This window comes from Halichoerus grypus, chromosome 15 (genome assembly GCF_964656455.1).
Source record: "Halichoerus grypus chromosome 15, mHalGry1.hap1.1, whole genome shotgun sequence".
NCBI classification, from domain to species: domain Eukaryota; kingdom Metazoa; phylum Chordata; class Mammalia; order Carnivora; family Phocidae; genus Halichoerus; species Halichoerus grypus.
Genome location: NC_135726.1, coordinates 39703107 through 39773630, shown reverse-complemented (window position 1 = coordinate 39773630; position 70524 = coordinate 39703107). Strand labels below are relative to the sequence as shown.

At 52.6% G+C, this 70524-nt stretch overlaps 1 protein-coding gene across 2 annotated transcripts; it reads right to left on the bottom strand.

The window, feature by feature from the left end:
* Positions 1-24139: 24139 nt before the first annotated feature.
* On the bottom strand, positions 24140-51016 carry VSTM2B (V-set and transmembrane domain containing 2B). 2 transcript variants are annotated; one of them, XM_036113520.2, is made up of 6 exons: positions 50864-51012; positions 49851-50474; positions 49134-49318; positions 48175-48204; positions 46365-46830; positions 24140-24782 (listed from the first exon to the last, which is right to left on the bottom strand). In XM_036113520.2, exons 2-6 carry the CDS (start codon positions 49930-49932, stop codon positions 24694-24696), a joined length of 852 nt encoding a protein of 283 aa, XP_035969413.1. In that variant the 5' UTR covers positions 49933-50474; positions 50864-51012; the 3' UTR covers positions 24140-24693. The 2 variants fall into 2 exon arrangements, with proteins under 2 accessions (XP_035969413.1, XP_035969414.1); XM_036113521.2 differs by lacking the exon at positions 48175-48204 and having other exon boundaries at positions 50864-51016.
* Positions 51017-70524: the final 19508 nt, after the last annotated feature.

Below are 70524 nucleotides of genomic sequence, written 5' to 3'. Positions count from 1 at the left end.
GAGAGAGAGAGAGAACACACTCTGGATTCTTCAAGTTCCATTCAAGTCTTCAGCTGAGTACCAGTCAGTGCACGCATGTGAGGAAACTACTTGAGGCAACTGAAAGAACCACTGGAAAGAAGAAGGTAGAAAAACCTCTGAACTCATATAGGGCTGGAATAGTCATGTTTCCAATAGCAAAAGTGGAAAAATCTAGTAATACACAGGACATCAGGAAAAATAATCATTACCCCATAATTTAGATTAAATGGACAGATTTCTTGAAAGACACAAATTACTAAAACTTACTCATGAAAAAAGTAGATAACCCAAATAGCCCAATATCTATTAAAGAAATTAAATGTATAGTTAAAACCTTCCCACAGGGGAACCTAGCTGGTTCAATCAGTAGAGGGTGTGACTCTTGATCCTGGGATCATTAGTTGGGTGTGGAACCTACTAAAATAAAACACAACAAACAAAGAACAACAAACTTCCCATAAAAAACAAAACAAAACTCCATGCCCTGGTGGTTTTAGTATAGAATTCTACCAATCATTTAAAGAAAAAAATGGCAATTCAATCCCAAACTCTTCTAGAAACTTGAAGATGAGGGAAGAGTTCCTAATTTATTCTATGAGGCCAGCATTACCTGTAATTTTAAAATCAGAAAAGACATTACAAGAAAAGAGGACTGCAAATTAAGATTTCTCATGAACACAGATGTGAACATTCTTAACAAGATTTTCGCAAATTGGATCCAACAAAACATAAAGAATACATCACAATCCTTATTCTAGGAACATAAGCACAGTTTAACATTTGAAAATAAATCAGTGTAGTCATTTTTTTTAGGTTTTTCACAGAAGATCAGAGATCTGAGATCAGTGTAGTCATTTTTAACAGACTAAAAAGGAAAATCATATGATCATCTCAATAAATGTAGAAAATAATTTGACAAAAATCCTACATCCAAACATGGTAAAAATTGGTAAAATTGGTAAAAATAATAGTAAACATGGTAAAAAAAAAAATACATGGTGACTTTTCTGATTTGTTTAGTGTATATTTTCTGGGGATGTTGTTACCCTGTTAGCATTTTGTTCTCTCATTCATCTATTCTCCTCTGAACAAAATGACAAGACAGAAAATTCACCTCAACAAAAAGAACAAGAGGCAGTACAGACTGCCAGGGACCTAATCAATACGGACTTTAGTAAGATGTTGGAACTAGAGTTCAGAATGATGATTTTAAAGATACTAGCTGGGCTTGAAAAAAAGCATGGAAGTTATTAGAGAAACCCTTTCTGGAGAAATAAAAGAACTAAAATCTAACCAAGTCAAAATCAAAAAGGCTATCAATAAGGTGCAATAAAAAATGGAGGTTCTAACTGCTAAGATAAATGAGGCAGAAGAGAGAATTAGTGATAGAGAAGATCAAATGATGGAAAATAAAGAAGCTGATAAAAAGAGAGATAAACTACTGGATCACGAGGGCAGAATTCGAGAGATAAGTGATACAATAAGATGAAACAACATTAGAATAGAAGAAGAAGAAGAAAGAGAGAGAGGGGCAGATTATAGCAGAGAACTTCCCTAATTTGGGGAAGGAAACAGGCCCCAAAATCCAGGAAGCACAGAGAACCTCTCTCAAAATCAATAAAAATAGGTCAACACCCCGACATCTAATAGTAAAACTTACGAGTCTCAGAGACAAAGAGAAAATCCCGAAAGCAGCTCAGGAGAAGAGATATGTAACCTACAATGGTAGAAACATTAGATTGGCAACAGACCTATCCACAGAGACCTGGCAGGCCAGAAAGGACTGGCAGGATATATTCAGAGCACTAAATGAGAAAAATATGCAGCCAAGATTACTATATCCATCTAGGCTGTCATTGAAAATAGAAGAAGAGATAAAAAGCTTCCAGGACAAATAAAAACTACAGGAATTTGCAAACATGAAACCAGCCCTACAAGAAATCTTGAAAGGGGTCCTCTAAGCAAAGAGAGAGCCTAAAAGCAACATAGACCAGAAAGGAACACAGACAATATACAGTAACAGTCACCTTACAGGCAATACATTGGCACCAAATTCATATCTTTCAATAGTTGCCCTGAATGTAAATGGGCTAAATGCCCCAATCAAAAGACACAGGCTATCAGATTGGATTAAAAAACAAGACCCATCGATATGCTGTCTGCAAGAGACTCATTTTAGAACCAAAGACACCCCCAGATTTAAAGTGAGGGGGTGGAAAACCATTTACCATGCTAATGGACACCAAAAGAAAGCTGGGGTGGCAATCCTTATATCAGACAAATTAGATTTTTAAACCAAAGACTGTAATAAGAGATGAGGAAGGACACTATATCCTACTTAAAGGTCTATCCAACAAGAAGATCTAACAGTTGTAAATATCTATGCCCCTAATGTGGGAGCAGCCAATTATATAAGCCAATTAATAACAAAAGCACAAAAACACATCGAAAACAATACAATAATAGTAGGGGACCTTAACACCTCCCTCACTGAAATGGACAGATCATCTAAGCAAGAGATCAACAAGGAAATAAAGACTTTAAATGACACACTGGACCAAATGGACTTCACAGATATATTCAGAACATTCCATCCCAAAGCAACCGAATACACATTCTTCTCTAGTGCCCATGGAACATTCTCCAGAATCGATCACATCCTGGGTCACAAATCAGGTCTCAACTGGTACCAAAAGATTGGGATCATTCCCTGCATATTTTCAGACAACAATGCTTTGAAACTAGAACTCGATCACAAGAGGAAAGTTGGAAAGAACTCAAATACATGGAGGCTAAAGAGCATCCTACTAAAGAATGAATGGGTCAACCAGGAAATTAAAGAAGAATTTAAAAAATTCATGGAAACAAATGAAACGGAAAACACAACTATTCAAAATCTTTGGGATACAGCAAAGGCAGTCCTAAGAGGAAAGTATATAGCAATACAAGCCTTCCTCAAGAAACAAGAAAGGTCTCAAATACACAACTTAACCCTACACCTAAAGGAGCTGGAGAAAGAACAACAAATAAAGCCTAAACCCAGCAGGAGAAGAGAAATAATAAAGATCAGAACAGAAATCAATGAAATAGAAACCAAAAGAACAGTAGAACAGATCAACAAAACTAGGAGCTGGTTCTTTGAAAGAATTAACAAGATTGATAAACTCCTGGCCAGACTTATCAAAAAGAAAAGAGAAAGGACCCAAATCAACAAAATCGTGAATGAAAGAGGAGAGATCACAACCAACACCAAAGAAATACAAACAATTATAAGAACATATTATGAGCAACTCTATGCCAGCAAATTAGATGACCTGGAAGAAATGGATGCATTCCTAGAGATGTATCAACTACCAAAACTGAACCAGGAAGAAATAGAAAACCTGAACAGACCTATAACCACTAAGGAAATTGAAGCAGTGATCAAAAATCTCCCAACAAACAAAAGCCTAGGGCCAGATGGATTCCCAGGGGAATTCTGCCAAACGTTTAAAGAAGAATGAATACCTATTCTTCTGAAACTGTTCCAAAAAATAGAAATGGAAGGAAAACTTCTAAACTCATGTTATGAGGCCAGCATTACCTTGATCCCCAAACCAGACAAAGACCCCATCAAAAAGGAGAATTACAGGGGCGCCTGGGTGGCTCAGTCGTTAAGCGTCTGCCTTCGGCTCAGGTCATGATCCCAGCGTCCTGGGATCGAGCCCCACATCGGGCTCTCTGCTCCGCAGGAAGCCTGCTTCTCCTTCTCCCACTCCCCCTGCTTGTGTTCCCTCTCTCGCTGTGTCTCTCTCTGTCAAATAAATAAATAAAATCTTTAAAAAAAAAAAAAAAAAAGGAGAATTACAGACCAATATCCTTGATGAACATGGATGCAAAAATTCTCACCAAAATACTAGCCAATAGGATCCAACAGTACATTAAAAGGATTATTCACCACAACCAAGTGGGATTTATTCCCGGGCTGCAGGGTTGGTTCAACATCTGCAAATCAAACAACGTGATACAATACATTAATAAAAGAAAGAACAAGAACCATATGATCCTCTCAATAGATGCAGAAAAAGCATTTGACAAAGTACAGCATCCTTTCTTGATCAAAACTCTTCAGAGTATAGGGATAGAGGGTACATACCTCAATATCATAAAAGCCATCTATGAAAAACCTACAGCGAATATCATTCTCAATGGGGAAAAACTGAGAGCTTTCCCCCTAAGGTCAGGAACGTGGCAGGGATGTCCACTATCACCACTGCTATTCAACATAGTATTGGAAGTCCTAGCCACAGCAATCAGACAACAAAAAGAAATAAAAGGCATCCAAATCAGCAAAGAAGTCAAACTCTCACTCTTTGCAGATGATATGATACTTTATGTGGAAAACTCAAAAGACTCCACCCCAAAACTGCTAGAACTCATACAGGAATTCAGTCAAGTGGCAGGATATAAAATCAATGCACAGAAGTCAGTGGCATTCCTATACACCAACAACAATACAGAAGAAAGAAATTAAGGAGTCGATCCCATTTACAATTGCACCCAAAACCATAAGATACCTAGGAATAAATCTAACCAAAGAGGCAAAGAATCTGTTCTCCGAAAACTATAAAATACTCATGAAAGAAATTGAGGAAGACACAAAGAAATGGAAAAACATTCCATGCTCATGGATTGGAAGAACAAATATTGTGAAGATGTCAATGCTACCTAGAGCAATCTACACATTCAATGCAATCCCCATCAAAATACCATCCACTTTTTTCAAAGAAATGGAACAAATAATCCTAAAATTTGTATGGAACCAGAAAAGACCCCAAATGTTGTAGCCAGAGGAATGTTGAAAAAGAAAAGCAAAGCTGGCGGCACCACGCTTCCAGACTTCAAGCTCTATTACAAAGCTGTCATCATCAAGACAGTATGGTACTGGCACAAAAACAGACACATAGATCAATGGAACAGAATAGAGAGCCCAGAAATGGACCCTCAGCTCTATGGTCAACTAATCTTCGACAAAACAGGAAAGAATGTCCAATGGAAAAAAGACAGTCTCTTCAACAAATGGTGTTGGGAAAATTGGACAGCCACATGCAGAAGAATGAAACTGGACCATTTCCCTACACCACACACAGAAATAGACTCAAAATAGTTGAAAGACCTAAATGTGAGACAGGAGTCCATCAAAATCCTAAAGGAGAACACAGGCAACAACCTCTTCGACCTCAGCCGCAGCAACTTCTTCCTAGAAACATCGCCAAAGGCAAGGGAAGCAAGGGCAAAAATGAACTATTGGGACCTTATCAAGATAAAAAGCTTTTGCACAGCAAAAGAAACAGTCAACAAAACCAAAAGACAACTGACAGAATGGGAGAAGATATTTGCAAATGACATATCAGATAAAGGGCTATTATCCAAAATCTATAAAGAACTTCTTTTTTTTTTAAGATTTTATTTATTTATTTGACAGAGAGAGAGATAGCGAGAGCAGGAACACAAGCAGGGGGAGTGGGAAAGGGAGAAGCAGGCTTCCTGCCGAGCAGGGAGCCCGATGTGGGACTTGATCCCAGGACCCTGGGATCATGACCTGAGCTGAAGGCAGACGCTTAACGACTGAGCCACCCAGGCGCCCTCTATAAAGAACTTCTTAAACTCAACACCCAAAGAACAAATGATCCAATCAAGAAATGGACAGAAGACATGAACAGACATTTTTCCAAAGAAGACATCCAAATGGCCAACAGACACATGAAAAAGTGCTCAACATCACTCGGCATCAGGGAAATCCAAATCAAAACCTCAATGAGATATCACCTCACACCAGTCAGAATGGCTAAAATTAACAAGTCAGGAAATGACAGATGTTGGCGGGGATGCGGAGAAAGGGGAACCCTCCTACACTGTTGGTGGGAATGCATGCTGGTGCAGCCACTCTGGAAAAATGTATGGAGGTTCTTCAAAAAGTTGAAAATAGAGCTACCCTACGATCCAGCAATTGCACTACTGGGTATTTACCCCAAAGATACAAATGTAGGGATCCAAAGGGGTACGTGCACCCCAATGTTTATAGCAGCAATGTCCACAATAGCCAAACTGTGGAAAGAGCCAAGATGTCCATCGACAGATGAATGGATAAAGAAGAGGTGGTATATATATACAATGGAATATTATGCAGCCATCAAAAAGAATGAGATCTTGCCATTTGCAACAACGTGAATAGAACTGGAGAGTGTTATGCTGAGCGAAATAAGTCAATCAGAGAAAGACATGTGTCATATGACCTCACTGATATGAGGAATTCTTAATCTCAGGAAACAAACAGAGGGTTGCTGGAGTGGTGGGGAGTGGAAGGGATGGGGTGGCTGGGTGATAGACACTGGGGAGGGTATGTGTTATGGTGAGTGCTATGAATTGTGCAAGACTGTTGAATCACAGATCTGTACCTCTGAAACAAATAATACATTATATGTTAAAAAAAAAAAAAGAAGAATATAGCAGGAGGGGAAGTTTGAAGGGGGGAAACCAGAGGGGGAGACAAACCATGAGAGACTATGGACTCTGAGAAGCAAACTGAGGGTTCTAGAGGGGAGGGGGGTGGGTGGATGGGTTAGCCTGGTAAAAGGTTAAAGAGGGCACATTCTGCATGGAGCACTGGGTGTTATACGCAAACAATGAATCATGGAACACTACATCAAAAACTAATGATGATGGTGGTGATTAACATAACATAATAATAAAAAAAATTTTAAAAAACCAGAATTTTGTCAACCAGATAAAGAACTTCTGTGAAAAACCTGCTAACATCATACTTAATGGTGAAAGAGAAAATACTATTCCATAAGTTCAATAACAAGACACGTATGGACATTCTCACCACTTCTATTCACTTCTATGCTGGAGGTGGTAGTTGGTGCAATAATGCATGAAAAAAAAAAGCCAGCATACAATTAGTAAAGGAAGAAGCTAAGCCATATTACTTTGCTGACAGCATCTATCTATGTAGGAAATTATAAGGAATCTACAAAAAAAAAAAAAAAACAACAACAGCTATGGAACTTAATAGTGAGTTTAGTAAGGTTGCAAGAAAAAGATCAATATGAGCAAGCACATTACATTTTCCTATACTAGCAATAATGAGAAATTTATATTCAAAATAATGCAATTTATGATAGCATCAAAAGTTTGAACTACCTACAGATAAGTTTGGCAAAAGATGTGCAAGTCCTGTAGATTTAAACCTACAAGACACTGCTGAGAGAAATTAGATTCACATAAACGTGGAGACATATATCATGTTCATGGATCGGAAGATTCAATATTGTTAAGATGTCAATTCTCTTCAACTTGATCTATAGATTTAACATAATCTCAGTCAAAATCCTAGACGTTTTTTGTAGAAACTGATATGCTAATTAAAAAATTTATATGTGGGGCGCCTGGGTGGCTCAGTCGTTAAGCGTCTGCCTTCGGCTCAGGTCATGATCCCAGGGTCCTGGGATCGAGCCCCGCATCGGGCTCCCTGCTCAGCGGGAAGCCTGCTCCTCCCTCTCCCACTCCCCCTGCTTGTGTTCCCTCTCTCGCTGTGTCTCTCTCTGTCAAATAAATAAAATCTTAAAAAAAAAATTTTATATGTAAGTGCAAAGGTCCTAGGTATCTAAAATAATTTGGAAAGGAAGAACAAAGTTGGAGGACTTGCACTAACTGGAAAGGGAGCAAGTAAGTGGCCAGTTGTGCTTGGGGCTTTATGGCCAGGCATGGTTTGGCAAATCTTCCACCCATATCTCATTGTCAGAGTTGAGTCAGTCTGGGTTACAGACTGGGTGTTGGCCAACCCGGATCCTCTTGGGTTGCTTTCATCCACCACACGCACCTCTCCCCAAGCATCTGTGTGCTTTTGGCTAACAGACCATACCTGAAACATTCTGTGGGATGTTTTTGAACACCAGAGCCTCCTCCTTTGTAGGTAGAGAATATTTCTCACTTGGAGCATCCCATAAACATGATTGCCTGTTCTGGGGGAAGAAAAGACCAGCAACTTTGCTTTGAGGTAGGTCAAACTTTGAGGTGTAACTTATACTTCAGAGCTTCCCAAGGGATCAGGCTGAATCTGGGACTTCACTGAGAATCACACCCTTCCTTGCCCTCTCCCTTCTCTGTCCTGCTTCCCCGCTACTCCCTTACTGGCTTCTTTAGGAGCAATTTTTCAACAGATCAGTTGCACCCAAGAGAAGCATGTGCCAGTGAGCATCTAGCTAGTCTCACTGCTCCTGTTTTTAAATCTAACTTTGTGTTTTAGAGACTTGAGTCTAGACTTCCTTTTTTCTTTTTTTTTTTTTTAAGAAACCTCTTGCATGTGTCTCCATCAATGAGCTCTGTTTACATGTCTGCTTCCCTTTATTAGACCAGCTCTCCTGCAGTCAGAAACGAGCCACATTCATCTGGGTGTCCCTGGTGCTCATGTAGCCTGGCGACAGGCATACAGTAACTGCTGGATGACATACCATTCCTGAACTTCACATCTCTTCATGAGGTTCTGCTGCCAGGGTAGCATGAGGCGCCCTTTGAGAGGTTTTTGTTCTCTGCTGCCTCCCTGACGTGGAGAGTTGAGATATCCAAGAAGCCAGCTAGAGAGGGAAGTTGTACACTTGCTGCTGTTCTCAACCCAGTTTTCTGAACTCTGGTATTTGCATGAAAATTTTAAATCATCCCTGCCCCCCCCAGGCATTACAGCTCCCAAATTACACACTCTATTGCTTTGCAATTAAGCAATAATGCAATTAGAACGAATGCAGCAAAGATGATGATTTGTGGGGCCCGTTCATAAAAATGCTTTATTTAAATATTAAGCTCAGTGCAGAGAAAGAATAAACAGACATATTTTTTTCTTTTCTCCTTCTTTTTTACATAAAAAGGAATTGGTCTCAAAACAGTTGTGGGTTTTATGAGTCATCACGTCTGTTCAGCCTGTAGCTTTCTGCCTTGAGATGCATCAGAGGAGTCTCTCCCTTGTGGTATCTACTTTGCTCATCTCTGCCAGGCAGTGGGGGTGGTTTCACAGGCAGATCATGTCCTTGCAACTTGTGCAGCCCCTCAGATGCTTTGCCAAGCTGTTTCCTGGGGACCCAGTGACAGCAGCCTCATACCTTCCACCCTTCCCTCTCCTGGGTCAGTGTGTGGGTGGGGAGGCAGTGCAATGGAGGAGGGACCATCAAAGCAGAGCTCTATACTTGGAGAGCAGGATTTCTGTGGCAGTGACCCCACGATGGGCTTCCCTGGCATTTCTTCGTCAGATGGGGACTCCAGACTGACATGGTTCCCTGGCTCCCAAAGCAGGTCTGGTGAACATAATACAGAGAGCACAGCAAGTGCTTCAGAAAGCACAATGTCTCACATTGTGATATAGTCACCTTCCCATCTTTTTTATTAAAATAGTCTTCCTATTTGAGATGGTAGTAATAATGGTTTTTCTGATATTCTTGCTCACTAGAATCAGGTTCCCAAATGGTTTTGTATTAGGTTGAACCATGTGAAATTGATAATATTCAGTTTTGACATCTTTGACCTATGAAAATGGCAAATTTGCTGCAATTTGATCATTTTGACGAATAAAAATGGCATTTCAGATGGCTTGATCTAGTAATTTTACTAATGCAAGAGAAACCAACCATCTGTTGCCCAGTGGTATCATGGAAATGACTTCATGCTAGAGTTTAGAATCAAGCTTGATTTCCACATTTTCCAGCAACCTTGGTACCTCATCTCACCTGGATGAAGTTCAGCCCATCTGTGGAGTGGATCTCTCCTCCAGTTTCCCAGGGTCATGTGAGATGATGAGCATTAAATCATCCCTTAAAGGAGTAAAGAGCCCAGTGCATGCAGGGTTAATGGCCTGCAGTTGGGATGATTCTTATATGTAATGATCAAACCTTTGGCTTGGGCTCTCTGGGAACAAAGTGTTCCTTCTGGAAACCAGCTCTGGGGACTGGACAAGGTAGATTTGGGATGCTAAATCCTGTATGTGCCATAGTGGCATCTCATCAACAGTCAGAACAATTGGGTTGAAGGTGCAAAAATCAACCCATCAGTTACTTTGTTTCCAGGAAGTTATGTAACCAGTTTGGATCTTTTAAAAAAAGAAACTGACTTTAAGAAAAAAAAAAAAAAACCCTGAAATTCAGTTTTCTTTTCTCAGGGTGGCTTAGAGATCATGTTATTTATAAAATGTTTTGAAATTCTGAGTAAGAGTAATATCAAAGAGGAAAAAAGGATCATTCTTCAAGAAGACATTTCTAACTTCTAAACCTCATAAAATGACTTTACTTAATAGTCTACCTATCAAAAATCTCTACTAACTATATTTTTGTACAGGGCTTGATACAGCAGTAAATGATATTCCTATTATAGAGCTGGAGGAATCACAAGATTCTCAAATGACTCTAGGACCTCCAAGACCATGTAGTTCAGTCTATTCAGTCTAGTCTGTCTTTGGAGATTGGGAATGTTGTTGGTTGCCTGCCCATTTTCAGCCACCCTTCCCACCTTAGTGTATGCCAGCTCCACTTCCAATAGCTCACATCTGTATCTCTCTGCCTCAGGGCTCCTTTGTCACTGGGCACGGCAAGCCAGAAGCTCTGGGAATCAGCAGGCAGGAGTTGGTGTATAAATACCCCAGCTCTCTCACCCCTGGTTGGGATAACTCAGGTGTGATTTGCCATCTCCCAGAGTTCCCTGGTGGGATTAGTTTCAGTTCCCCATGGTGGTAATGAGTCTGATAACACACACTTTACTGGTTGTCTCGCTTTCCACCTCCACTATAGATATCGCATGACCTCCCAAAACAGACTACTTTTGCTCTAACTTTCATCTCAGGATCTGCATCTGGGGCAACCCATGACCTTCAGTGATCTGGGTATGGTCTTTGTGTGATCCCATCTTTTTAATCTGAAAGATAGGTTTATCCTTGGGCATGTTGGATAACTGCTTAGTGTGATAATATATATAATAACTGAAATTATATGAACTTATGCATTGTCCCCAGAATTTAGTTGTTTTAGACAGATTGAAATTTGTTTTTTTTGTTGGTAGCCCTCAACTTCCTCTTGGGGAGCATATTTGTCCTGCCCTCAGTTCTTACTTCTAGTGAGAGGTTATGACTCATCCTTGTCCAATGAGAGTGCCACACCTCCCTGGCCATGTGACTGGTTCTCAGTTTGGCACATAACCCAAGACAGATCACTGAAAGACAACCCCAGGAGCTTTCGGGAGAGAGATGGTCCCAGGAGCTTTAGGGAGAGAGATGGTCTCTTTCCACTGGTTGCCAAAGTAGAGGGCATAATCCCTGTGAGTCACCACACAGACAGAGACCTGCCCAGGACCCAAGTCAGCCCTGAGGAAAGCAGAGCTGGGAGGTGGAGGGAGAATCGGACCTGGTGATGATGTTTGCATCCTTGATCCAGCATGCCTGCACTTTTCCTCACATGAGCTGTTTTTCCTATTACTTGTTATAGTCATGACCACACTGCTGTACTTGAGAGGAGGTTTCTCTGGAGTTTGGGAGTACAGAGTTCCCTTCCCAGCAGTTGCTTTCCTAAGGGGGGCTGCGGACTCTTCTAGAGTATGGGCACTGAGAAGAGAACTCCTGGCTCCAGTGCCAGGCCCATGAGTAAGGGTAAACTCCATCAGGTCTGCAAGATCACTGTGGGGTCCAATTCTGGGTCTGGCTGTATTGGGAAGCCTGCGTTGGGTAGCCCTTTCCAGAAGAGTGGTGTGCAGGGTTTGGACAGAAGGGCAGGGCACCGGGGCGCCTGGGTGGCTCAGTCGTTAAGCATCTGCCTTCGGCTCAGGTCATGATCCCAGGGTCCTGGGATCGAGCCCCACATCGGGCTCCCTGCTCCACAGGAAGCCTGCTTCTTCCTCTTCCACTCCCCCTGCTTGTGTTCCCTCTCTCGCTGTGTCTCTCTCTCTGTCAAATAAATAAATAAAATCTTTAAAAAAAAAAAAAAGAAGGGCAGGGCACCATGGTGATATGAAATACTAAGCAACAGGTGTCAGGTTGCCCTGCTCCTGCAGGACCATCCCTGGACAATGGTGACAAATGTGATTTTCCCCAGTCCCCCTGAAGGCTCACAGACACTCTGCAGCATCCAGTTTATAGGGTCTCCACTGAGATTGTTTCTCCCCTAACTGGATACTGCCCCAAACCCCATGGATGTTTCAGCCTGAGACCTTGGTCATCTCCTGCCTGGCTAGTTGGAAGATGGGGCTGAGAAGGGTAATATGACCACAGCCATGAAGAGCAATTGAAATAGGAGTGTCTGCTACTGGTAACTGCTGAAGCCATGGACAGGAGACGACAGACACAGATGGAGACGAGGGAGTGCAAGGCACAGGTGTGGTACCCTGCAGGCTGGAGCCCTCACTGGAGAGGGCAGAAGACACCGGAGCTGGAGAGAAATGAGATTTACACGAGGAAGGACAGGCGAGGACACTCCAGGGACTGGGCAAAGTGGGCAAAAGAAGCAGACCACTTTGACTTGGCCACTTGATGCCTCTGTCCCACAAGTGCTGTGACAAAATGTAAAATAACTGTTTTTAATTAATCTGTGATGTTCCTGTCACAATCCCTGGCAGATGATGGGAGGGTGAGGCTCAGGGCTGGGGTCTGATTTGGTCTGACTTGATCATTACTTGGTGAAAGTAATTACTTGGCTGAAAGTTTAATGGCTTGGTTTGTAGGCTGTGTTAAATGTCCCTGTGTAAAAAAAAGCCCCATGAAAATGTCATTGACAACTCACTCCTTATCATATCTCAACCAGCAAGAAGTTTTCTTCGTAATCTTTGCTGTAGCAAAGTGGCTTCTCTTGTTGGTTGTGGGGAGGGATGGGTGCTTACTCTGTGAGGCTGACGAGGGTCCTCCTTGGCTACTCAAAGGAGTGTGCACAGCGACATCAGCACCACCTTGTTGGAAATGCAGACTCTCGGGCCTTACCCCGGACCTGCATTTTAACAAGACCCTCCCAGTAGTTTGTGAGCACAGAGAAGTGGGAGCAGCATTGATATAATGGACATCCATTACAGCATCTTCCCAGATACAATGGCACCCCATTCCCTCACCAAAAGAAGGGGGTGGGGCTGGAAGGCACATTGGATAACATAACCCCAGCTCCTTGTCACATTTGATTAGATTAGGGCTAGTCATCTGACCCAAGCTGGGCCAATCACAACCCTTCTCTGGGAATTTGGATAGGACTCTGTGTGTGTGTGTGTGTGTGTGTGTGTGTGTGTGAGAGAGAGAGAGACAGAGAGAGACAGAGACAGAGAGACAGACAGAGAGACAGAGAGACAAAGACAGGGAGAGACAGAGAGGCATTGAGACAGAAAGAGAGGTACACACCTTCTCCTTGGGCAGCCAGATGTGTAACTTATATACTTGAGAATGGGATGTCTTTTACCAGCTGCAAGGCCCTGAGGAAAGGGATGTGTTAGGCAATGGATAGTTCTGGCTTTTATGGTCTTCATCCTGAAGCACAAGCTCAAATTCCACCCTTGGGTTCCATGAGGCTACCTTGCATCCTGATAAATTCCCCTTGTCAGCCCGGCTTGGGTTGGCTAACTATGTCAGCTGGGATTTGTGGTGGCAGCAATGGAACCATGACCTTGGCTATCTTCCATTGGAGAGAATCTCTTGGTTGGTAAAGGCTGTCAGGGGCTCATGGGAGGCAGGTGCACCAAAGGAGGTGGGTGGGTGGGCAGCCGAAGACGCAGTCGGAGTTATGCAGCAAGGACAGTCCAGTAAACATAAACCATTGCCACCTGGAAGTGGCCCCAAACTGTTCTTCTCACCCTCTGTCTCTCCCTCCAGGGACCCCAGTGGCCCTGAGGCTGCCCAGGGGGTGGGGAATGGGCAGATTTAGCTGCTTTGGCTCTCTTGTGGGTCCCTCACAGATCCACCTCCCACAGAGCTGCACACACCGAGAACATGGTAATTTCCCAAGGAAATTCAGTTATAAAGGAAGAATGGCTGCTGGACAGCCCAAAACTGCAAAGCTCTGAATCCTAATCAGAGCCTGGGGCAAGGACTTGAGTGGAGGCAATTTATTTGGGGATGATTCTAGAAAGTGGACGGCAGGGAGCAGAGAGCGAGGCTGGAAGGAGGAAAAGACAATAAAGGATGTTCTATCTAGGTCATTTCTGTAGGCAATGGGACTTGGCTGTACACTAAGAAGTAGGCAGAATGCCTTTGAGAACGATCCATCTGAGAATGGGGAGGAAGGCATTCCCACAGGACCAATGGGATCCTTCGGTAGCCACCCAACCCCACTGTGCTTCCACTATGACTGCTCCAGACTGAACAGGTGCTACAGCTTAGTGGAAGCCCTGAGTGGAAAAGCAGAGGACACGGGCCAAGCCTCTGAGACGGGTCCTTGGCCAGCATCTGGGAGTGTCCACCACAGCTGGGTAAAGCCTGAGAAGGCTGAGGGAAGGTCTGCATGGTGCGAAAAGCATCTGCTCCAGCCATGACACACCAACAGGTCATGTTTAAATAACCTAAGTAACTTAGATGTGGGAACACAGTAGATGCCCCCAAATTGGAATGATGGAATAATTATCTCAAAAAGTGTTTGTCAATGATGTAGTGAAAATTTCGCTTTCGATCTTGACCAATGGCATAAATTGGGAAATTGGGAACTTTATTCATGATCTTTCTGGTCTTATGGACTTTTTTCTACAATTTCTATTTTATAGAAAATGTACATGGTAACATGCCAAATACCGCACAACTCTTTAATAAATAAAAACCAATTGCTGAAATATTTCCTGCTTGATAGATCATTTTCTTAGTCTCTGCCTCATACAATTTAGGAGGAAATGGCAAATTTCTTATTTATTTGACTGATTTTAGTTTTTAACACGGTCAACAAACACATCTTTTTGACCTGGATCTGCCTATTCATCGGCACAATCTCCGTGGGGCCCATTTCTGCTGTCCGGGGAGTCTGTGTGCACAGAACGCGAGGCCCTGGCAAAGGTAGGAGAGGAAGAGCTGGTGCTCGAGTTTTCTTTGACTGGAGGTTTCCTTGTTACTTTTGTGGTGTGCCTGGCTTCCCCCACATCTGTCTCCATCGTGACGGGTGCCCTCTGATTCACGCAGCACAGCACTCCGTCGTGACAGGTGCCCAGCACTCTCTCCCAGGCCCCGCCTGCATGGAATGGCTCAGAACACGCCACTCCCCGTGGCTGACTCCGCTTTCAGCGTAGCTGTGTGTCTTGGCCCTGTCCAGAGATCCATCCATGTTCCTGAGTGGGCTCTGACGCTCCACATGGGCTGCCTTTGGCTCAGCCGCACCGAGACCCACAGTTCTTGTTCCCACATCTCAACACCTCTTGGGAAGAGATGCAGTGAGCCCTCCAATTCTGGTGACAGCCGCTGTGAGAAAGCACCGAGTTTTGCCCAAATGACGGCAACTCTGGTCTTCGTAGGGGAAATCCCGCCGTGTCTGTGTCTAATAGGACTCTCCTAGCGTCAGGGTGAGGGAGGGAAGGCTCTTAAGGCCCATCTTAAATGCCCTTTCAATTCAATTCCATGAATGTTTGATGAGCCCCTGCTTCCCTCCCCCACACCCCATCACAAGTAATTATTTCTCCCCCTGGGTCCCTTTCTACCCCATTACTGTGCTTATCTTGGTCCAACTGGAATTCCAGTGAACTGTGGATGTGTTCATCCCTTCTGCTGGACCACCAGCTCCTTTAATGAACTGTGGAAGGGGGAATCCTTCCATAATCAGCTCTTTGTCCTGTGCAGAGCTGTGTGTGGAATAATAACCAATGTGTGTTTGAGTTTGAATTTGAATAACAGTAGCTAATGTCAGGCTCTGCAGACCTCATGGGTCCATGGCCCCCAGGACACCCCGTATCCCTAGTCTCCCCTTCCTCTGAGTCCTGCTTGCCACCTATCCTGTGTTTGGGCCAAACAGATTTCTTTTTGGGGTGGGGGGGTGTGGTAGATCACCCACCTCAGATGAACCCCAAGCTCCCACCTCAGTGGCCTGCTGCATGCTCGGGCACCAGGGAGCCAGGTGTGAAAAGATTCACGTTCCCGGAGAGCCCCTTCCTAGAGTAAATGTCCTTCTGAAAACCACTGGGAGGTTACATTTTTGTACATGAATCATCCTTTCTGTGTGTGAGAATTGCTTTAATTAAAAATATTTTATTGCTTTTATTTTATTACAAAAGAAGTGTTCATCACAGAAAAGTTGAGCCTTACAGTCAGCACTAAAGCGCACACGATCAATCCCACCCACCATGGAGACACCCTCAACACCCTGGTGTATAACCTTCCAAACCTGTGTGTGTGTGTGTGTGTGCACTTACGCGTGTGCTTCTATTCTCTGTATAATAAAATTAAGATTCAAGCCTTATTTTAAACATGCTGCAGGAGCTTGCTATTTAGGGGAATTCTAAAGTAATTCCTTTTGGGACATGAATAATTCCTCTGGGATTTATTGGTGCTACTGGCTCAGGTAAAATCTAGAAGTCATAAACTGTTTATGGTTGGGGGTGTGTATGTCTGATAGTCTTTGAAAATTTCTATTTCTGTCGCTGCCTCCACATCCATTCATCCATCCATCCATCCATCCATCATCCATTAGCCTATCATGTATTTTTTAATTGAGTGTTGAGAGACTGACATAAAGAGAGGCAGGGAAGCCAGGGTTGGGTTGATTGAGTGCCCTCCGCAGGGAGCCTCACACACTCAGGGCCACATATTTATGGCGTTCCCCAAGGACTGGATTACACCAGGAAAGATTAACATCCCTGCTGCACAAATTAAAAATACTCTATTATTTGCAGCGTGGAGCGGACTAGCTGAAGATCAGCATCTTCTCTTTGAACAACATAATTGAATGTCTCTCAGCCTGAACCCCTCGCTGTATTGATTTGAATTAATTATTTGTGCATTTGTAATCTGGCTTCCCCAGCCCAGGAGTGCCCCACGTCACAACGCTGCGTGGCCACCTCCTCCCCAGCCATCACCGCTAGTCTGGAAGCCTTTGACAGTTCTAAGGACAATTAATCAGTCAAATGGAATCAGTTTTTGCTGATAAAGGAGAGCCTTCCCTGTAAGACTGACATTCCATTTTATGGGCATTAACGTTCTGAAAAGTGACTGTGGTCTGCTTGAGTTAAAAGCACCGATTCATTAGGACCCTGTTTGGAGAAGCTGTGGGAGGTGGTGGTTGGTGGGATCAAATTTTTACCATTGAGGGGCTTAGAGCTGGGTCGTTGGAGAGGAGCTTGAACAATACCAAGCTTTTTGGGATTTAGGGAGCAGGACGATGTTCAGCTGCAAACAGGGCATTAGTCGGTTACGTAGATAAGATGTGTTGGTAGATTGTGCTGTAGACATACTGCAGACTTTCCAAAGCAAAATGGAAAATTTTGTATACTATAATTTACTGAAAAAAAAAGCACTGAAAAATCAACATTTGCAAGGAAAAGAAAACTCAGGTTATCTGCAATCCAATTTAACTTCACTGTGTTCTTAAATCGAAAACTGGATACATGTTCTACAGAAACATCAATTACCTGCTATGGGAATGGAAAGTGGTTAACCCTAAAACTTCTTTTGCTTCATCCCCCTCTGGGGAGCATTCTGAGTGGTTGCAATCCCTTCTGGCCCTGCAAGGCCAGGAGAGTGGACACAGCTCTCAGAGGCTGCTGAGGGTGAGGCAGGATGGAGGCTGGCAAGGGGCCTCCTGGGTGGGGGGGCGCTCATTGGCCCCCAGGTGCTCACAGATTGGGCACCTGCATGAAGCAGGCTGGGTGGGGCGAGAGAGTGGTAGGGCTTGTCGGGAAGTGGGGAGACTGTGCTCTTTCTCAGGGGACAGCTGCTTGGCACCCACCCATTGTCACCACATAGGAATGTGGGCCCCATGTGGCAACATATTATGATTTTCTCAAGAGAAGCCAGAAATTTGAATTTTTACATGAGAGCTCCTGATATTGTAAAATAATAACCAACATCCTTGTGCAGGCCAAGCAAAATATGTGTGTAAGCCAGAGGTAGCTCATGAAATTTCAGTTTGCAACCTCTGGGCGGGAGACTGAGGTAGGTGTGAGTTTGTCTTGGAGGCTGTAGAAAGGGAAAGTTGAATGTTACTTTTCTGACTTAATAGAAATCCCTGATGAGACTCAGTCTTTTCTTCTTTTGTTTTTAACCTCACCTGCGCTGAACTGATTGATCACTATCCTTGTTCGTGATAAGCTCTCATCATTGATTCAAGTGTGTTATTATTCACGCCTTCATTCAAAATAATGCAGTCAGTACCCGAACTCACCACTGAATTTGAAAACTAAGATCTTGATAATGCCCTACATCCACCTGTGGGCTCCCCCTTCACCCCATCTCTCTGCCTCCTTTGACCAAGGTAACCATGGTTCCATATCCATATTCATCACTCTCTGGCTTTCCTTTTTAGATAGTTTTATCTCATCTATAGGTTTTATAAAGAGTCTGTCCCTCCATCCATCCATCCCTCCATCCTCTATCTGTTGGCTTTAGTTGGGATTTAACTATAAAAAGACTATTATACTGTATGTAATCTTTTGGGGCTTATTATTTTCAACTAATAGATAATAAGATGTAGTTCACTTGTTTTGACTCTTATGTAATATTACCTTCTGAGAATATTCTACAGCATATTCATCCATTCTCTTGTCCATGGGAACTTGTCTGTTTCCAGGTTATGTGAATGGGGCTGCCATTAGCCTTTGTGTACATGTTCCCTGGTGCCCACGAGCAAGACTTTTGCCACGTAGCAGTGGGGTTGCTGGGCCATAGGGTAACAGGAATGTTCAATCTTTTTTTTTTTTTAATTTAAATTTTTTTATTGTTATGTTAATCCCCATACATTACATCATTAGTTTTAGATATAGTGTTCCATGATTCATTGTTTGTGCATAACACCCAGTGCTCCATGCAGAACGTGCCCTCCTCAATACCCATCACCAGGCTAACCCATCCTCCCAACCCCCTCCCCTCTAGAACCCTCAGTTTGTTTTTCAGAGTCCATTGTCTCTCATGGTTCTTCTCCCCCTCCGATTTCCCCCCCTTCATTCTTCCCCTCCTGCTACATTCTTCTTCTTCTTTTTTTCTTTCTTAAGATATATTGCATTATTTGTTTCAGAGGTACAGATCTGAGATTCAACAGTCTTGCACAATTCACAGCACTTACCAGAACACATACCCTCCCCAGTGTCCATCACCCAGTCACCCCATCCCTCCCACCCCACCCCCCACTCTAGCAACCCTCAGTTTGTTTCCTGAGATTAAGAATTCCTCATATCAGTGAGGTCATATGATACATGTCTTTCTCTGTTTGACTTATTTCGCTCAGCATAATACCCTCCAGTTCCATCCACGTCGTTGCAAATGGCAAGATCTCATTCCTTTTGATGGCCGCATAATATTCCATTGTATATATATACCACCTCTTCTTTATCCATTCATCTGTCGATGGACATCTTGGCTCTTTCCACAGTTTGGCTATTGTGGATATTGCTGCTATAAACATTGGGGTGCACGTACCCTTTCGGGTCCCTACTTTTGTATCTTTGGGGTAAATACCCAGGAGTGCAATTGCTGGATCATATGGTAGCTCTATTTTCAACTTTTTGAGGAACCTCCATACTGTTTTCCAGAGTGGCTGCACCAGCTTGCATTCCCACCAACAGTGTAGGAGGGTTCCCCTTTCTCCGCATCCCCGCCAACATCTGTCATTTCCTGACTTGTTAATTTTAGCCATTCTGACTGGTGTGAGGTGGTATCTCATTGAGGTTTTGATTTGGATTTCCCTGATGCCGAGCGATATTGAACACTTTTTCATGTGTCTGTTGGCCGTTTGGATGTCTTCTTTGGAAAAATGTCTGTTCATGTCTTCTGCCCATTTCTTGATTGGATTCTTTGTTCTTTTGGTGTTGAGTTTGATGAGTTCTTTATAGATTTTGGATACTAGCCCTTTATCTGATATGTCATTTGCAAATATCTTCTCCCATTCTGTCAGTTGTCTTTTGGTTTTGTTGACTGTTTCCTTTGCTTTGCAAAAGCTTTTTATCTTGATGAAGTCCCAATAGTTCATTTTTGCCCTTGCTTCCCTTGCCTTTGGCGATGTTTCTAGGAAGAAGTTGCTGCGGCTGAGGTCGAAGAGGTTGCTGCCTGTGTTCTCCTTTAGGATTTTGATGGACTCCTGTCTCACATTGAGGTCTTTCAACCATTTGGAGTCTATTTTTGTGTGTGGTGTAAGGAAATGGTCCAGTTTCATTCTTCTGCATGTGGCTGTCCAATTTTCCCAACACCAGGAATGTTCAATCTTGAGAGTCAGTGGCAAAGTGTGTCCGATGAAGTTGCACCAATTTATGCTCCCACAGTCAATGCCTGAGAGATCTTGTGATCCACATCCTAACACCTGGTATTGTCTGACTTCCACATTGTTGGTAACTGAGTGGCCGTAATTATTATGGATTTGATTTGCATTTCTGTTATCACTAGTGAGGTGAGGCTGAACACCTTTTTTATGTTTACAAGCCATATTTTTTGTGATTCATGTTTTCTGTCCATTTTTCCATTGTATCATCTGTGCTTTTCTTACTGATTTCTAGGAGTTCTTTGTACATTGTTGTTATTAATCCTTTACTGGTTGCATTTTGTAAGTCTCTTTTCACTTTCTTTTGACAAACAAATGTTCTTCATTATACTTGGTCACCATCATCCATTTCTTCTCTTATAGTTACCACTTTTGGGGGTTATTTAAGAAATCCTTCCCAACTTCAAAATCTAAAAGATAATCACCCATATTTTCTAAGATTATCACTTATTGATAAGAGTATTACTTATCACTTGCCTCTTTAAAAAAAAATCAAGTGCAGGGAACAAATCTGATTTTTGTTGGGTTTCTGCGAGTTGGTGGCACATTAGAGTTGGTGTAGAGTCATGGTCTCTGACTTGATATATATATTTTTAGTGCTCCGCAGCTCTTTGTCATTTAAAAGGGGTCCCTGTTGGTGTTGTGTTCGGACTTGACCTCATGTTGTATCTGCAGGCACAAGAGGGGGTGGGTCCTTCCTATAGGTCATGGGTTTTCAATGCATTTGTGGGCACCTGGTAAAGGTTCTTCCTGGGCCTGAGGGGCAGCAGAACCACCGTGCGGCCAGGGTGACCGAAGTTCCCCCAAGCGCTGGGCCACTCCCACTGCTGCATCACTCACTGCAAAGAAAGCAAAAGCGTTCTGAAGCAGGAGGCTGCTGAGAGGACGTGTGCCCGCACATGTGAGCCTCCTGCCGCTTGTTATCCAGAAAAAGCAGGGGGTGCACCCTCTGAAATGCTGGCAACGTGGATTCCTGATGCCATCTGATACGGGGACAAGCCTGTGTGGGGAAGCAGTGCAGATAAGCAGGAATTAGACCCTCAGCGGCCAGTGTCAAGGAGCCCCTTAGCACAAGCTCAGCTCACAGACGGCTCGCTTCGTCATATTCCAACAAGGCCAGTCTTGATCGGTCAGACGGAGCTCTGTTTTTTGGGTCAGAGCCGTAGTTAGGAATGTGGGGTTGACACAGAACTGAAAGTCAGAATGCCACTGCCTCTGGTTACGTCACCTCCTGTCACTTCTCTGAGGACTCCTGTCCTTCCTGCAAAGCTTTGCCCTGAAATGCTGCCCGGAGGACACATATGGGTCGGCACCACGGGGTGCTGCCAACCAGGGGCAGCCCTTATCACGACTGCAGAACGCAGGGCCGCTCCCCTGGGTCTGGGGTGTGGCCCACTCTCTCCAACATGCCTGTTCCCCTCGCCCCCTTCCCGCCCTCCTCCACACCCCCACGCAGTCTCCTGTTGGGGTGGACTTTGCCCTGCCATCATTTCCGTCCTCTCCCCTCCTGCCTTCTGTTTTGGTGTTATTTGCAACGATGACCCGTACTTCCACAATCCCTTTTAGCCAACTGGGTGGTCTTCACAGCCTGGGGCCAGAGCTCCTGAATCACCTGCAGTCCCTTCTTCTCAAATCAAAATATTCATCTTTGTCCTCCTACTTGAGCCCCTGTCTGCCATGGACTCGGACCAAAATCCAAGGGAAAAGGTGGTTTGGGTGGTGAGCCCCATCCCCTGGTTTCCATTTTGGGTGGGTGCTTGTTCCTCCTGGCTTGTATACATCTCATAAAACTCAATGGAACCTGCCCATTCTTTGTCGCCATCTCGGAATGCCTCAGGCGGGACCTCAGGGAGCACGTATGGAGGTCTTCGTCAATCGGCTTTCTGGGTGCACAGGTGAACCCTTCACTTCTCCTTCCTTTGAGTCCAGGGTGCTGAATCAGCAGGGGTCCACGGTCAGAGGGATTTGTTTTTGCCTCTCATGGACCCCAGTTCTGCCTTGGCCTTGGTCTGACTTCCACTGGCCTCTGTTGGGAGGTTAAGCCCAGCCTCACCCATGACTTCCTTCCTGGACATCCTTGGTCCCGAGGAGAACTCATAGTGTTGTTCCTCCGAGTGTGAGGTGCTGCCCATCTGTGCAGAATGCGGGCGGCCCAGGAGAGCAGTTCCCCAGGACACATCTGCCTGCTTCTTTCCCATGTGCATCAGGTCCAGTTGCTTCCGGCAGAAAGCTGGCTGACTGCACATATGCAGAGGGGTCTGGTTTTGGGGATGGGAAACGGCCCCCCAGCTCCCGGTCCCTGGAGCGATCTGGCACAATGTTAGCCCACCACTCACACATCGTTTCCATTCAACCTGGAGTCTGCCCGGGAGGTGCCTCTTTCTTTTCAAGCACAGAGGGCCTGTATTTAACATGACATTAGCCCGCTGCAGTATTGAGTTAGCTATAAAAGAGATGATACTCTGGACAGAATCACTATCCACCAGACAAATGATTAAATTTACAGCTTGATTGTTGCTGATCAATAGAAATGAAATGTGAACAACTAAATGTATCCGCCAGAAACAGCAACCGGAGGTGGTCTCCCCATGGGCATCACAGCTCCACACCGGGGGTCTCTGCACTCGTGGGGTCCTCCAAATGCACCTTCCTTTCCTCTCACCCCTCAAGGGAATACGGCAGTGCCTTGCCGAGTCAGCGGAGATAGGCTGGACTGTGCCGCACTGGTGACGCCAAAGCTCAGTGGCTTCCAACAGCCCACGGTGCTGCATTTCCAGTGCTGGCCAGCAGAGGGGGCTCCGTGCACCATAGAAACTCAGGACCTAGGAGAGCTGAGTATTTAGTCTTGAAAATTGCCAGTCTTCCTATCAGAGGAAGAGAGGGCTTTGAAGGGTCTTGCACTAGCAGTCAAATGCCTGGGACTGGTAGTCATGGATACCCCTTCTGTTCACCACTCCCTGGTCAGAGCTGGTTACACGGCCCCACCTGCCACAGAATGTGAGAAGATGAGGTGTATCAAGCACAAACACACTTTAAAAAAAAAAAAAACTGGCTAGATTAACAAATCCAATGGGTTCAGGGCTATTTAATGCGATCCTATCCTGGGATGAATAACAGCCCCTAAGTCACGTCTATTTCTTTAAGACATGTGGCACCTACCCAGGCACATGTATTTCAGAGGCTCAAAGCTATCCCTCCATGCATATAGAAAGAACATGAGCTGCCCCACCTTCTCCCAGAACTCCCTTCTCAAACTAGCAGTGAATCCAGTAACAGCAAATACACCTGGATGTGAAATTGTCATCTCCACGTGGGCAAATGCATTGCACTACTATAAACCAAAAGGGGAAAAGTGGTTCCTGATTTAAATTACACTCTTCCCAGCGACCTTCTTTCCTTCTGAACCCAGGCTGGGGGCTCCTCTCGCTCCTGGCTCCGTGAGGTCCCCTGTGCCTCGTGGAGGCTGGGAAACACTCTTGTCTGCTCTGTGCAGCCTTGGCCAGGTTCCCTGGGCTGGCCTCCATGCTGGGCTGCATCCCGCCAAGTGTGCAGCTGGCTTCAAAGAACAGGAGGTCATGGCATTCGGGCTGTTCTAGGCTCCAGGGCTTAACATTCAGACATGTTTGCAGAAAGGTTATTTCAAAGTTGTTTTTTATTCAACTGTTATCAGCAATATACAATACAGTTTATAAACAAGTGTCTGACCTTGTTTCCAATCTTTATTTAAAAATAAATATTATTGACAGTGAATTTTAATTATGATAAGATGTATCTTTTTTTTAATCAAAATGTCTCAAAAGAAATAATTTACTTTAATAAAAAAAAGGAAAGCCCCCAAAGAAAAAAAGTAAATAAAAAATTCCTAAACACAATAATCTACTAAAAATATTTTGCTTTGTCAAAAAGGCTTTGACCCAACATTTTTACATAGTATCCTAAAGATAACTGCTCAACAGTTCGTGCAAAATGAAGACTTGGAGGAAAAGTTTAGAAAAGAAAAATACGTTGAAGTAGAGAAATCACCGATCCCATGCATACCGCATGGTCCAAATTCCATCTTATTTGGAAACTAGATGCATTATTTTAGGTGTTCTACATTTGTGTAACCTCCCCCAAAAATATGATTTATTTATTTTCCACGTGGACTTTGTCATGCTTCTCTCAGTCTCTCTGTGTCCATCTCTAGCTGCGGGCCTCACACCGGGTCCGGGCAGGCCGTGCGGGGCGGCTGAGGTGCGCAGGATGGCTGTGGCAGTCAGTGCCCCACCAGCAGGCGAAGGAACTTATGCAGAGCTAGCAGGAGCAGGGACAGGAGTGGGTCTGTGGCGGAGCTAGGGCCAATGCCTGCAGGGGACGAGAAAATGGGCACGGTGAACGCCTGATTCACGAGAACCTAGTGGCCACGAGCAGACCAGGGAGAAGCTCGGCACTCAGCTGATGCCTGGTGGTGCTTCCATACCACGATGGGGCATTTTGCTGTTTGTTATTTATAGACCGCACGTTTTAGGAGCCTACTCTGGTCAGACACAAGGTACCCCCCTGGCCTGAAGCTGGGTGTGCTAGATTGCACTTCTCAAGTCCACGTTGTTACTTTAGCTAAATCAAAAGACAATATGCTCCCCCACCACTCCCCTCAATGTATACTGAGACGTACCCTCTGCATTTAAGCCCCAGCTTCCCCCCTCCTCCAGGGAGACCCCACGATTGCACACGACTCCAACCCCTCCAACCCATGCCTGAACTGCACAGTTTAGTATTCACGAATGCTGTCTTAGGCGTCCTGATGTTTCTGGGTCTTCTTTCCATGTACTGTCAGTGGAGCCCTTGGGGTTAAAGTGGGGAGCTCGGAAATCACTGGTTGATGGAGGTGAGTGGGCTAGGTTCCTGGAAGAGCGACCCTTGCACTGTTCTAGTGGGAGGTCACTTCCATCTGCTTCTCCAGTGCTGCCATTAACTTGGGCCACTGGCCCACCACCGGAACGGTGCCGTGTGTCTTCACTCTGCCTTCCCTGGGCAGCCTGCCCTGGCTTCCTACCCGTCTGTCGTCAGGGCCTGCATCTCCTGGAAGGCCCCAGGCTTCCCCTGGAAGGTGGGATGCTCCAGGGGTCCCAAAAGGAGCCAGTGTAGATGTGCTGCCCAAACCCTGGGGACGTCAACTGCCAGCTTGCTTAGGGTCGGGCTGTGGGGATGTCAAGTTTTTAGCCCCACCCTGCTCACTTGCACCCTCTGGAGGCCTCTCTCCTCCCTTCACTCCAGCCAGCCCGCTGGGCTGAAGCTCTGCGCCAGGTTGGAGAGAGGCAGGAGGCCCTTCCCTGGGCCAAGAAGGTGGTACAGAGGCGTGGCCAAGCAGGTGGTAAAGAGGCGTGGCCAAGCAGCTGGTACAGAGGCCGTGGCCAAGCAGGTGGTACAGAGGCCGTGGCCAAGCAGCTGGTACAGAGGCCGTGGCCAAGCAGCTGGTACAGATGCATGGTTGAGCAGCTGGTACAGAGGCTGTGGCCGAGCAGCTGGTACAGAGGCCGTGGCCAAGCAGCTGGTACAGAGGCCGTGGCCAAGCAGCTGGTACAGATGCATGGTTGAGCAGCTGGTACAGAGGCCGTGGCCGAGCAGCTGGTACAGAGGCCGTGGCCAAGCAGCTGGTACAGAGGCCGTGGCCAAGCAGCTGGTACAGATGCATGGTCGAGCAGCTGGTACAGAGGCCGTGGCCGAGCAGCTGGTACAGAGGCCGTGGCCAAGCAGCTGGTACAGAGGCCGTGGCCAAGCAGCTGGTACAGATGCATGGTTGAGCAGCTGGTACAGAGGCCGTGGCCAAGCAGCTGGTACAGATGCATGGTTGAGCAGCTGGTACAGAGGCCGTGGCCAAGCAGCTGGTACAGATGCATGGTCGAGCAGCTGGTACAGAGGCCGTGGCCGAGCAGCTGGTACAGAGGCCGTGGCCAAGCAGCTGGTACAGATGCATGGTCGAGCAGCTGGTACAGAGGCCGTGGCCGAGCAGCTGGTACAGAGGCGTGGCCGAGCAGCTGGTACAGATGCGTGGCCGAGCAGGTGGTACAGAGGTGTGGCCGAGCAGCTGGTACAGAGGCTGTGGCCAAGCAGGTGGTACAGATGCGTGGCCAAGCAGCTGGTATGGAGGCCGTGGCCGAGCAGGTGGTATGGAGGCCGTGGCCGAGCAGGTGGTACGGAGGCCGTGGCCGAGCAGGTGGTACAGAGGCCGTGGCCGAGCAGGTGGTACAGATGCGTGGCCGAGCAGCTGGTACAGAGGCCGTAGCCAAGCAGGTGGTACGGAGGCCGTGGCCAAGCAGGTGGTATGGAGGGCGTGGCCAAGCAGCTGGTATAGAAGCTGTGGCCAAGCAGCTGGTACAGAGTCGTGGCCAAGCAGCTGGTACAGAGTCGTGGCCAAGCAGCTGGTACAGAGGCGTGGCCGAGCAGGTGGTACAGAGGCGTGGCCAAGCAGGTGGTACGGAGGCCGTGGCCAAGCAGGTGGTACGGAGGCGTGGCCAAGCAGGTGGTACGGAGGCCATGGCCAAGCAGGTGGTATGGAGGTGTGGCCAAGCAGGTGGTACAGAGGCGTGGCCAAGCAGGTGGTACGGAGGCCATGGCCAAGCAGGTGGTACAGAGGCGTGGCCAAGCAGGTGGTACAGAGGCGTGGCCAAGCAGGTGGTACGGAGGCGTGGCCAAGCAGGTGGTACGGAGCCATGGCCAAGCAGGTGGTACAGAGGCCGTGGCCAAGCAGGTGGTACAGAGGCCATGGCCAAGCAGGTGGCACGGAGGCGTGGCCAAGCAGGTGGTACAGAGGTGTGGCCAAGCAGGTGGTACGGAGGCCGTGGCCACCTCTACTTTGCTGCCCGCAGGAGCTGCAACCAGGCAGGCCGGGTTTCTGGCTTCCCTGACCAGGCAGGGCCTGAGCCCATGACCTGCCCCTCTCCAGCTGGAAGAGCCAGAAATCTTCTGTCCAAGGTGTTTCCCCCAGTCCCGAAGCCATCTTGCTCTGGCAGTCACTGTGTCCTGGGCCCGGTCTCCCTTTGTAGAAGGAGAGGGATGGATCGATGATCCAGGGGCCATCCCTGCTGCAGACTCCAGGATCCCATCTGCCCATTTTGGGAAACGGGCTGTGTTCAAACATCTGAATGGAAAGGGGGCAGAGGCCATCTGCGGTGCGCATCTCGCCCACCAGGACTTGTTTTCAAGCCCAGTCTGAGACCCCGCGGAGAAGCACTAAGACAGGACAAATCCAAGTGTGCTAACCGTCCTCTTCAGACACTAATCTTCCACACAGGCGTCACTGCTGCCTGTCCTTGCAGCCTGGCCAGGGCTGACGTGTGCAGCTGGCCATCCATCAGCGAGGAGGCCCAGGGTATGGGGGGCCCTCCAAAGACCCGGGTCCTCCTTTGCTGCTTTTCACTGTCACACATCGCTGGAAAGGAGGAGGGTAGGTGTGGAGACGGACGTGCTGATGGATGGCCAGGTGCCCGGGCTCAGGTGCACGGAAACTGGGGGTGTAGCTGGCAGAGCGCTGCCTCGTGGGCACCCGGGACTCGTGTGGCCAGACTGGGCCCATTGGCCTCCAGATCTCCTGGCTCTGATCTTTGTGCTCCTGCAAACTCTGACAGTCAGGCGGATGCAGGTGGGACAGAAGCAGGCGCGTGAGGCATTGGAAAGCAGATGGATGTGCGCAGCGGAACACAGACCTTCAAGGCACGCAGGGGCAGGAGAAATGGCAACTGGGCTCGTGGGCCAGGCAAGGTAAACGTGGCCCATGGAACCATGTGCCTAGGAGATGTGAGAAGGTTTAATTTTCCTCTAAATACTGCTGACTGGCCTTTGCCAGTGTCACACTATCACCTACTCCCACTGCAAAGTTTTAAGATTGCACAAGACTTTCTGAAGACCCTGGAGTAAAAGAATCAGCCTGCCACTCTATGCTGGGCCAGAGCGGGAGCAGCATGGGCTGCAGGGCTGAGATGGTGGCTCCCGGAGGCCAGTGCCCGGGCAGGGCAGACGCCAGGGTCTGTGCTGTCTCTGTTGCTGGATGTCTGTGGGGGGACAGCCAGGGTTTGGCTCCTGGGTGACATGTCATCTACTCCCTGGCCCAGGGGCACCATAGAGGGGGCCAAGGGAGGTGGTGTGGGGCAGTGGGCTGGCACCCGGGAGAGAGGCTTCCAAGCCAGCCTGTGTATGACCTGGGGCAACACCCTGTACTTCTCTGGGTCTTGTGCCACACTCCATGAAGTGGGGATGTGCGTATGCGTGGCTCCATACAGTTAACAGGTGCTTGGCACGTCTTACCAAGTTGGGGTCCAGATCAAGCAAGAGCATAGCGGTAGGTTGCAAAAATGGCCACGATCTCTTTCCCTCATCTCTGCGATCCCAGCATGCACACCCTATGGTAGTGCCCACCGACCCGGACTCTGGGCTTGGTCACATGACTTGCTTTGGCCAATGAATATTATCAAGTGTGAGGCAAGCAAAGGCTTGAAACGTGCTGTACACTGAGGCTTGCCCTTCCTCTGTGCCCCTTGGAGCCTGTGAACAGCCTGGGCCAGCCTGCTGCAGGACAAAAGCCATGAGATGTGCCAGCTAGGCCTGTCTAGTCCAATCAGCCCTCAGCCGAAAGGGCAACTGTCCACAAAAGCATGAGTGAGCCCAGATGAGACTGGCGGAGGGGCTGGCCCAACTGACCTGCAGGATCATGAGCTAAATGAATGGTTCTCACATTACACCAAACCCACCGAATTTTCGAGTGCCCTGTTACACAATCTTGTAAACAACAGTGCCTCAAACCCAGGCTGTTGCTTTGCAGATAGATCTTATCGAAAAGGGTGACATAACTACTTTTCTGAAAAGTGTTGGAGAAAAAAGAATGTGGGGGGTTGTCCTTCTCTCAAGAGGAAAATTTTCCAAGATAGAAGAAGCAGGGCAAATGATCTCCCCAGCCATTTCTCACAAGACAGATGGACATCCCTGGATCTTTGGTGGGAGAAGGACCTAGGGTTTGGAACGTCTTGCCAGTCTCTCACTGGATATCCAAACACACTGCTGGCTTCCCGAGGGAATCAGGGCAGACCGAGCAAGACTGACTTCCAGGCTGGCCCTGGAGGAAGAGGGCTCTTTCCACCAGAAGGGGGGGTTCAGGAGTCTGGCAGTCCAGCGTCTCCTCCCCAGGTGCCGACTCCTCGGAGGGACACTGATGGTGTGCTGTTGGGCCCCCTCAGCGGCTGCTGCCCCCGCCCCTGTCTTCACTTTCCCAGAGTGAGCCAGAACGGCCCACCGTTGTCTGGGGCTCACCTTGACCCTCCAGGGCAGGGCCGGCGGGTGCCTTTGGCTCAGCTGAGGTAGGATCTCCTGTGCTGGCCTCTTATTAGGGAGCGTGGAGGTGGCTGTGTTCCAGGGGGCACGAGGCTGCTGTGTCCACTGGATGCTAATGGTCTCTGTATCTATTTCCTCCCTTCCTAAGGAGTACCAGGAATGACACTGGATCACGCAGAAGTTTATTTGTCATGATTAAGCTGGAAAATCAGGCTGCTTCAAATCAGTCTGGAAAATCAGAGGTGAGGGAAGCCCTCTGATGGAATAGTGGTTGATTCATTCTTTAATTTAACTAGTATCACTGATTTGCTAATCATTCTTAAAGAAATCAAAGCTGCTTTTGCTCTGTGAATATTAACTTTTATCCTTGAGATGGTGAATGGGATAAGATGCCTGCTGGAGCCATTTAAGAGGCTCCCGAAGAACCCAGTGGGGGCACTGAGCCCCCATGGGCACAGCAAAGGCGCCAGCCAAGCAGCTTCTGACCGGGAAGTCCCACTTTTCCGTTGACATGACAATGGCAGAATGCCAAAAGCCCTGTCAGAAAACAGCATGGGATCTCTGAGGCCATCAGAGGCCTCGGGATAAAAGTGAGGGAGGTTTTGCTTGGGTCATCCCCTGGGACCCTTGCCCTGTCCACGCCGTCTGGAGGCTGAGCCCGTGAGTCAGGCTCCTGGTCGGGGAGGGCCTGCAGGGGAAGCAGCAGGACACGCCCACTCTGTCCTGGACTCCCACAGGCGTGGGAGCACGGAGGGGATGGCCCCCGCTCTGTGGGCATCAGGAGCACGGTGAGCTGCTCCCCGGCTGGCCAGTGGGGACGGCTAGCCAGGGCAGCCACTGTCCTCCCTCCACGTGCCCTGCAGGTCCTTCCCAGGTTCCCGGGCCCCGGGGGGACCCCTGCCCTGACGTGGTCTGTAGCACGTGCCGCACCAGCCACGCACAGGAGGGAGCTGCAGGCCTGCTGGCAGGCTGGTCCGGGTCAGGGCTTTGCAAACGATGCCCCTCAGAGTCCAGTGCTGCTCAGAGGCCGTTTTTGTTTTTGCGATAGAGTAAAAACTAAAATTTAGTTCAGGTTTGCAAAGAGTAAATATGATTCAGATACGTTTGAGACCTGGCTCTACCTACAAAAACAGCTAACAGGCTGGTCTGGCTCTCACGGGCGATGCTACGTTGGAGGTTCGCTGTGAGGGCTGACGGCACCGTGCTGGGCCTTCCCCGCTCCAGCGCGGCACTAGGATATTCACATGCTGACTACAGCTAGCCAGAGAACTAGTCCGGTCTCCACGGACAAGGCATTCCACCAGTGAGCTAGGGGATCCTAACGTCAGGGCTTGTGATGAGGGTCTTGAGGACAGTCCCCTCCTCTACGTCACCCAGAGCAAGGCCACATGAATCTGTTCTGCATTTCATGCTGTCGTAACACATCTTTTAAATATGGGCTTCTTGGCTAGAAAAGCTAGGAAGCCAAGTGAGTGCCCTGGACGAGCCCTTTCAGCGCTGATGTCCAGTGTGGGCCTTTCCCCCTTGGCTCTGCCTCAAAGTGAGAGAGGAGGGCTGGCCCCCACGAGGCAGCAATCTACGTGTGGCTGGTCTTTATGGGCTGGCCTCGACCTCCACGTAGCCATGGGACGGAGGGCTGTCTGGCTGCGGCAGCCGGGGATGGACTGGCCCTCACTCCTGTTCCCATCAGCGGCCCCGCTCCATCCCAGACCCACGGCAGAGGGCCAAGCCCCAGCTGAAGGAGAGGGCTCCCTCTTAGAGCGTCCCAGGGCCAGGGTGCAAGGGGTTTCTCCCTGGGTTTTTAGGGGCTTGTGGAGTCGAGCAGAGAGGGCATGAAGGAGCCACCCTGGCCACGGTGGAGACGCCTATGACCCGGAAGCACCAAGCCAGAGCTGCGGGCATTTGTCATGATGGGCCAGGGAGGGCTTCCAGTTACCTCCCCGGCCCTTCCCTCAGCCAGCCTCCCTCACCTCCACCACCCAGCCTGGCCCTCAGTGGCACCTGACTTTGCAGCCCCTGAACCAGCTCTGTGGCAGCCTCCAGGAGGCCTGGCCTTGGTACACCGTCGTGTGAAGACAGGGACTGGCCCTCCCCGCCCTGACACTCCCGACTTGCCCAGGGCCACCGGCACCCACGCCGCCGGGGCTCCCCACCTCCCCGCCTCCCCTGGACGCTGAGCCGAGCAGGCCAGGCAGCCTGGCCACAGCTGAGTGGGAAGATGCCACCTTGCAAGGAGGCTGCTTCCCTGGTTGGCGTTTTAATTAAAGCCTCTTCATGGATATTGATTCAAAGGGAGTAGCAAGGAAGAACCGGGCACCAACAGAAATGGACAGAATTAATTTCTGCCATAAAATTAATGCGTGCTGGTAACTAGGGCAAAAACTAGGCGCAACCGGTGCCGCTGGTCTTTAAAGGAAACAGATGTTTGGAAGGAAAGCCGAGTGGGGGATGAAGAGGAGCAGGAGAGCAGACGGAATGGGGGTCCCTTGGTCCCGTGGTGATGGCCCTGCTGCCTGGCCTGCCCGGGCCGGGTGGGAAGACAAGCTGTCCCGGCAGCCTCAGCGCCCAGGTAGTGGGAGGGGCCCAGGCACTCCCTGGGGCGAATGGGGGCAGGGGCGGGTGTGGGGCACTCGTTTTAGCCCTTGCTCACTGGGCCTTCTCTTCTGTGCCACGGCCCCTGTGACCTCCTAAAGCACCTTCCTGTCTCCATTACCACCCGTTGCTCGCCTCCTTCCTTCAGACACCCCTGGAGAACTCTCTCTGCGGTACAGAACCTTGATAGGTCCCCTCTGCTGTAGGAGAAAGAGCCACCGTCTCAGGGCCACAGCTGGGCTTCTCCGTGACACTGCCCGGCCCCCCGGCCAGCCGACCTGCTCTCCAGTCCACCGTTCCCTATGGGCACGTGCAGTGGACTCTGGGCTCACCCTGCAGCACCCCGTTTTCCTTTGTCTAGTTCTGACCTGTACCTCAAGCCTGGAACCAGCGCTACCTCCTCCAGGAAGCCCTCCCTGAGCACCCCGGCACAGAGGGCTTGGGACAAATGTCTGTGTTGTTCATGTAGCTCTTTGTCTCCCCGCTCCCACAAATGCCTTTCCTACAACATGTCCCGCCTCGGTGGAAGCCCAGGCAGCAGAGGACTGGCCTCAGACCTCCTCCTCTCCTCTGCCTCCAGCAAGCAGCCCTGCCCCCAGTGGGGAATGGCGATCTGACGTGGGAGCGGATGACCGACACTGGGGAGCGGATGGCCGGGAGCAGACCCAGCCAAGCCCAAGCACACAGAGGCAAGCACCTTCTGAAAGCCGACCGCAAAGCTGGCTAGCCCTCGTTGGGGCAGGCGCCGTGTGGGTGTGGTTCAGTGGATACAGTCCTCAAACCGGCAGGAGTTGCCAGTTTATCCCTGTTTTCCGGGAGGTGGGGGTTGAAGACTGAGATCCAGAGATGTGCAGGGAAGTACTCAAGGCCTAGGGTTGCCAGAGAAAATACAGGACACCAGCTCAGTTTGAATTTCAGGTAAACGATGAATAATTCTAAGTGCATGTATATCCCAAATACCACATGGGACCTACTTATACTAAAATGCTATCGTTTGTTTATCTGAAATTCAATTAACTGGGTGTCCTATATTTTCATTTGCTAAATCTGGCCCTACCAAGGCCACGCTAAGATAAATGGCAGAGCCCAGACTTACACCCAGTCTGGCTACTGTCCACACACCCACCCACTGCCCGTACCACGTCTCAGCACCTAAGAGCAGGAGCGCTCCTTCCCCCGATGCCCCGGCTTGACCCCAGCCCCAGGCTGCTTCTAAGGGAGACGGCGTGGGATGAGTTGTTTTTCTGTATTTTAACCTTCATAATGGCTTCTTAATGTGGCCAACTTTGTTGTGAACTCCTTTCCAGCTTCCTAGTTCTTTTGAAATGAGATCTTGCCCCAAATGATCTTTTAATGGTGTCACTTAATGAAAACGGTAAACTGGTCTTTCCGTGTGGTCAGGAGGCCGGTGTTGGCAGGGCCAGGGGTAGCCCTGACCACAGTGAGCATCAGGGTGCGCCCCGGGCAGAGGTGGTGGGGGCCTCCCTCAGAGCTGGGCCCAGGCCTCATGGGGGATCCCCCACTGCCCATCCAGATTCTCGGAGCTCTGAGGCTGCAGGGTGCTAACAGGCACATGATTCTGGGTTCTCAGTGCCAAGAGAATTCCCTCCTTTCACCCTCTCAGTGGCCTTAGGAGAAGAAGCCACTTTCCCCTCTCCCACGTGAGACCCAGAGAGGTTAAATGGCTGGTTAAAGTTGCAGAGCTGGTAGGCGGTACACGTACAGGAGTTAATCTCTAGTGACTCCCTGGTAGCTGTGAATGGAATCTAGGCTCCTTACCTGCTGGAGGCTCTCCCTGACCCCACTCAGAGATCCTTCTGCCTCACCTACTTCCACAGCGCTTCAGGAGCCCCCAGCTCCAGCAGACTGGGGTGCTGCATGGACGCCACTCATGCTGTCCCCTTTACTAGGCGGCCCTGCCCTGTCCCCTCTGGCTGCCCACAGTCCGCTCCCCTCCCCCAGCCCAGCCCAACCCAGAGGCCCTTACAAGGTGACCTCCAAGACGGTTCTCATTTCGTGTACGTCCCCATGCTGCACTGCTCCTGGCCCACCCTTGCCTGGTCCCCTGACCCTCCCTCTCAGCATATCCACTCTCCTGGCAGGGCGGCAATGTTCCTGACTCCCCACATCCACTAACCCCAATCAGCCAGGCACCTGCCCTTTCCAAATGCGAAGTACACATCACACCGCTAGCCCCCCAGGGGCTCTATCCCAGCTTGAAGGTCTAACTCCTCACCTGGCCCCACCCCAGACCACCTTGCTTCACACCTGCCTTCCAGCCCCATCAGCTTCCACACTGCTCACCCTGGACCTGCCTTTTCACCTAACTGGCTCCTCTGCGCCCCCAGGTCTCCCTCAGACGCTGCATCCGCCCTGACTCCAGCTGGAGGCTCCCTGCATCCTACAGACCTGAGAGCAAGTTCTGATTCTTCCCAGCTGCGCTTGGGTGGCCGTGAGAGGTTTTACCTTTTTTTTTTTATTTTTTTTTAAAGATTTTATTTATTTATTTGACAGAGAGAGAGACAGCTAGAGAGGGAACACAAGCAGGGGGAGTGGGAGAGGGAGAAGCAGGCTTCCCGCTGAGCAGGGAGCCTGATGCGGGGCTCGATCCCAGGACCCTGGGATCATGACCTGAGCCGAAGGCAGACGCTTAACGACTGAGCCACCCAGGCGCCCCGAGAGGTTTTACCTTTTGACTCCTGTCTCCCAGCACCCTGTCCGCACCTTGCAATGCTCATAAAATATTTGTTGAATTAATGAATGGAAGTCTTTCTTAGTCTAAGCACCCATGATGCACCAGACATCCACCAGATGCTTCATATTCGGAATCTCATTTTTCATCTTCAAACACAAGCTGGTGCTGGAGGTCGGTCGCTATCACACTGATCTGACCTTTCAACTGCCCAAGTGTACACACATCTCTTTGTCCAACTTTTCCTTAAACTAATTTCACCATCTCACATTCATTTGCCCTCTATTCTAATTTCTTTATTAAAATTTTTTTTGTTCTATTACGTTACATGCAGCTTTGTAAGCCACTTCAAATTCTTCCCTTGAAGGTGGCATATATATATATGTAATTTGTATATGCTATATAACTTGTGTATTTTTGTATGATATATATATGTAAATATCTGGACTATATCAGTTGCTTTTTAAATCTTCTAAAGCAGTAGAACCCCCTTTTTAAGCTAATTGCTGCATGGAACCCTGATATTTCAAATCGTTAGAAAAACCAGACAGCTCTGTTGAAGCTGGGGCTAGGGCTGGGGCTCAGGGTTCCAAAGAACATAGTTTGGGAACCATTCACCAGCGGCTCTCCAGGACCCTGTCCAGGTCTGAAACACACAGACCTGAGGATGCTGGGGTGCTAGTGTGCCTATTACACAGATATGGAATGGAGGAGCTGCCAGGGCTTCAAATGAGTCCTTGCCCCTCTTCAGGGCATCCTAGCCCCATCTAAATCCCTCATGTCCCCTCCATAGCCTTCGTGTCCCTTGAAACAGAGTGTGCCCCAGGTCCCCCAGGTCAGGCAAACGTCGGGCACTCGATACCCACTCCGTGAAGGCTGTTCAGTGTGGGTGCAGGCCTCAGCCTCCTTGGCCGGCTCAGTGGAGTGGGGCCTGGCCACGGAGAGAGGCCGGAGGGCCAGCGAAGAAGGGCTGGATGTCCGCTGAGCCCAGCACCACCAGGTCACAGCAGCAAACCTTTCCTCTAGGTTCTGCCTTGACCGTGCCCAGATATTTCTTTCTGTTTCACACTGAGGACTTTTCTTTAGAAATACAATTTAACTGAAAAGGTTAACACATTTTAATTGCCCAGGGATAGTGCTCTGAAAATTCTATAACATGTGCTCATTAAATAAAATTAGCACAGAGGAGCTGCCCAGGATATGTCACGCATTAAAATATGACTCTGTAGACTAGAATGCATTACGAATTATTGCCGTGTGTATTTTTTGTTACATTAGTCTTTAATGCGAATACACTTATTCATCTGCCCACCTGGAGATTTGACTTTTTAGATGCTTGAAAAAATGTATCCCCATTAACTTTTACACGGACAATAATCATCAAGTCTTGGTCAGGCTGCATTCACCAGAGTGCCCAGTGTCCAGCAGATGGAAAGGTCCCCCACTCCCGTCCTTCACCAGGGAGTGATGGTGGTGTCTTCTAAAGGCTGAGGTGTCAGGGGAGCTGGAGCAGGCTGGGGGCTAGCTGTGTCCACTTGCCCCAGCCATTCTTACTGTGGCCTGGGGACTGCAGACAGAAACAAGGGCTCGGAGGAATTCTGGGCCAAGTCAGTTTGTGCCATGCCACCTCCTATGACCTTTCTGCTGGAAGATATGGACTGAGTATGCAGTGTTAGGTATGGGTAATGCCAACCCTGGGCATGTCTGCAACCCCAACCCCATTCATTCTGTAAGATCCAACATGTATCCCACAGGTACCCATCTTCCCATTCCTGTTTCATCCATGTATCCATTCATCCTTCCTTCTACCCCCATTCACCCACCCATTCACCCATTCACATTCTTCCTTCCACCCATCCTCACCTCCACTCATCCTTCCATCCTCCCACACTTCCACTCATCCTTCCATCCACCCACACCTCCACTCATCCTTCTATCCATCCTCACCTCCACTCATCTCTCCATCCATCCTCACCTCCACTCATCCTTCCATCCACCTACACATCCACTCATCCTTCTATCCATCCTCACCTCCACCCATCCTTCCATGCATCCACACTTCCACTCATCCTTCCATCCATCCTCACATCTGCTCATCCTTCCATCAACCCACACCTCCACTCATCCTTCCATCCATCCTCACTTCCACTCATCCTTCCATCCATCCACACTTCCACTCATCCTTCCATCCATCCACACCTCCACTCATCCTTCTATCCATCCACACTTCCACTCATCCTTCTATCCATCCTCACATCCACTCATCCTTCCATCCATTCATCCACACGTCCATTTGTCCTTCCATCTGTCCACCCATCCACACATCCACTAGTCCTTCCTTCCACTCATCCCCTACCTTCTCATCCATACATTCACATCCTTCCCTTCAGTCAGCCACCAGCTTGTTTTTCCACCCATCCACCAATCCCACCACCTATCTATCTAAACAGGTAGTCTAAGACCCATCATCTCTCAGCTGGATCACTGTCTCTAAAGTGTTTTCTCCACATCCACTCTGTCGCCACCTCTCCAACCTCCACACTGCAGCCAGAGTGTCAGTTCCAAAAATATCATGCCCTATCACCCACTTGCTCCCCATGCTGTTGCCCTTAGGACAAAGCCAAAACTCCCATTTCTATCATAAGGCCTTATGGAGTCTGAGCTCCGAACTACTCTTTACTTAAATTTCCCTCTGTTCCCTTTCTTGTTTTGCTGTCCCAACCATAGTAATTTTTTGTCAGACCTTTGTATTCCCCTGTTCCCTCCGGCCACAGGATCTTTGCACATGCTGTCCCCTCTTCCTGGAAGCCCTACCTACTCACCTTATCCTCTCTCTTTACTCTTAACCATCTTTCAGATTATGGCTCAAGTGTCACTCCCTCAGGGACCCTTCCCTGACTGAATCAAGTCCCTCTATTTTTAGCTCCTGTAGCCCCATGGGTCTCTCATTTAGAGTAACCAGCCATGGCTGCAAATTTCCACTTGCCATGTGACTATTTGATCAATGTCTGTTTCTCCCTCTGTCAGACTCTGAGGACCTTGCATGTGTCCTCAATGCCTAACACAGTTCCTGTAAATAAAAGATGTTCAATGGACATTCATTGAATTAATGAGTGAATGAATGAATGAACTAGTGCCAGACCCAATGAACATGGAGTAGGGAGGATAAAGACCAGAGAGAAAGAACTGGGCCTGCCTCCCTGGGGCATCAGCCTGGATGGGCTCAACCAGGCCCTGACTCCATGACAGGGAAGGAAGCGTTGGGAGCCCTGAGAGCAGTGGAGGCCTTCTGGGTGCTCGGAGTGGATGAGACCGCTTTGGCTACAGGGTCAACAAAGCTTTCCTCCCTTCTGTAAAGTGATCTCTACTGGTCCCACCTTTTCTGAGACCTTCTTGTGCCCCTCCCCGCCCCAAGCTGAGCCCTGAATTCATTCTCAGAGTACTTCTTGCTTGGTCTGACCACCACTATGAGACTGTGAGCTCCTTCCTGAGGTAGGGGCTGGGTTTACCTGATGCTCTGGGCAGCCCCCTGCCCCTTGGCTCTGGCCAGACCAGACATAGTTGGCCAAGAGCCCCAGCTCAGAATGAGCCACGACATGATGTCAGCTCTCCCTCCTTCCAGTTTATTAAAGATCCTTCATCTGGGCCAAGTGGCATTTCTGTGAGAATCAACTGTAATAAAAGTTGCTGTAAGGGGACTCACATTGTAGCTGGGCTTTCCTGGCTAAAGAAAACGGACTTCCTCCTAAGGAGAGCTGATTGGCAGGGGGCCAGGGATAAGCAGAGTGAAGGGCTCTCTGTCTTTGGCGACAGCCATTAAGAGTGGGTGGGCCTCCTTTTGGGTGAGCCTGCGTGGGCTCTCTGTGCTGGGTAGGAGGCAGGCTCCCATGGGGCAGGGAGGGGTGTGGCTGGGCAAGAGGGGCCTTGGCCTTCTGGCCCTGCAAGCAGTCCGCTCAGGTTCCCAGCATCTCCCCATGGTGGTCTTTGTCCTACCTTCTCCCCACTGGTCCTTGGGGGCCAAGCAACACCTTTATTGGTAGTCATCAGGCTCAGTGAGCCACAGCGAGGGCATCTGGATAGAGTGTGAACAAGAGAAGCAGCGGCAGGTGCTTGTGTGGAAGAGCCAGTGCAGGCCCAAGCCTGCGACAGTGGCCCCAAGCCCCATCACTCCACAGGTGCCTCCCTGCGGTTCTATCTCGAGCGGTAAGAGTACCAGAAAGGGAGACGTGGGGCACCTCCTCCCTAGTCCAGGCCTGCTCTGGAGGCTCTTGGGCTACTTGACTGTCACCGAGGGGGCTGTTCCTTCTGCTCCCTTCTCCCGTGGAGGGACCCTTGTCTAGGGCTGCAAACACCAGGCTCTCCTCAGAATTTGGCCTTCCAGCCACCAAAGGGCCCGCCTCCTCCCAGCACTATGGCCTCCCTGCCGACAGCAGCCTACAGGCAGGTGTGCACGCGTGGTGGTGTGGCTTCAGGGTGGAACGCGAGAAGCCATGGGGAGCTTGTCCTTGCTCGCCAAGGAGCTCCTAACTCATTGAAAACGGCCACAGCCAGGCCAGGATGAGGACGTGGTGTCTTCCCCATTTCCTACCCTCCCCCCAGAAAAGGCACTGAAAGAAAAAGGACAAAAATAGCAACCCACTGAAGGCAATCTGAAGGCACTTTGCAATCTGAAGGCACTTTCTGTTCTGAGCTCCTCAGCTTCCTTCCATCACCTTTAGCTCCATGACACTCATAGCATGTGCAGAGGGAGAAATGTCGCTGAGTGAGGGCTCAGATCGGAGCACCATGAAATGATCCTGGACAGTCAATGTCGTTCGCCCAAGTAATGCAGATAACAAGAGCCAGCATCTACCGAGAGTTTTCTAGGTGCCAGGCCCTGTGCTAAGCTCAGCTCTTGCTGTGGATTATCTCCGCTGATTCTGGCACGGTTACGGGCACCATTCAGATGAGAACAAATGTGCAAGTCACACATGGGGCGCATGGATCAGGATTCGAATCCAAGCAGTTGGACTCATGCGGAAAATGGGAAGCTTACAGAGGTTAAGGAGGATAAGGCACAGGCTGTGATATCTCGGTGGTCCGGGCTCTGTAGGCAGGGCCCAGAAATGGGGAGAGTGTGGCGGCACCCAACCCTGGCTTGCTTATGAGCCATCTTGCTGAACAGTAAGGAACATTCGAAATGTCAGGAGGAAACATGAAATGTCTGGGAAAGGTGGCGAGGAAAACTTCTTCCTGAATTGTTCTTGGCCTCTTTCGGGGTTGTGCTTTGTCTCTTCCACCATAATGGGCAGCTCCCGAGAGAAGTGACCAGGCCACGTCCCCTGGGCTCGCCCTTACTGGGCGCCAGGTGTCCAGCGGGGTGCACTCAGGCAGCGCCCTGTTTATAGTTGGCCTCCGCAGACATCAGGGGTCTGTTCCTCAGGGCAGCCCTTCTGGCCAGGTGGTCGCTTCTGAGCTGGACAGAGCAGAGCTCCCAGGGGTGGCTAGCTGGGTGGGATGACAGGTGGGGAAAAAGCTTTTGAAATGTCCACTTTGGCTCTATCTTGTACAGACAGAGGCCCCCCAAACATTCCGCTTGAATCAGAAACACCAGAAGTTAGTCCGCAGTAGCTTTGATGTTTCAGTCCAGGGAGTGGTAATGTGGAACACAACAACCTATAATTTCCAGAAACAGCCTCCCCTGGGACTGCCAACTGGCCTGCCTCTCCAGGGCCATCTCATGGAGGGCACAGGTCTCACACTCTCACCGGCTGCTGAGGGGCCCCTCCCATAGCCACTTGCATGCCTAGCTGCTCGATAGCAGCTAAACCCAGAGGAGGCCGAATTGGTTAAGTCATCTTAGTATTTATAGCACACCATCCCCAAGAGCAGCAAGGCCATGACAAGCAGCCTAATTTCCCCAGAAGCCCTACCGCAGGGCTTCAAGGAACAAGTAGGGATCAGCAGTTACAGGGGCCGGGCCTGTTTGCTGGTCATCCTAAACTTTCCTGCAGCCCTTACATGAGACAAAGGGAAGCTTCTCACGCTTCAGATAGGAGTTTCTGAGAGATGCCTGGTAACAGTCAGCAAAGAAAGGGGGCATAGAAAAGATAATACTTTTTTTTCCTCCTGTGCTGCAAAGGTGTGTTCAAACCAAGCCAGCATCTCCCATAAAGCTCAGGGGTTTAGACCACAGCCAAGCCCTTGCCTCTGTCCACATGGGGCAGAACTAATCAATATCGTATTACAAAAGCACTTGACCTCATTTATCCCCACAGATGCTTGGGGAATCCTTAATATTCAGAGCTTTAAAAATGTACGCCTGGCGTATTTAATGAGAAGCTCCTTGGTGGGTTTGGCTCCCAGTGACATTTAGAAAGGCCAGCTCTCCGCTTTTCTCGTGGGAGCTGCCACCCCAGCTGAGGAAGGGGTCTGCACCCTGGGGAGGGGACTGTGTGATGAAGGGAGGCAGGAGGAGTTATGCAGAACAGCGAAAAGGAGGGAAACCTGTGATATGTGTGTGGCCCATAATCAGTGCTCAGTAAAAGACAAGTATAATCTATCATCATTGCAATCCACAGGGTAGCTGTTTTGTCCTTAATTTGGGGTCTCCCTTATGCGGAGAGAATGGCCACGCCTTGAGCTGGCTAACCACTCAGTGGTGGACGAAGGTTGTTCCATCTGGTGTGACTTTCTCAATTCACGTGGCACAAGATGGGGAGGGAGGCAAGGCCTCCAGCAGCTTTCCCAGGACTGACTTACGCAGGAGGACAAAGCCCCAGGTGCCTCTTCATGTCAGAAATTGCACACTGCCTATAGGAAGCCTCCTCCGATTGCCTTAGCTGGATGAGGGCTACCCCCTCTTGGGACTCCCACTGACACAGACAGCTTTGTGGTGGAGATCCATGGGCGCCCCTGACACTCTTGAGCTGGGTCCACGGCTGCCATCGCCGGTTCGTGCTCATGGCAGTCACGTGACTGGCCAATGAGGAGGGGGACGCCATGCAGCCAATACTCACACACGTTTGCTGCTGTCAGGGATGATGCAGGCGTCTCTCACCAGCTGTGAGGCTCAGCCGTTTTCTTTATGAAATCCTTTAATTTTCTCTTTTAGGATGCTCAGGGAGCCTCACCCTCTCTTCTCTGGGACAAATTTTGCCAGATTTATTTTCTCTTTAATTATGATCTTCGTGTCACATCAGAGCTTGAGGGAAGAGTGGATTGTTTATTGAAGGCAATTGTTTTGGGGGTCCTCATGGGTCCGGGGAGACTGGGAACACCAGGTGACTGTCACCTGGCCCTGCTAGCCTAGGTGGAGACCTTCCCAGCTCCGTGGACACTCTCCCAGGTCACACTGGCACCGCTTCCACCAGCTTGGGGGCACCCACCTGGGGCGGGGGCTGAGAGTGAGTGTCTTCACCTTGTCCACAGCCCCCTTCAGGCATGGTTGACGGTTGCCATGGCGACACCCAAGGATGCTCCCCCCTGTGGCTCCCAGCAGTAAGAGGCTCTTGAAAGCCGGCACACCCATGGCCTTGACTGTCTCTCTCTCATTAGTAATTGAAATATTGAGAGCCAGATCCCCGTGTGAGCCCCAGGCGGCAGTTTGCCACATCAGCCGGCTCTCTGTAGGGGCCAGGGCGCCTCTCCTTGGGGCCGGAGCCTTGAGGCTAATTAGAGGTTCACATGCCACAGATCTGATCCCCAGGTCCCTGCAGAGGGGAACCTCTTGCCAACACACAAGCCATTCAGTTGCAAACTGTATTCTTCTGAGGCTGCACTTGGCATCACTGCGGCGCCGGCGCCTTTCCTGATTAGAAGGGTTTGTCTGGAAGATACTCTGTTTTGTTTTCTTTCTCTCTCTCTCTTTTTTCTAGAAATGGCAATCAGCAACAAAGTGATCATAAAAAATAGGTCAGCGTTCAGATTAATTAGGAGCCAGATTTACGAGAACGTGGCTAAGAAGGGGCCTGGTCTCCTGCACCAGCTCCGCTGTGCTAATCCAGCCCATGTTCTTTTTAATCACAAATATCAAAATGTCTCTTGACAAATGAGACATGAAATGAATGAGTTTTTGCACATAAACTTTTAGTGCAAATGTGTATTTGGCTGTGTGGGGCACCTAGGGGCACAGGAAGGGTTTTCTGGCCTGGCTGGGCAGTAGCTAAAGGGTAGAGATTCAAGTCGGTACCCCCCTGGCCCCCCGCCCCTTTCCTGGCATTACCAAAGTAGCTTGCTGCCTTATCAGCCCTGATGGGAGCCCACCTGACTGTGTTTTCTGGAGGGAAATGCGCACTACAAGCCATTCCATGGGAGGGCAGAGGAGCCCCCAGCCTGGGCTGCTGCCCTGATCTATGTCGGCATTAAAATGCTGCCTTGTGGCTGGCAAGTGCCCAAGGCCCCACCTGCTGGGAGGTCCTGGGCACTAAGCCATCAGAACTGAACTGACATGAGGACCTCTAGATCTTCCAGAAAGGGCACTGTTTGTGCCACCCTCCACAGAGGGGTCCCTGTTGTGGGGATGAGTTACCCTGGAGCCCTTTGTGGCCAGCCCAGAGACTGGATATCTGACCAGCCATGCCAGGCACAGTCAGATCAGCCTTGGTTGGGCTCAGGGTGTCAAGGTTCTAGCCAGGAGGAGAGGGAGATTCGAGCAGGAATGAGCTTGTGGCCTTGGTCTCATTAATACCTTTTGTGAACACTACCAAGTTCATTCTCAAAGATCTCTTTCATATGATGCTTCCTTGATCAAAGCCTTTTATGGTTCCCGTTGGATCCACTTGGCATTCAAGGCCCTCAGCAGCTTGGCCTCCAAATGCCAACCACTCATCTTTATCTCCCCAATCCCCCCTTCTCTGGCCAGAGCAGGTAATGGTCACGGTGATGATAATGAACATTTACACAGAAATTTCCACACTGAGCTCCCTCTGAGGTCAGGGATTCCCATTTTTACAGATGAGGACATACTTTCAGAGATGTTAGGCCACTTGCTTAAGTCATATAGCCAATAAGTACTGGAAGCACAACTCACATCCGGCCCTGCCTTCTGAATCCTCTGCTTGGCCACTCTACTCATGGTCTATGGAACATCCCAGAGGAATGTTCCAGCCTGAGACACTTGCTGGGGCCCAAGGGCATGGAGCAGGGTTTTTTTTTCACCAATCCAATTAAGCAATCGCTCTACAAGTCAATAAACACTTTTCCAGTACACCTGTGAGCTAGACGGAGACGGCTAACTCCCCCCAAGATTTATGCTCCCCTTGTGCTGAGAAGAGATGAGACATGAGGTCGGAAAGCAGCTGCCTAGCTGAGGGCTACGTTTTCCAGCCTGCCTCGCATCTTTGTTGCACCATGTGACTGAGTTCTGACCGAAAGGTGAGGGTAGAAATAATCTTTACTACCTGCAGGCCTGGGTCTTAAACCCTTGCCTTGCCCTTGTCTACACCAGCTTTCCTCTGAGAGAATTCACCCCTACGAAAATGATTTCAGTGGCCATTCTCCGTCTCCCAAGAACGATGCAAACTTAGAACCATTCCAGATGTACAAGAGAGAAGTCAATTCATGATATACAATGTATGCCTTAGAGCACTAGGCTTGCTTTTCTCAGGGAACTGGATTGAGAAGGGCTGCTTCCGCTCACTCTGGTCTGCTGGCTGTATGTTAATGCCCGGAGTGACCATGGAAGCCACTTGTTGAAGATGGGAGAGCGTATGTCAGCCTGGGTGCCTGAATGAGTTTGCGGAACAGAACTCCCCCTCCCCCGCCCCACCCCTCCCCCACTCCGGAGCAGCATGAGATGTGAACCAGAAATAATACATCTGAACTGTGTTAACCACTGGCATTTCCGGGTTTATTTGTCACAGCAGCTAGCGTCACCTGACACTCATACAGGGGATAGAAAATTCCAAGTCAGGTGGGGAAGGCCTGGGCTGTTTGGGGAGAGGCTCTCCACAGGTCTCAGCTCGCCCACCTTCTCCCACAGCCTGGGGGAAAGTCTTGTGGGGGGCTGTGTGGAGCCTAAGACCCAGCCAGACCCAGAAGCCTGAGCGGCACAGAGAGGCCCCCAAAGGGCGGTGGAGCTGAATGAGAAACAACTGAACCGACACGAAGACAGACGGGTAGGGTCTCAACTGTCGGAAGGCTTCAGAACCAGCCAGGGAGACAGGCTGGGATGCCTGTCACCTCCGATTCAGCAGGAGAGCCCAGGAGCCTGCATCCTTAACAAGCTCTATGCTGGTGGTGAGTGGCCTGCACTTTGAGAAGCACTAGCCTAGGGCATGGCAGCCTGCTCCATCCTACAGGGACATTTATATGCCACTGTCAAGGAACCCAGCCGTCTGGTGCTGCAAAGCCAGGAGAGACGCTCTCTCTGGGACTGTGCACCAAACAAGTCTGGGGGTGGGGTTCAGAGAGGGAGTCACTGGCTTAAAATCAGACACAGGGAGAGATGGCTGGAATTGGGCCCATCTCTGAACCCCACCTTTGAGTGGGCAGAGGGAGTGGGGTATGCCTTGGGGAGGGACACTCCCTGCAGTAGGCCTTTCTACCCTCCATAAACCCCCACTACTGCCAAGCAGCCCCTCCAGCCCCAGAGCTGCCTGCCCTGGCAGTCAGTCTGTTTTCCTTTCTGCTCTCTGACTCCCCTCTCCCGGCCCCCCTTCCATCTCCCCCAGCCCTTTCAGCTCCCTAGGAAAGCAGGTCTTAACCTCTGGGTGCCCTCCTAGCAATGACAAGGCTCTATCCTCACTCTCCCATTCCCCAAGAGGGCCCAAAGGGGACTATTTATAGCAGAGCCTGTGCCTAGGCCCAATCGGGACTTAGCCAAAGAGAGCAGAGGCTACACAGCCAGGCCTACCCACCCACGCAGCCTTGGACAAAGTCTGTCTGTTTGATCAGTCAGTCAATCAGCATCCAGACGCTCACTGCCTGAGTTGTAACCACCTCCTCCCACTCCCGGGGCTAATGTCCTACGGGCTGGAGGAGAAAAGAGTCCAGTTCTCCAAACTCAAGAGAGGGCTCCCCACACTGCAGCCGCCGGTGTACCGGGAGATCGGGCAGGGCGGCCCCCACCCCCTTCATAAATACACGTCTTGAATGCTTCTGAGCGACCAGCAATAAACAGCAAACAGCAGGAAGCGCGCGAGCCCAAATGAGGCTGCGGAAGACTTGGCCCAAGCGCACCCAAGTGAACTACCAACCACCAGGCAAACGCAAAAGTCAGAGCGGGGCCGCCCCTGTGGCCGGACCACGCCCCCGCCCCCGCCCCGCCCCGCCCCGGCCTCGGCCGCGTCCGCAGCCCGGTCCGCAGCCGGGTCCGCAGCCCCCGCGCAAGCGCGCCCCCTCTCGGCACCCGCCCTTACCTGAGCCGTGCCTCTGGCGAAGAAGGACCGCCTGGCCCAGTGGCGGCGACGCTGACGAAGCAGCGGCCGCGGCCGCGACGGTGGTGGTGGCTGCGTGGGCCGCGGAGGCGGCTGCCGCCTCGGAGACTCCGGGACCTGGGGCGGCGGGGGGGCTCCCCGGAGCCGGGCTTTTGTCGGAGGTGGCGCGGCCCGCGGCGCCGGTGGCAACCACGTTGTTGGCGTTGGCGGCGCTGGCCGGGCCGTGGCGACGCGGACCGCTGCTCTGAATGTGGGACACGGCCTCGGCGGCCTGCATGTTGGGCGGCGCAAAGCGCGAGAGCACGCGCAGCAGCGCCTGGGCCTTGTGCTCCTGCGTGTCGTCGGCGCTGTAGTCGGACACGCGGCATTCGTACACGCCCTCATCCTGCCGCCGCACGGCCGACAGCCGCAGTCGGTGCGAGATGTCATTGCCCTGGACGCGCACGGTCTGCAAGAGAGCGGGGGCCGGGGTCAGAGGCCCGGGGGCGCGGGCCTGCGCTCTCTGCCCGCGCGGTGCAGCCGCGCCCACCTCTGCCTTTGCGCCCTCATGCCGCAGCACCCCAACACCTCTCGGACGCAGGTTGGCCCCTGGCGACTCAGTTTTTCTTTCATTCCGTGTCTCCCCAGCGGCATGGGGCTCCCAACCCTGATTGGACCCTGGATGGCCCTACCCACTGCGTCCCCGTCATCTCAAGTGAATGCATCATGTTGCATCCCCTGGCCAAGCTATGCTTCTGTCCATCAGACCTGCAGAACCTAACCCTCCTTCCTTCCTTCTGCACCTTGCAGAAATCCAGGCGCGGCCTCCCGTCGCTAACCACCGGCGTCTTTGCCGCCCGGCCTTAAGCCCAGCCCTCCACATCTACTCCCACCAACGTTCCTTTACTCTGGAATCCGGAGGGCCTGGGTAGTGCCTGAAGGACAGCCACTCTGCTCGCAAGAGTACACATAAATACCTGCCCCCCAGCCCTTCACAGCCAACCCTCCGCCCTCCCGCGGGGGCAGGCCATGCTGACGCTGCTGCTGGGCTCCCTGGGCTCAGCTACTTCTGAGTCCGCCTCAGCCTGAAGCTCCCTACAAGCGCGCCTCCCCGGCGGCCTGGAGGACACGCTGGCACGCCACCGCTTTGGGGCCCTCACCTCGGAACCGCGCGCACGATGAGGCCCCAGGGGTCTCCAGGCCCTGATATCTCCACGCTCCAGCTAGGAGAACTTGGGCGCATCTCCTCCTTGAGTTACAGATCCCAAGACCCCGGTCCCTCGCAGCCCCGCCAACCCCCACCCCACACCTTCCCCCACGACGAGCCCACAGAACCCGGCACCGGGACCCAAAATCCAGGCGGAGGAGAGGGCTGCGGTGGAGGGCGCCACCTGGGCGCTCCGGTGTGTGTGTGTCGCGCGGGGTGGGTGGGCGGGGAGGCCCACCAGTTGGCGAACGGGTCACGGCCAGCGTGAGGAGCAGCGCGCTCCAGTTGCTGGGAGACAAACCAGCAGAGGAGACGCAAGCCGATGCGCAGGGGCCTGAACGCGCCGGCCCGACGAAGGAGTTTTACAGGTGAGCGCCGCACGGAAGAAGGAGATTCAGGCCTGGGACCCTTGATTTACACAAAAGCGAACCCGATTCCGCTAGCGGCGACAGATGGCGCCCCAACATGCTAAGCAGCCGACGACGCAAGGCTGCGAGCACGGCCCTACATCGCGCGGCCGCTGAGCCTTTCTAAAAAGGAGGAAAATGTGGGGCGCGAAGCGGCCAGAAGGGGTCTCCCGCGGCCCGCGCTGGGCTCCACACTTACGCTGATTTTAGTTGCATCCTTATTTGTTACCTAAAATGCAAAGAGGGAGAGAGACACATTAGGCTCTCGGCCTTCAGGCTCCGGGAACTGCGATGCGCCTCTGGCAAGGGGACTCTGCGGGCGGGCTAGGACTCGAAACCTCTCGGGATGTGGCCCGGCTGAAGTCGCAAAGGACATTAGGATTTCCTGGAGTTTTACCCGGAAGGAAGCAGGGCTTGGAGCTAGCATGGTGCCTGGCCAAGGAGGGGCTGCCCTAGCACACTGCCGGCCACGAGGAAAGGCTGGATTGCCACCAGGGTGGGAAGAAAGGCTCGTCTCCCTCACCCGGAGCATCCTCATTCCCTGCTGTGTTTCTCTAAACCCCGTGGAAAGCTGGATGGAGGGGCCGGTGTATCTGGACAGGACGCACAGGGAGACGTGAGCAGTAACTCTGGGTGGGACCCTGGGTAGAGGGTAGGTGTGTATGTATGTGTGTTAGAGTGTATGGGAGAGACTGGTTTAGGAGGCAGACAGACAGTGGGGGCCTTCCCTCCGATCTTATGGGGGTTGGAGGTGCACTGCGGGCCTCTGGAACCCAGCCCAGAGGAGCTTAACTCCTTGGCCCTGTGCCCTGGGGACCTCGGAGTAGCAGAAGGCAGGGAAAGCCTGGCCCTACTAAGTGGTCTCCCTTGACCACCCAGCACCCATCTGACTCTGGGGCCGGCAGCCAGCAAGCAAGAGCAGACGAACTGGATGAGGTGTTGCTTTGTAGGGGCCAGGCGGCAGTCCCGGAGGTTTTAAGGGAAAGAAGAAGGGGAGGGATTACCAGGATTTGTGCTGCTGTTGAAGATGCTGTGGGAATGGGGACTGTGGGAGATGGGCTGCTCCACAGGGCGGCGCCCTGCCTTCCTTGCCCGGCTTACCCCAGCCGCCCCGGCCTGAGCCCGGTGAGCGCCGGCGCCGCGTGGGCGGCGGGTTACCTTGCTCCGGGCGCCGGGCACGCTGAGCGCCAGCTCGTGCAGCAGCTCCCGGGGCGGCTCCTTGAGGTACCACCACTGAATCTCCAGCGAATACGAGGTGGCTCCGCTAGCCCGGAATGCGCAGGGCATTTCGATGTCGTCTCCCTCCCGTACTGTCACATCTTTGGGGACTTCGGTAAATGTAGCTGGGGGCGGGGAAGAGAGAGGCGTGACCAACTTTGGGGCGGGGGCCTGGGGCAACCCTAGGCAAGACGGGGCGTCCCCGGCTCAATGGCCTTGTACTTGCCAGCCCAGAGCCACAAGCGTGGCTCAGGCGCTAGCAAAGTTCGATCGAACAGCTGCCCGGCCCCAGCAGAGACCGGCTACCGCTGCAGGCTGCTTCCCTCCGGATCGGGCGGGGCAGCAGGGGCGGCTTAGGCTTCTACCCCGCGCCCAGCCGCACTGCCAGAGCCAGGCTGGGGCGCGCCAACTGCCGCGCCCCGAAAGCCGCCTCTCCGCCGGAGCACCTGTCCGGCTTCAAATGCCGCGGCGGCGACCCTTCGCTTCTCTCCTCCCCCTACCCCTCTGGGCCTGGGCTGCACACCGGGATTGCTGGAGACCGTGAAGCCTTCCCCTTCTCTTCCTCCTCCGGCTCCTTGGCGACAGGGACAGGCTGGCTCTGGCGGCCCCGGCAAGGACCCCCCGAGCCCCCCGCGGCAGCAAAGTTCCCGCGCTCACCGTCGGCCACGAAGAGCAGCAGGGCGTGCAGCAGCAGCGGCGGCAGGTATCCGAGGGCGCCGAGCCGGTTCCGCTGTTCCATCTCCCGCGGGGGGCGCGGCGGCGGCGGGGGCCCGGGCGCGGAGAGGCAGCGGTGGCGGCAGCGTGGGCTCGGATCCGGCTCGGGCTCCGGCTAGGACGCCTCCGAGCCTGCCATGGCCCCGCGCGGCGCCCCCTCCCCCGGCCGCCGGCGGCCGCCAATCAGCCCCGCTGCCTCGCCGGCTTGCCCGGCGCGGCTCCGGCGGGGGGCGCTGCGCGGGGGGCGCAGGATGCGAGGTCCCGCCGGGACGCTACTGCTGATCTGTCCGTGCTTCCCTCTCTCGGGCCGTCCACAAGATGATGGGGTATCTCAATTCAGTCTCTGCCCGGCCCGGCCGGGCAGAGGCTGGGCCGCCCCGGGACCCATCCCTGGCCAAGGGAGTGCGCGCCTCAGAGCCGCGAGCTTCTGCCTCCCGGTCTCCTTCTGGTTTGGCTCCCGAATGCCACCTCCTCCGGCTCCCGCCGAGCTCTCCCGCCACCGCCCCCGCTGGTCCCTCCGCGGCTCTTTACGCAAGGCGAGTGGGCGCTCAGCTGCGGCGCGCAGCCCTGGCGTCCGACCCAGTGCAGCGCGGGGAGAGCGGGTCCGGCGTGGCGGACCCAGAGCCGGAGCGAGGCGGGGAGAGGGGGAGGGGAAGGAGAGAGGGAGGGGGCGGTCAGTGGCTGGGCGCGGAGCCGCCTCCACCGCTGCACCACCCCCGCCCTCCCCTCCCCTTCCACAGCCGGCACCGCCCCCGCCCCGGAGCGCCCCCCCCCCCCCGCGGGGGTCCCTTGGAGGGACCACAGTCTCTGTGGTTGGAGCACAGCCCCGCCCGCACCCGCTTTGGCTGGGGGTCCTCCTACCCAAACTCTCCCTGGCTTCTTCCCAATCTTCCTCGCCCGAGAGGGCCGCTTATCCCTGCACCCCTCTCCGCAGACCCCCGCCCTCAACTCCTTACCCCAGTTTGGGCAAAGAGCTGCACCGCTCTTTGTCCCAGGCCCAGGCCATGGCTGGTGGGTGGGCGCCGGGGGCCGGGGAGAAGGGCGGAGCGCTGTGCTGGGCTGGGGACGAGGCCGGGTGACGGAGGCGACGCCGGGAGTCTGCAGTGTGCGAGCTAGAAGTGAGCGCAGAGCGCCCGGCGAGCAGGTGCCTGTGGCGCGGAGAGCGCACGAGCGAGCCAGCAAGCAGCGGCCGTGAGTGACGGCAGAGGCGGCGGGGGTGGGGTGGGTGGGGAGCGCCCAGCACGACTCAGGGCTCGGGAGGTTTCCGAGCGGGGGTGGGGTTCCTGCACCTCAGTCGTTGGCCCCTGCGTCCCCACTCGTTCCTCGCCGGCCGCGGCCCTCTCTTTACCGGGTGCAAGGCGGGGGGATCCCCAGGCGGCGAGAGGTCGGGTCCACGGCCGCTTTCCGGAGCCCATCCCCCGCCCCTGCATCCCCCGAATCCCTGAATCTCTCCCAGCCTTCACCAGGAGCTTGCCCCTCCCCAGCTCTCTGCGGGAGTGCAGTCTGGCCCCCAAAGGGGAACGTGGGGCCGGCTTGTGTTCCAATGGGCACACAGCTGTAGGGGCAAGTCCCGCAGCTGGGCTTGGGTCTCTCTTGCTTCCCTTCCCACGGGAGACCGGAATAGCGGATTTCAGTTTATCGATCCCCATCTTCCTGGCCCTAACCTCTCAGCTCAGTCCTACAGGAGGGGGTGAGAGGACCGCCCCCCCCCCCCCGCCCCCGCGGGTTGACGATTGACGTGTCTGTTTTCTAGGCTTAGCTTGCCAGCTTCCTGGAGGCACCCCCAGAGTGTTCGGGGAGAGCCAGGGAGAAGGAAACCCAGAGGGCAGATACTTCCCAGCAGCAGACCCAGGGCACACCCTCGCTGGGGAAGTAGCTTCAGTCCCTTCCTAAGCTTTGTTCTTACCAATAGGATGCCCCTGGACAGTGTGCCCTTTGCCCTTCCTGGGCCTCCCTTCCAGGATCTTCATCTGTGACCAAGGGGTCATTCCGACCCCCGCAGGCCACTGCTGCTCAGCCAGGGAGCCTTTGTTTGCCAAGGTCTGTGGCTGGGAAGGGACGAACGTCTAGGGCCTTCCTCTTCTTTCTATAGTTTCTCTCCAGGGACCCCAACCCAAGGACGCAGTTGCTAGCTGTCTTCTGTCATTTCATCCCCCAAGGGCCAGGAGCCTTCCTGTGGAAACTGCGCTGGGCTGCTGAATGGCAGACCCTGCAGGCCCCACTGCTGTCCTCCGCTTCTGAAGGGAGGGGGCAGACTTGCACTGTGCTACGGAGATTCAGGACCTTGACAGGATTCTAGGAAAGCAGATTCATTTGGGGACTGATTCCAGGCAGGGCTCTGATGGCAAGAGCTAGCCCACTGTGCAGTGTCCGGCTTGGAGAGGCAGCAATCTCCTGTCCAGACACCAGATCCAAGCAGAGATGAATGGCCAGTGATCAGGGACACACAAGGGGAGAATTCCCGCAGCTAGAGGGAGTTACACCTTGGTCACCCGTAAGATCTGTGAGTCTTCTAAACCTGAACCACCTTGTGGGGTAAGGTGTATCTTGCCCACTTCGTGAGTTGGTGTTATTATTAATGAGAATGATGGCTATATTCTTTCATATGCTTTTCATGGGTCAGGCACTGGGTATACACTTTCCATGCATTAGTTCGCACCATGACAATCAAGCCACCTTCTCAAACAGAAATCAGATCACTCTTACTCTGCTCAGAACCCTGCAGTGGCTTCTTTTCCACTCAGGATAAATACCAGAGGCCTTGTAATGTCTGACAAGGTCAAACTATCTGCCTTTGTCTTCCACTCCATCGCTCCATCATCTTGTGTTTTCTGTCCTTTCCCTGATCACTCTTTGTAGCCACGCTGGTTTCCTTCCTACAGTGCAACACACTGTGGTCCCATCCCAGGGCCTTTGCACCAGCTATATCATTTGATACAGGGGAATCATTTGATACAGAAGGATGTTCCCTCCCCATACCTGGTTCATAAACTCTGTCATGTTCTTCTGGCTTTAGTTAAGAAGTCGCCTTCTCAACGAGGATCCTGGGACCACCGTTTTTATAGTGCAGTCTGCACGCTCTCATCCCCAGCACTCCCCTCACCCTCCTCTCCGTTTTTCCTCCTTCCCTTAGTACTAACCGCCTTCCAACGTACGGTACAATATCCTTATTTATCGTTTCTTGTTTGTGGCCTGTAGTCTCTACTAGGATGGCGCTCTTTCACTGCTTTGTTCACTAACATAACTCTGACACCTAGACAGGGTCTGGTGTAGAGTAAACTCAATAAATATTTGTGGAGTGAATGGATGAGCTCATGTAACCCTTATAACAACCCTATGGGGTAGACACTGTGATTTCACTGCATTTTAGAGATGTTGTGGCCGAAGCTCAGAGAGCTTAAGGAACTAGCCCCAGGTCACACAGCTAATAAGTGACAGAGTAAAGCTTTAGCCCAGGTGTGTCTTAGTCTGGGGTCCTAATTCTTAACCGAAACACTCAAATTTTCCCTACTCCAGGTGACACTCTGGTCTCTGTACCTGCAGTTGGTATGGTGAGCAGGGCCCCTCTGCCCTTGGTTGATGGCAGCCTGAACCTGCCAAGCTTATTCCCTGCTTGTTGAAAGGTGCACAGGAGTTCTGTGTCTAGAGGGTCTGTTTGCTCTTCTGTCCCGTCTCGCAGACTGTGAGGGCAGCAGCTGTCCTTCACTCTCTGTGCCTCTAACTCCCAGCTAGGCCAGCCCTTGCTTAGGCTCAGTAAAAGTTGCAACTAGGAGAGCTTTAGTTGTGGCAGGAAGGGGCACTTTACCTCTTCCCTCCCTTTCTGCAGGGGAGCTGGTTCCTTCTCGCTGTGTCGAGATGTGGGACAAAGCCTCAGCTGGAGGCTCTAAAGAAGGCATCTGTGACGGAGCATGTGTGTGGTTTCTCTGGTTCCTTTCTCAAAAGGAAACCCCTCTCTGGGGACACAGTCATTCACCCCACTCACCCCTAGCAACTGCCAGTGTCCCTTGGGTTCCCACAAAGATGCCCTGATTAGAGGAACTGTTGGTCGTGTGACGTGAGGCTGGTTTCCCACTGATGGACTTTTGAGAGCATTTCAGAACGGTGGCGTCTCTGATCCTGAACGTTCATCAGTAGATAGTAACAGACACCCTTTGGACCACAAGGTTTTTCTTTCCCTCTCTCCATTCACAGGCTCCAAAATGCCTGCAGGATCACAGTGTACAGGGACCTGGAGGTGGGCCGTCCTGTGGTGTGATCACTAGGCCCTCCATGAACCGGACGCGCCCATGCTGGGTGCTGGCCATTGGCCACCCTCGCAATGTCATTCCACGCTGCTGTGATCGGGCCGCCCGTTGGGGTATGCAGCGCTTGTCAATACCATTCTGTGGGTGGATTCACTAGACTTTCAGAGGCACTTCAAAAAACGTTATTTTAAAAAGACTGCCTAGCCTTTCGTAAAGTACCCTTAAATTACAGCCCTAAGTGAATGTGTTTCCTGGAACTCACTTTCAAAATTTATTTATTTTAATGCTCAGGTCCTCTTGGAGTTTAGGTTTCGATATTCTTGTCTCGGCTGACCTTTCCTGTCCTCCCCGTACCGCGTACAGCAACATTGATTTTGGGTAATGTATTTTGATTTTAAGATGCAGCCCATCCATAAACTTTTCTATCAATAATCCCGGCACACTCTGTGTACCCAACAGCTTAAAGGAAAATACCAGATTTCTGGGGGCTTTTATTTTTGGCCAATTTAGTCATTCACTGGCCATCACTGTCAGGGGATAAAGGCCTGAAGTCCGGCCCCAGGACTACTCCCCTCCAAGGGCAAACATCAGGTCAGCTTCTCCAGATGGAGGTGGCAGAGGGTGGCCCTCTCTGTGCCCTGGCTGCCCCTAAGACATGGAGGAAGGCAAGTGGAAAAGCTCAGTCTGGGTTCCTCTTGTCCTCTTCTATCCCCCACCCCTTCCAGGAGGATGACAGTGGGGCTCCGGCCCCTGCATCGTAGGAGACGAGAGAGGGCCCTCCGCTTGCTCGCACCGTACCTCCGGGCCGTTGGGGAGGTGGGCCTGCCCTTGCCCCACCCCTGCCCCGGTGCACTCTGAGCAGCAGGCCTGGCTTGCAGTCCCAGGTCTGGCCTGTCATTGTTGTGTTGGTGTCACTGCGCTGGGTCCCCTGTGCCTGGGACTGTTTGTTTGCTTGTCAGAGACAGGATTGATTAGGCTTGTGGATTGCCTGGAGAGACGGAATGAGGGGAGGAACTCCAGGCAGAGCCTGCTTGACCTCAAACATTTATCCAGCCAACATGTCCTGAGAGCCCAGTGTTCATGTATCCGGCACATACGTGTCGGCACGGACTTTATAGTGTGCAGCCTACGGGGGCGTCCATGGCATCCTGCCCGCAGGGAACCTGCATTTCGGCCCAGAAGGGGGCAGAGATACACCTGCAGAGAAGAAACAAAACCTAAGCCCGATCGTCTTAGCTGTGTGTAACGTGCGACCCCCAGCCCACACACGCACGCACACACACGCACACCGAGGGGTAGCCTCGGTGGACAGAGAAGACCTGAAGTGGTCGGCTAGGCAGAGACCTGGGAGAGGCAGAATGCTTCAGGCAGATGACAGCAAGTGCAAAGGCCAGAGGTAGGGCAGGGTGGGCAGTTGGAGGGAAGAAGGTGCAGAGCCTCCTAAGTGAAGGGTGCACAGTGGGGCTAAGGGGGCGAAGCAGGCAGGCGAGGGCACACGTAGCCTTCTGGCCACAGTAAGGATTTCTGTGCCTAGAACAGTGGGGCTCAGAGATGAACAGGACATGACCCTGGCTATGGGGCTTGGAGCCTAATGAGGAAGCAAATCAAGCACAGAGTGACCCCAGTCCTGGCAGGGCAACTTCAGGGAGGTGGGGAGTGGGAGGTGGGTCCTATCTGGTAAGACTTCCTGAACGTGTGGCTTTTTTGCTCAGGCCTGTGTGCAGAGAGGAATTTGACTGGCTTCAGTGGGCCTTGGTTAGGATGCATCAGCATCCCAGATGAGTAGCGGCCTGTGCAGGGGTGTGGAGGCAGAGAAGAGTCCAGAAGCAGAAGTGTGACCGGACCATTGGCTAGTGTGGAAGGTGGCAAGGAGGTCTGACTGACAACAGCGAGAGGTAGGGGTGGGAGCAGGGAAACGCGGTCCTGTGGAGGGACAGGTCAGGGAGCCGGGAGCAAGGGCTTGCCCCAGACCTCTCCTTATTTGGCCCTAGCTCCAAGGAGGGGCCTTATGATGAGACCTCACCTGTCACCTTTTCTTCTCTCCACTCTCTTTGCACTTGAGAGCTGGCTTGTGACAAACAGCACACTTGGTGTGAGGGTTTCAGGGTGAGCCCTACGGTGCCCAAGTCTTAGGGGCGAAGTGCCTTGCCCCACCCTTCCTGGTTCCTTGGCCTGCCAGAGGTGCTTTGGAGCTTGAGGTGCAGTTGGGAAAGCCCCTGAGCCTCAGTGTGCCCAACTGCAAAATGGGATTTTAATTCCTGCCCTACCTCCTCTCTCCCTCCTGCATCTCCCATGAACATGCTCAAAGGTGCTGGGCCAGGGTTGGCAGGAATCGCAGGTGGGCAGGCTCTGGGGGCTTCAGACACTGTCTCTAATGAGCATCATCAGAGCAAGATCCTGCCTCGTGGCCTAGGCTATTGATGACTCAGTGAAAAATTAAGTCGAAACCAAACAAAGCAGAGCAAAGTGGTGTCCAGGGTTGCGGAATCCGACGGGCTCCGGTTCAGATCCTCGTCTTGCCTTGGCCTCTTGGAACTCGCTTTGGGAGCATTGATTTTTGAGATAAAGGGTTTGCAGCAGATTGCTCGGCCCGTGAGGCGCAGGACCAGCAGCCGCGGTCCACATTCTCAAGCGCACGTCTTGCTGGCTTTTGTGTCGTGAGGATGTGGGTGGGGGATTTCAGGGTACTGCCTGGCCATCCTTGAGCCTGGGTGCCTGGGTGGGGTGGTGCAGCCTGCGGGGAGGTGACCAGTGCAGCTGAGTGTCCCCTAATGGATCTTATTACAGCCTGTCTATGTGTTATTTATTTAATCACTTGCCAAAGTAAATCTTACAGACCCATGAAGAGTTTATTTTTTTAAATTTTTAATATTCTCAATACACTCGGGGTTTTATTTCCCACTAGATCTATTAGTTTAATTTAGTAGAGGACAGACTGTATACTTAACCAAAAATTGCTTTGACATTATGGAGAATTAAGAGGCCGGGGCCAGCTGGATCTGAGCAGATCGATCGGTTTGAGATAAAACCCTGTTATTTCCCTATGTGCTTTCTTCACCTTAATGGTGGGGATGGTGATTAGAAACATAGAGCTGGCTAATAACGGCCAGGAGTCAGCCTGAGGGTCAGGGCTCTGGCTGCAGTGCTTTCTCTGGACCCACAGCGAGGTCTCCCTGTGGCGAGATGTTGTTTGATGGTTCCAGGGGAGATGCTTTTGGGGGCCGGAGGTGTCTGTGGTGGTCTCCCTGTGTCGGATTGAGGAATTGGCCTCACGTAGTCAGAGAACCAGGGCCCCGGGCATGGTGCTATGGGGGCAGCGATGGGGTGGTGGAAGCCTGGTGGCTCTGGGTTGAGTCTCTCCCCACGCTGAGTTGAGTCTTAGCTCCCCGTCACAGGGCAGCACGATCCCTACCTCCCAGGGCTGTTGTGAGCTGATGTCCACGAAGTAGCTTTGTGAATTGTCATGGGGAAGACTCATTATTATGGTCCTGTGTCCCCTGCATTTCTGGGTCCCAGGAGCAGCTCAGGAAATGCCTGTCTGGCTGACGGATGGCTCTATTTCCAGGGCCCTAACGTTTTGGCATCTCTCTACATCTTTCTGGGCTACCACCTAGAAGCTTCTGACCAGAGCATCCCCGTGGGGGACCTGGGCCCCTCAGAGGCACTGCGGCCCGGAGGCGGTTACCCCATGGCCGAGCGGTGCTGTACTTGGCACCACTTCTTGAGGCTGACTCTGGAGAGTGAGGGAGCAGGACCAGCTCTCCATCCCCTGCCACCATCCGGAACTGAAGTGGAACCTGCCGGTCTGGGGAAGGCTCACCTCGGGCCCCATCTAGGAGCCCCAGGGCTGGGCCTGGGATGCTTCCTGCAGTCCTTTTTGCCGCCCCAGCCCCGTGGTCCTGCCACACCGCCCCTGCTCCAGCCCAGGGTCTGCTCACCTGCCTATCCACTTGCTCTTCTAACTGACTCCTGCCTCCAGGCTCTTCCTCCAGGAAGCCTTCCTCACGATCTCCTCCTCCCGCCCACACTTAGAACACCCCTCATCCCCGGTTAAGCTCTCACTTCAGCAAGGCTCGGACCTGCTGTCATCCCGCAGGCTGACTCGGTGCGGTGCTGGCCGCTACTGGGCTCTGTGTGGAGACGTACTCTGAGGCCACATCTGGGCTCTGCAGAGACTCACGCTGTCATGCTTATGTGACGTCTACCATTGCCGTGGGTGGGGCGCAGGAGGCCGTCTCTGGAGTGGCTTCCTGGGCTCCCTGAGCTCTGGACAGGGCTTCCTTCTCCCACTTTCCCCTTGAGGCCGGCACCTGTAGGTCTGTGCCGGGAGCGGGCAGTGTTTGAGAGGAAACATGAGGGCTCTCGGGTCCCCCTCCTTGTCCGCATACAGTGGCAGGCACAGGTCCCTGGTTCCGGTAGTGCCTTATTTCGGCCTGCCTCCCTGCTCCTGCCCAAGTTGGGTTACCTGCAGGAAAAGAACGCTGGCCTGGACCTTCCTGGGCACGTTTCCTGGCGTGTGGCAGGGGCTCCGAGGGTGCTGGGTGGCAGGAAGCTGAGCAATTGTACAGTTCCCGGCGCATTTCTCAAAGGAATTTCTGCTTGGCCTGGTTTCATCCTGGATAGTGGCTCCTCCCCACTGTTGGCCTACAGTAGGTGTAGCCCTGGGCTCAGGGGACAGGCACAAGCTCCAGGCTGGACAAGGTCTTTGGCTTCAGAGCCCCAGAGCGTCTGGTCTGGATGGCCCTGGAGGTCAGCTCATCTCTCTTGCTGGGGTGCACCTGGGCAAATGCATGGGTCCGGAAGGGACAGGACCCCCAGGCAGGGCTTCCCACCCTGGCCTGAGCAGGCTGGGCCCCGGCCAGCTAGGCTTCTGGCCCCTCCGTGCTGATGCCCGGGCCTGGGAGAGGCTCCTCGGCACCGCCATGACCTTCACGCCTGACTTGCCCCTTTAGACTTCCTCCTGCCGGTAGACTGGCAGCTGCCAGAGCCGCTCGGTTTGTGAAATGTCAGTGGTTTAATATCAATTCTGGAGGTTTTATTGCCTTCCCCCCCTTGTTTTCCAATGGGATTTTGATCCAATCAAGGCCGATCCAGAGTGACGGTAGATTTGTGTTCCCATCCAAAGTTGACAAAAGGTCACCCTGCTTGGGGAGCCGGGGGCTGCCTTGGCTTTGCACACGTGTGATTACTCTCCCATCCCCCTGGGCTCTGGAGCCAGGCCACGCTTTCCCCTAGGAGAGCAGGTGCAGGTGGGTGCCGTCCCTACACCCCCTGGGGCCTGTTGACTGGGCCGGGGCACCTGGGGGTTTCAACTCGGGCATTCGCCAGCCACAAAATGCCCTGGTTTTGTTTGCAAAATGTGTTTGATGCTTCAGACCTAAATTAATTTTTCACAGTAATGTTTCAAAATGTCATCTTTCCCTTCCCAAGGAAAAAAAAAGGGTGTTGAATAAGGTTCTCTGTTTGGGAAGAGGTGTGAGGCTGGGGAGAGACTAGGCCCCTGTCCACACTGGGCTGTGCCCTTTTCCTCCTCTCTCTGGCTCAGCTCCCAGCTGTCCCCAGAGAACAGAACACCCTGTCCTGCTCATTTCAGGTCAGGGAGCTGGCAAGGGTGCTGAACGGGTGTGAGAATTTTGGTCAAGTTTTGATCTTGCTCCGTGCACTTTAGAGAGGTGGGTTCAGAGTTTCAACCCAGCCTGGCAAGCCTTTTGAGTGCACCTGGTGGGTGTGTGGCTCAGAGAGGGCTCTGCTGGTGGGTAGGGAAAGGCAAGCCGGAACAAAGAGGAGCAGGCTCTGGTGGGCTCCACACTCGGAGCTCCCTGGTGGGGGTCCTGGAGGGCACTGACCCCACAGGGCCTCAGCAGTGCTCCCTGTGCCGAGGCAGGAGGGATATGGCAGGGCTTCTGGAACCCCCAGCCGAGGATGGCTGGGGGGAGACCACGGTGGCCAAGTTGAGGGGAAGGGAGGGTGGGGGTGACACATTTGTACAAGGTGACAGAGCTTAGGGTGACAGAACTGAGGGGTGCTTCATGGTAAGAGAGTGGGAGGCTGGGGAGAGACTAGGCCCCTGTCCACACTGGGCTGTGCCCTTTTCCTCCTCTCTCTGGCTCAGCTCCCAGCTGTCCCCAGAGAACAGAACACCCTGTCCTGCTCATTTCAGGTCAGGGAGCTGGCAAGGGTGCTGAACGGGTGTGAGAATTTTGGTCAAGTTTTGATCTTGCTCCGTGCACTTTAGAGAGGTGGGTTCAGAGTTTCAACCCAGCCTGGCAAGCCTTTTGAGTGCACCTGGTGGGTGTGTGGCTCAGAGAGGGCTCTGCTGGTGGGTAGGGAAAGGCAAGCCGGAACAAAGAGGAGCAGGCTCTGGTGGGCTCCACACTCGGAGCTCCCTGGTGGGGGTCCTGGAGGGCACTGACCCCACAGGGCCTCAGCAGTGCTCCCTGTGCCGAGGCAGGAGGGATATGGCAGGGCTTCTGGAACCCCCAGCCGAGGATGGCTGGGGGGAGACCACGGTGGCCAAGTTGAGGGGAAGGGAGGGTGGGGGTGACACATTTGTACAAGGTGACAGAGCTTAGGGTGACAGAACTGAGGGGTGCTTCATGGTAAGAGAGTGGTAGAGTGTACCTGGAGTAAACCCAGAGGCTTGACAAAGGGGCACAGCTCTCCCCACACCTGCACCCCCGTCTCTGGGCAGGGGAGGAACTGGGAGGACGGCCACCCCTGGGTCCTGCCTCCAGGCATTGCCGACCTCCATCACTGTGAGCTTCTGGCACACGCCCTGCGGCCTGGCCCCTCAACAACTGTGGTGCAGGCTCACTCTCCACGTGGGCCCTGCCTTCTACCCCAACCCTTTTATCCAGGGCCTGGGGTCCCAGGGGTGTGCTCTCAGGACACGGGGGGTGGGCACGTGCTGTGTTTGTGTGCACTGACAGCACATATGCAGGGAGGATGTGTGTGTGTGTGTGTGTGCGTGTGCACAAGTATACCCGTGCACAGACGGTGTGCCTCTCCTATGTGTGCAGACGGGGCGCCGGTGCACAGACAGCCTGCCCTCTGTGTGTGTGTGTGTGCGTGTGCACAAGTATACCCGTGCACAGACAGTGAGCCTCTCCTATGTGTGCAGACGGGGCGCCGGTGCGCAGACAGCCTGCCCTCTGTGTGTGTGTGTGTGCGTGTGCACAAGTATACCCGTGCACAGACGGTGTGCCTCTCCTATGTGTGCAGACGGGGCGCCGGTGCGCAGACAGCCTGCCCTCTGTGTGTGTGTGTGTGCGTGTGCACAAGTATACCCGTGCACAGACGGTGTGCCTCTCCTATGTGTGCAGACGGGGCGCCGGTGTGCAGACAGCCTGCCCTCTGTGTGTGTGTGTGTGCGCGTGTTCACAAGTATACCCGTGCACAGACTGTGTGCCTCTCCTATGTGTGCAGACGGGGCGCCGGTGTGCAGACAGCCTGCCCTCTGTGTGTGTGTGTGTGTGCGTGTGCACAAGTATACCCGTGCACAGACTGTGCGCCTCTCCTATCTGTGCAGACAGGGCGCCGGTGTGCAGACAGCCTGCCCTCTGTGTGTGTGTGTGTGTGTGCGTGTGCACAAGTATACCCGTGTACAGACGGTGCGCCTCTCCTATGTGTGCAGACGGGGCGCCGGTGCGCAGACAGCCTGCCCTCTGTGTGTGTGTGTGCGTGTGCACAAGTATACCCGTGCACAGACGGTGTGCCTCTCCTATGTGTGCAGACGGGGCGCCGGTGCGCAGACAGCCTGCCCTCTGTGTGTGTGTGTGTGTGCGTGTGCACAAGTATACCCGTGCACAGACTGTGCGCCTCTCCTATCTGTGCAGACAGGGCGCCGGTGTGCAGACAGCCTGCCCTCTGTGTGTGTGTGTGTGTGTGCGTGTGCACAAGTATACCCGTGTACAGACGGTGCGCCTCTCCTATGTGTGCAGACGGGGCGCCGGTGCGCAGACAGCCTGCCCTCTGTGTGTGTGTGTGCGTGTGCACAAGTATACCCGTGCACAGACGGTGTGCCTCTCCTATGTGTGCAGACGGGGCGCCGGTGCGCAGACAGCCTGCCCTCTGTGTGTGTGTGTGCATGTGCACAAGTATACCCGTGTACAGACGGTGCGCCTCTCCTATGTGTGCAGACGGGGCGCCGGTGCGCAGACAGCCTGCCCTCTGTGTGTGTGTGTGCGTGTGCACAAGTATACCCGTGCACAGACGGTGTGCCTCTCCTATGTGTGCAGACGGGGCGCCGGTGCGCAGACAGCCTGCCCTCTGTGTGTGTGTGTGTGTGTGCGTGTGCACAAGTATACCCGTGCACAGACTGTGCGCCTCTCCTATCTGTGCAGACAGGGCGCCGGTGTGCAGACAGCCTGCCCTCTGTGTGTGTGTGTGTGTGTGCGTGTGCACAAGTATACCCGTGTACAGACGGTGCGCCTCTCCTATGTGTGCAGACGGGGCGCCGGTGCGCAGACAGCCTGCCCTCTGTGTGTGTGTGTGCGTGTGCACAAGTATACCCGTGTACAGACGGTGCGCCTCTCCTATGTGTGCAGACGGGGCACCGGTGCGCAGACAGCCTGCCCTCTGTGTGTGTGTGTGTGTGTGCATGTGCACAAGTATACCCGTGTACAGACGGTGCGCCTCTCCTATGTGTGCAGACGGGGCGCCGGTGCGCAGACAGCCTGCCCTCTGTGTGTGTGTGTGCGTGTGCACAAGTATAGCCGTGCACAGACGGTGTGCCTCTCCTATGTGTGCAGACGGGGCGCTGGTGCGCAGACAGCCTGCCCTCTGTGTGTGTGTGTGTGTGTGCGTGTGCACAAGTATACCCGTGCACAGACTGTGCGCCTCTCCTATCTGTGCAGACAGGGCGCCGGTGTGCAGACAGCCTGCCCTCTGTGTGTGTGTGTGTGTGTGCGTGTGCACAAGTATACCCGTGTACAGACGGTGCGCCTCTCCTATGTGTGCAGACGGGGCGCCGGTGCGCAGACAGCCTGCCCTCTGTGTGTGTGTGTGCGTGTGCACAAGTATACCCGTGCACAGATGGTGTGCCTCTCCTATGTGTGCAGACGGGGCGCCGGTGTGCAGACAGCCTGCCCTCTGTGTGTATGTGTGTGTGTGTGTGTATGCACAAGTATACCCGTGCACAGACGGTGTGCCTCTCCTATGTGTGCAGACGGGGCGCCGGTGCGCAGACAGCCTGCCCTGTGTGTGTGTGTGTGTGTGTGTGTCTGTGCGTGTGCACAAGTATACCTGTGCACAGACGGTGCGCCTCTCCTGTGTGTGCAGACGGGGCGCTGGTGCACAGCCTGCCCTCTGTGTGTGTGTGTGTGTGCGTGTGCACAAGTATACCCGTGCACAGACGGTGTGCCTCTCCTATGTGTGCAGACGGGGCGCCGGTGCGCAGACAGCCTGCCCTCTGTGTGTGTGTGTGTGTGCGTGTGCACAAGTATACCCGTGCACAGACAGTGAGCCTCTCCTATGTGTGCAGACGGGGCGCCGGTGCGCAGACAGCCTGCCCTCTGTGTGTGTGTGTGTGTGTGCGTGTGCACAAGTATACCCGTGCACAGACAGTGAGCCTCTCCTATGTGTGCAGACGGGGCGCCGGTGCGCAGACAGCCTGCCCTCTGTGTGTGTGTGTGTGTGTGTGTGCGCATGTGCACAAGTATACCCGTGCACAGACGGTGCACCTCTATGTGTGCAGACGGGGCGCTGGTGCACAGCCTGCCCTCTGTGTGTGTGTGTGTGTGCGTGTGCACAAGTATACCCGTGCACAGACTGTGTGCCTCTCCTATGTGTGCAGACGGGGCGCCGGTGCGCAGACAGCCTGCCCTCTGTGTGTGTGTGTGTGTGTGTGCGTGTGCACAAGTATACCCGTGCACAGACGGTGAGCCTCTCCTATGTGTGCAGACGGGGCGCCGGTGCGCAGACAGCCTGCCCTCTGTGTGTGTGTGTGTGTGTGCTCACACACACGCACACAGCGATAGCACTTGTCTGCATGGACAACTGGCGTGACAGACAGCATAGATGTGTGTAAGTGGTGTGCATATGCCCAGTGTGTGCACAGATGGTGTGTATGCCTGTGGAGTGTGTGTGCAGGCTGGTGTGCCATGCACAAAGGCAGGGTGACGAGTTGCAGCCAGGTGGCTGGCTGGCCCTCCTGCGGGCCTCCTGTGGGCATCAAACAGGAAGCAGGAGACTGTGCTCTGCCTCTCTTCACCGTCTTCAATTCCGCCTCCTCCCTCCGCTTCCTCTCCTCCTTCCCTCCCTCTACGCCGGCTCCTTTCTCCCCTCCTTCTCTCCTTTGAGTGGTACACATCCCCCTGGGACTGCAGACCTGCGCAGACTCCCCTCCCTGACTTGTTCCCCTTAGCCAGTCCCCCTTCTCCTGCTGGCTGCTCTTTGTGGCCAGTGGATGGGGACTCTGGGCAGGCCCTGCCCTGGCTGCGGAAGAGGGCCAAGCTGCCCGTGCTGAGTGCTTCCTGTCCCCTCATGTTCCGGCCCCCGCCCGGCGAGACTCTGGTGTGGTCCCCAAGCCTTATCTGAAACCCATGGAGATAGGAACAGAGGACTGGGTAGCACCCTTGTGCACAATTTGGGGATACTTGTGAGACTAGAGATTCCTATGAGACACGGCCCTGTGGAGTTTTCAGACTCACCTGGATTTTCTGTCCATTTCAAGTTTGGGTGAGTGGGTGAGGATGTTGTTCTTGAATCAGGCTTTTTTTTTTTTTTTTCTTTTCAGTCGTGGGTCTCTCAGCTGAGTTGGCTCTGGAGCATTCATTGCCTTGGAGGGATGCGGCCTGATGCTGGTCTAGAATTCCTCTCCCTTTTACAGGCGAGGAGGCTGGGCTCACACACAGGAAGAAGGAGCTGGGCCATAGGTCCCGCAGTGCCCACTTTGTTCCTCATTCCTGGGCTCGAGAGCCCCAGGCTGGGGAGGATGAGGGCTGGTCTCCTTCCCGGGGCCTTCCTGCAGAGGCCGGCAGCGACGGCCACCTGCCTCTCCCTGCCCGTTCTCTGGGGCAGGTCTGTCTGTGCCCTCGTTGTCCAGGTCTCCTCGGCCTGGCTAGCACCCCATTCCTTCACTGCAGGGGCTCCGGGGCACATACCTCAGGATGTCAGTGTTCGCAAGTTTAAGGGACACTGTGTAGTCCTTAACTTGGCCTTTTGCACGTTCAGAGCGGCAGGGCATGCCCTTCTTCCTCGAGCGCGCCCCTTCTCCTGCACTGGCCGAGCTACCTGCCTCCTGGCATGGGGTCACGGACAGAGGGCTGGGAGCTCAGGCCTGGCCCTTCTTCTGCAGCTCCAGACCGAGGTGCTCCTCTGCGTGTGTGGGCTTGCACATGGACGTCCCCCGGGGGCCTGACAGCCTGGCCCTCTCCAAAGCCTGGTCCGCTGTGGACCTAGTAGTTCTTTCTGGCTTAGCAACTGGCCTGGCCTCCCTGTAACCCTGCAGGAGCGATCACAGCACCTTTCTCTCCCTTGCCCCTGGGGAGGGAGCGCCTTGTGATTTGACCCCTGGGATGTCTCTCAGATCATCCGTTTCTCCTCACCTCCTCAGCCGCCATCCCATCCTGACCACTGCCGCCTCTTCCCGGGTGATGCCAAGGTGTCCCCTGGCCCCCACACCTAGCACTTGCCTCCCGTGTGGAAGAGTGGCTGGGGCTCTGTGCTGAAGGTGGTCCTTCTGGTTCTCCCTCGGGGCTCGGTGGCTGCTGGCCTCCATCAGTCCTGACATGTGTCATCCCTCGGGGCCAAGAGTGACCGGCCAGGGTGTCAGGATGTCAGCGCGCTTCGCCCTCCTCCATATACTCATCATTACCACGTACCGTGTATCTCCTGAGCGCCCAGAGAGAGTAACCTGCAGTAAACATTTCTTGAACAAACAAATGAGGGAAGGCATAAATGCATTTACGGCCTGGGAGAGAGCTCCCAGGGTCATTCCTGTCTTGCAGATGAAAGTCTGAGCTCTGGAGCCATTTAGTAATAACATAATCAAAGGACAGGGTACTGGTACTAGGTGGAGCCAGGGTGAAGCCCGTCCTGCCAGCCAGCAGAGGCCGCCAGGACCCCTCTCAGGCGCCCTTGGTCTCTCCCGTCTTCCTTCCCTGTCGGGGGATTTCCCCTCAGAGCATCTCAAGTTGGGGGCTGTGTAGACACAGCTACTGGGTTAGTCAGTGCAGACTCTAGTGAGCAACTGGGTAATTATTTCCAAAAATATTGACTTGTAGTGTGAAGAATGCTCTTCTCCATGCCACCCGTCAGCAGAAAATTGCCTTTGGTATTAACATTTCATCAACTGCATAATGTGAATTGATGTAAATGCATAATTAGATATAATAGCCTGGGAAAATTCACTCTTATTTATAAAATTGGGCTTGTTAAATTAAAATGGGAGCTAACGATTTCCATCTCACTCTTAAAACATGTCCGAGCCTTTGCCTGCCTTGTTTTGCAGAAGCCCTCTATCAGTGGGTGCCTGGGTACACCGACAGCTTTGTAGGGAGACTCTGGAGAAGGGGACACCCTCTGAGGAGGCGTGGACACCACCTGTCCAAAAGGTGGCTCCCTAGTATCATAAACGGGTCTCTTAAAAACATTTTAATCAACATGCAACAAAGCACAATGCCTGAGGAAAGAAGGCTGGGTGACAATTTCCTCAGCCCTCATTCTTGTAGGATGGGGGCCAGCCCCCCGTCCCACCTGAGTCCGAGGATGTCGTGGGGGATGGGGAAGGTGCCCTGTGTGCAGGTGCAGCAAAGTACAGCAATGTGCTCTATGAATGCTGAGAGCTTGCAGAGGACAGTGAGAAGAGAAACGTCCTCATCATTGTTGATACTTTTTCATTCGTTCAACAAGCCCTTAGTAAACATCTCCCACCCATGCCAGACCCTGTGCCAGGTGTTGGGTATCCAAAGATGGAGAAGATATTCTTTATTTTTTTAATTTATCTGACACAGAGAGAGACACAGCGAGAGAGGGAACACAAGCAGGAGGAGTGGGAGAGGGAGAAGCAGGCTTCCTGCTGAGCAGGGAGCCCGATGCGGGGCTTGATCCCAAGACCCTGGGATCGTGACCTGAGCCGAAGGCAGACGCCTAACGACTGAGCCACCCAGGTGCCCCAAAGATATTATTTCTGATCATTTGGAGCTCACCATGTAGGTGGGAGGGCAGGAATTTAAACATATCTACATTTTGGTTGCATGTGACAGAAAAACAATTCATACTATCTAAAACAAACAGGAAAGAAATCTATTGATTCACATAACTCAAATAGATTTCAGGCAGAGCTTGATCCAGGGACTCAAATGAATCAATCAGGATGCTTGTTCTATCTGTTTCTCTCCCTAGGCTCGTTCTCTGCATGCTAGCCTCATTCTCTCTACTCTTGCAAATTGCAGCCACCACCCCCACCCCCACATTGTGGGAAAAGGCAATACTGGCATGCTGTTCACATTTATAGTGAATCGCTGATTTTAAAGATAAAAGCCTACAGCTCTTTCCATATGGAGATAACCCCTCCCCCCCAACACCCTATTCTTATGCGGTGGGTGTTCCCAGCTTCGGAGATGTAAACGTGACCCAGACCTCGCCAATCAGAACACTCTGACCCCTGTTCATGGTAACAGGCTCTGGGATGCACAGGGCCCTGGCTGGATGTAATGTCCATGCCATAATGAGGGGTCTGGCCGGAGTCATCAGGAAGACAGCACGCCCTGGTCCCCACAGTGGTGGGCTGTGAGGATGGCCAGAGCCATCTCTGCACCCTTTGGGGAGAAGGCAGAACTGACACTTAGAAAGATGATCTTATGATGTCATTCGTGTCCCTGGTTCAGCCAGGCCTGGAGAGGGGTGTACCCCCATGCTCCTCACTTCTGTGGCCACTCCCTTCCTTTTTTGTTTTAATGATCCAGGACTCCAGCTTTCTGTCAGTTCTGACTGGGAGAGTCCTGGCAGTATCTGTCTGGGTCTTTATCCCCGACTAAAAATCACTCCCTGAATAGCAGTCCATAGCTGTTTTTAATAAGGCCCAGCCCCCTTCTAGAAGCTCCTCCCAATGTGCTCATGGTTTCCTCTTCCAACCCTGGTGGCACGCTGTCTGTCTCTCTTCTGTGTCACACACTGTGCCCTCCTGGGAAGGTGGGTCCCTGTGCTCTGCAGCTGAGCCTTAAAGGGCCTGGCCCGCACCAAAGTCATCCGGATTGTCTTCACCCAGACCCAGAACCTTCAGTGAAGTCCAGGGGGAAAAGCCTGCCCTGGGCTGCCCTGGGGAGAGAGAGAGAGAGAGAGAGAGAGAGAGTGTGTGTGTGTGTGTGTGTGTGTGTGTGTGTAAGGAGAGACTGGTATCGAAATGTGTGGATTTCTTATTCCTAAAGCATGAGGTGTATGATTAATGATAAGACCCAGGGAAGAGGAGACAAAAAAAGAAACTGATATTTTAGTCGGTTTTCAGAGGGAGGGCTCTGAAGGCCCTCATATTCTGTGATGGTGTCCTGGGGCTTCCGGGCCAGAGTCTGTCTTAACTCCGTTATCAGCACCGTCTTGGGTGCCTTCCTGGGGCCTTGGGTGCCTTCCTGGGGCCTTGGGTTTCACGTGTGTGAGTGGTTGCCCACAGTGTTCCCGGGAGTGTGCTGGTCTACCTGCCAAGCAGATGCGGGGTCCTGCAGCAGCGCCATCCAGACCTTCCTGTGTCCTGTGTCCTCTTCACGCAGGGAGACCAGCCTTCCTAAGGAAATGGTCCACTCCCTTCCTTGCAAGGATCACAGGGAAAACACTCCAACTCCCCCTTTACAGTGGAGAACACGGGGCCAGAGTGGGAAGGGACCGGCCCAGGGTGGCACAGGGGTCAGGAGCTACGGCCAGGCCTCAGGCTCCAGCTGGGGCCAAGCCTAGGAAGGTTGTTCAGGACCCCGTGCTGCCCTCCCCTTCCTGGCCCCACCTGGCCCACTTCAAGGCACAGAGGGGACCGTGAGGAGGGGTATTTACAGCTCTGCCTGGGCCTCCCCTGGTCCCTTTCCTCCTCCTCCTTCCCCTCCCCCAGGGGACACAGGTCCCCTTTTCATGTGGGAAGAAAGCTGTCCGCTTGTCTCCAGGAACAGCTGGGCCTTGTCCCCTCAGCTGCGGCTTAGCGCCTGCCGCGGGCTGCACAATTCCGGCTGTGTCCTGGGGAACCAGGGGCCAACGGAAGCGCCTTGGCTCCGGCCCAGGAGCCGTGGGGGGCACTGGGCTTGTGGGGCTGGAGGCGGGCCTCAGGGAACCCATTTCTCCAGGGCATCTGCTTTCTCCCACAGCCCCGCCTACGGGACCCACACTGGCAGAGAAGGAGCCTCTGAGCCCCCCTTGAAAGGGCTGCTGAAGGCCTGCTCCTTTCTCACTGGCCTCCTTGCTCTCAGGGGATGGAAGCAGCAGATGAAAGCAGCTATGGGTTTGCTCCCCTGTTGGCCCCCTCCTCTGAGCTCAAGGCCCCCAGTGGGCTGGAAGCTCTTCCACCGGGCAGAAAGGAGGAGAACAGTGAGAAACAGCTGGGCCAGGGGCAGGTTCCCAGCCTGGGCCTTGGTGGTGGCATTTAGTTCTAGCTCTCCCACCCTCAGCTCCAAGGGGCTGGGCAGTGCCTCCCACGGTGTTGCTGTCGGGGACAGAAGCTCTCAGATTCCCCGCCACCCAGCCTGCTTTGTCTCCCTCTGAGATGCAGGGCCCCTGGGCGGCCCCAGCCCTGACCACAGTTTCCCCACTACTCATCATCGCCCCATCGAGGGAGGGCTTGTTCCCAACCTGCTCTTGGCCCAAGTGTTGGGCAAGCGCCGCCTCACTCGCGTCAAGGGGGAGCATGTACTGTTATTGTCTCATTTTGCAGGTGCAGAAGCTGAGACTCAGGATGGTCAGGTAACTTGCCCAAGGCCACCCAGCTGGCCAAGCTAGATCTTTCTTGACCCAAAGCCTGTGCTTGGAACCAATAGGCTCCATGGCTTCTCGGTGCTTTGGATCCGCTGCTGTTTGTTTTGCCTGTAAAGCTGGTCTCTCTTCAGATGACAACCATGGATTGAGTTCTTACCCTGTGCTATTCATGGCCTTACATTCTAGAAGGGGAGTCAGAGAAAGAACGTGTGACTGAGAGAGAAGAGCACATAGAGTGCTCACTGGTATGCAAAGCATCTAATGAGGGGTAAGGCCAGGCATGATGGGGGTGCCCTTTAGCCGGGCAGTCAGGGAAAAGTTGCTCTGAGGACCTGTGATCTGAAGGACGAGATGGGGACAAGCTCTGTAGAAGCCAGAGAAAGTCATGCTGGGCAGAGGGAAAAGCTGGCAAAGGCCCTGGGGTAGTGGAGGGCACGGAGTGCCCGAGGAATGCCAGGCTGTGAGTCTGGAACTGCAGGAGTGGG

What these genes read in the sequence shown, in the direction of transcription:
- VSTM2B (XM_036113520.2), bottom strand. Translation starts at nt 49,932, where the DNA reads ATGGAACAGCGGAACCGGCTCGGCGCCCTCGGATACCTGCCGCCGCTG. An exon ending in AGGATGCAACTAAAATCAGC is followed by an intron (nt 46,831 to 48,174) that starts GTAAGTGTGGAG and finishes GCTCTCTTGCAG; the next exon opens with ACCGTGCGCGTCCAGGGCAA. An exon ending in TCGCCAGAGGCACGGCTCAG is followed by an intron (nt 24,783 to 46,364) that starts GTAAGGGCGGGT and finishes CGTCCCCTGCAG; the next exon opens with GCATTGGCCCTAGCTCCGCC.